The sequence below is a fragment of the Dipteris shenzhenensis genome, chromosome 11 (assembly GCF_047967505.1).
Source record: "Dipteris shenzhenensis isolate YYH24624 ecotype China chromosome 11, Dip_SZ_1.0, whole genome shotgun sequence".
NCBI classification, from domain to species: domain Eukaryota; kingdom Viridiplantae; phylum Streptophyta; class Polypodiopsida; order Gleicheniales; family Dipteridaceae; genus Dipteris; species Dipteris shenzhenensis.
In genome coordinates this window covers 21,558,094-21,619,595 of record NC_141606.1, presented here as the reverse complement: position 1 = coordinate 21,619,595, position 61,502 = coordinate 21,558,094, and the positions used below count along the sequence as shown (strand labels likewise).

The window sequence follows — 61,502 nt, the reverse complement described above, 5'->3', positions numbered from 1 at the left end:
TGGCTCCCTTAAAGCTAGCAATGATGCCGCAATTTTGTGTGTTTCTCTTATCATCAATCCGTTGTGTTCGAAAATGCTTGCCCTCACACCATATAGCATTGAACATAGTGCACTACACCAAGAAAAAATCAATTAAATAAGCAATCTAAATTATTGAAAGCTCCTAACTTATGCATAACATTCTATATACCGACCATGCTCATGCATCCCCTAGCATACTCCCATTCTGCCATTGTGATATGCATCCCCTCGTCTTTCTCTGCTTTCTCCATTTCATCAAGTAGCCAATCCACATGAATATCCTTTGGAAGTGCTCTTAGATACTGAGGGTATGGCACATGAGATCCATGGTGTGTACGAAAGAGGGCCCTTTCTTCTTGTCTTCTTGCCTTTGCATCCTCGTATCTTGTCACCCATCTTTTCATCACATCACTATTAACACAACAACACAAAGCAACTATAGATGCGCTTGGCAGACGTGCAAAATAGCGAGCGCGTCTATAAGCGTTGCTTTAGTAGAGGAATTACGGACATGTCTAAAAGTGCATCTAACAACTCGTCTATTTGTGCATGTATTAACACGTCTATTTGCACGTCTAAACTGAGAAAATACGGGCTCGTCTGACATCGCGTTTATCAACGCATCTATTTGCGTGTGTATTAGCGCGATTATTTATGCATTTACACTGAGAATTAGACGTGCATTTAGACATGTAGATAGACGCAAACCAGAGACTACAAAAAGTGAGATTTTGGTGTACATCATTGCTTTCCAAACATTGCCCATGATTACCAAAGCACATAATTTCAACAAAAACATCAATGCTTTTTTGCAAGCCCACATATACAAGAATTAATTGAGGTGAGGAGAATGAGACAATATGTAAAATAGTTTTCCCAATATCAATGATGGGGCTACGGTTCAATCTCATCCTCAATGAGATCAACCCTTGCCAAACAATCTACTTCAAAATCCAAACAAGTGTTTAGATTTACAAATACATTCAACCCACTACTACTTGTGCTACTCATGTGCACATCGAAATCAGCATCACCAATGGTAGGCTCGTTCTCATGGGTAATGGCCTCAATATCTGTATCTCCTATCTCATGATCATCCTCCTCTCTCGTATCACGGTCATCATCACATCCATGGCCATGATTATCCTCCATATGCTCCATATTAGTAAATGTACTATACATCACTTTGGAACGTGGCATAATAGGTATGACATGCCACCATCTATTATTATCCACCATTGGTTGATAGACAACCTAATTCAAACACAAATACAATCATCTTATTTTTCTTGCATTAAATATTTAAAAGCGAGTATTTTTATATGTGTGCATAGTACCTGTTCACATTGTTGCGGTAGTACTAGTGTGTCCTTCCTACTTTGCCAAAACTTTGTGGAGTCAATAGTTACAAAGCCACTTGCATGGCGTTTGATTGTTGCATTAGGGCCTCTTTCCACCATGTCCTTAAACCACTTTACATCCAAAAAATACACAAAGAAGCGTCGAAAGTCAAGCATAATAATATCTTGGATTATGCCACAATAATCATCCATGGCTCCATTGGCTCCCTCAAAGCTAGCAATGATGCCGCAATCTTGTGTGTTTCTCTTATCATCAATCCGTTGTGTTCAAAAATGCTTGCCCTCACACCATATAGCATTGAACATAGTGCACTACACCAAGAAAAAATCAATTAAATAAGCAATCTAAATTATTGAAAGCTCCTAACTTATGCATAACATTCTATATACTGACCTTGCTCATGCATCCCCTAGCATACTCCCATTCTTCCATTGTGATATGCATCCCCTTGTCTTTCTCTGCTTTCTCCATTTCATCAAGTAGCCAATCCACATGAATATCCTTTGGAAGTGCTCTTAGACACTGAGGGTATGGCACACGAGATCCGTGGTGTGTACGAAAGAGGGCCCTTTCTTCTTGTCTTCTTGCCTTTGCATCCTCGTATCTTGTCACCCATCTTTTCATCACATCACTATTAAGCACGCAAAAGAGGTTGATACTATTATGCAACTCCGTGTCTATTACTTTGTTGCGTCCTTTCCCTTGAGGCACAATAGAGGTCATCCTTAGGTCTTCATCATCTCTCCATAGTCGTGGGAGAGAGCTATCCACATCAACAAGAAACTCAGAAATATATACAAGTGACTCTTGTACCAACCAACCCTCGGCCATGCTACCTTCGGGTCTTGCATTTTATCTCACGAAGCCCTTCAAGGTCTTCATGAAGCGCTCGAGGAAGAACAACCATTGTGCATGTATAGTACCGCATATAGCAATCTCATCCACCAAATGCACTATAAGATGTAGTTGGCTTGTGAGAATAGAACGCGGAAATGTCTCCTCCACTAAACAAACCACCTCCATTGACATAACTCGAGCATTCTCAAGTGTGGTGGGATCTATTTCCTTTGAGCTCACATACCTAGAAATGAAAAAGTACAGCATATTAGCAACATGCATTCAAACTTGCATGGAGCATTGATACACATCATATTTTGTATCATGTAAAGTACCTCACAAGCTCGCCCATCTTGTAAATACAATCTTTCACGTCCTTCGATGCACTACGTGAAATGCTAGTAGGTAGTATGAACTGAACCCACGCGGAGGTGGTTGATTAGTTGCCTATAATTATTCACTCACAAATTTGAAAGCAAAAAGATATTATGCACATAAAATACTTACTTGGAGCATCTTGTGCCAATCATGAGATTTCAAGCCATATAATTGCTCTACACCTCTTTTCTTGCTCTTTGTAAAGGCTCCCTTCAAACACCTCATGCATCCAGTGGGAGTACGAATTATAGTAATAGCGCACTTCACCGTCACCATCTCTAGCTTTGATAACATCCACGTTGCACGAGGTAAAAAAACACGCCTATTTGGTCTCTCTTGTGGCCAAGCTTCATGCATCCTCCTGTGGTACGTAGATCCTCCCTTATGCCTGCAGAATCTCGTGTCCCATTCAAATGCTCCCAAATGGTAGATGCCACATTCTTGAAGATATGCATGGGATCAAGCAGATGATTGATCTTGAGGTGGGACCAATATGAGAAACGATAAAAGATGGAGTATCTAAACAAAATAAAGTGTTAGCGGGCAATCTTTATTTCTAGCCAATATAGCACACAATAGTTACAAACCCTTACCGGCTCATGCCAAGTGGTGGAGGAGTCGTGGAACCGTCCCAAATTCTCATCCAATCTCCCGCGGTGAGTGATTGTGGGAGGACTTCATTCCAAGGGGCAACATATCTAGGATGATCAGGTGGGAGAAATCGATGGTGATTCTCATAGATGACCTTATTCAATGCATCTGCCCATGAGGCAACTAGCGAAGGACCACAAATAGGACATGCATGGTAACCCGATGTAGTGAGACCTGAACAATAGATGCAATTAAGAGTTAAAGGTGGGTTTAGGGTGCCACATCCTTTGCCTATTCATAATTAGAAGTGCAATGCTTACTTGAACACTTGCCATAGCCTGGGAAGTCATGCATCATGCACATCAAGACTGCTTTGCAGTTGAAGTCTCGCGACGAGGGAGGCCTACTCACATCATGCACCTCGATACCTCTCCAAAGTATCTCTAGCTCGTCAATCAAAGGCTCCAAATAAACATCAAGGTTTTTGACTTTATGAGGGTGGAAGATTATAATTCACCAATATCACTAGCCATACATTGTAAGACATGCTTTTGAGACCAAATGGGTTCACACCATCCATACCCAATCCAAGTCTCAAGCTCCTAGGTTCTTCCTTGATGCTTGGCCATGTGTCTTCAATATGCTTCCACGCAGGAGAGTGTGCGAGAGTTCTCCACTTGCCATCGGTTGATCGATGGGAGGAATGCCATGACATGAGCTCTGCAATAGATTTGCACTTGAACATATGTTGGATGCGAGGGATTATGGGAAAATGTCGCAGAACCTTACGAGGCACGTCCAAAGTTTTGAGATCTGCTCTATATCTTGCCTCTCCACAAGTAGGACACTCCTTGCATCCTTATGTAGTCCACGAAACAAAAGGCAATCGTTGACACATGCATGGATGCGATTGTAATCTAATCCTCCAAGAGAGGTCACATGTTGCCTTGCCATATCTCTTGAGGTCGGTAATTTATTCTCCCTTGGAAGCATTTTACACAATAACCTGCACGTGAAGACCATAAATGAGAAAAAGCATTCGAGTAATTGACCCACTAGCATAATTCACCATGTTTGCAAAATAGACTTTAAAGCTTACTTGAGTAATGCATTCAAACTTGCATTGCTCCATCCATAGATGGTTTGCAAGTTTAGTAACTCAAGGGAGGCACATAGAACAGAGAATGTGCACCCCTCAAATAGTGGAGTCGATGCTGTAGTAAAAAGATCATCCTACTCCATGCTATCATCCCTCCCTTGATGGACATATAAATCCCGCACCATATCATCAAACACCTCCTCCTCCACGGCTTCATGAGGTAATGGCGGAGGGCTACTATCACCATCACTCTATGCATCCGTAATGGTCCCTCCTGAAGATCCCACCTCATATCGCCGATGCTTCGCCTCCTCACGATGAGCATAGGGCAGCATATGCGGGTGTGGCACTACATCCTATATCAAATTAAAACGGGATCATAACTCAAACATATGAACACCCATAGGTATCTCAATCAACCTTAACTTACAAACCCTTACCCTGTTTACGGTCACATCCCATTCTCCATACTTTGAGATGTGATTAAGTGTAATCCTGCATGCACGATACATGTTTTCTCGACATCGATCACACATATATTTGATTTTTTGCTCCAACCACATTTCACGATGGTGGATACAGAGGGGTTCATCCTCACTAGAGCTACTTGTTGAAGATGAAGACATCCTACAAACAAACAACCCAAAAAAATTTGCTCTTCTTCAAATGTTTAATTTTAAACTCTGTGGCGTGTCTAAAAGCACGTCTGTTTGTTCTGTGGTGCACGTCTAAAATCGCATCTACTTTGTGTATTTAGACATGCCTATAGACGTGCTTTTAGATGCGCCTATAGACACGGCTTTTAAACCTGCTTTTAGTGCACTCTCTTTGCTTTTCTTCACATTACTTATACTTCGCGCGGCTTGCTTGCTTCCTTATTAGCAGATTCACAGTTTTGACGCTTAAGAGGAAGGCTCCCACACTTACTTCCAAGCTTACACTTAAGAGGAAGGCACCCACACTTACTTCCAAGCTTAAAGGAGAGGAGGGCGAACAAGGAGGAAAAGCAACTTTGAAAAAGGAGAAGAACCTTCCATACCTCTATCCAAGGTAAGTCTTTTTGTAGTTGATCTTTTTGGAAGTTTGCTCTCTTTGGATTTGTACTTTCTCGTATCCAAAAAATGCATAATCTGGGTATCAGTGTCACGTTTGTGTGTCGGGCGCAATGTCCTTTTCTACTTTTTAGAGAATTTTGTTTGTTAGAGCATGTCTATAGGCACGTCTCAGAGCGCGTCTAAAATCGCATCTAAACGCACATCTAGCCTATTTGCAGACATAGACACCCGCATCTATAGACGCGTTGTTATATGCGAAAATAGACGCGCTAATCAGACGCGTCTATAGATGCGCACCGACAGTAACCCGATCCTCTCTTCCCTTCCCCTTTCTTCTTAGCTCATCAGTAATAGATTTTTTTTCTTTTTTCCAGTTCAACATGTGGCCAGGAAGTGCTTCCAGCTCACTTGATCCCTGGGATTCTATTTGGAGGGACTTCTATAACCTTTTAGGGCACCCTCCTAGTCCTGCGGAGTTATGCAGGTATATGATGGGTACTCTAAACACCCCCCAGGAGTCGGCACTACAGACTCCAAACCACCCCACCCTAGCTTAGATCACCCCAACGGAGTCAGCACAGCCTAGCTGGCTACACAGCATAGGCCCATCTCCCATGCCATCTTATGCCCCTTCCCACATGCCGTCTTATGCCCCTTCTGCCATGCCATCTTATGCCCCTTTCCCCATGCCATCAGGAGGTCCTTCTGTCTCACAGAGCCGTCGACGTACTCCTGTGCAGTCGAGACTCGGTTCTCCAGCTACGAGTGGTCAGCATAGTCCCATGCAGTCTCCAGCTATGAGTGGCCAGCATACAAGCTCGACACGACACGGTAGTAGGCATAGTAGCAGGGAGAGTGGTGGGGGATGCATGGCATAGTGCTTTGGGAGGGGTGGCGGTGGGGACAATGATGATTCAGATGATTTAGACATGCCTCCAGGTGATGGTATGATATTCTATGACATCACTCAGACAGGAGGCATCTTGATGGATGCGCAGGGGAAGGACATCATGGCCTTCATGTGCTCTGTAATTGCTAACAATTACAGAGATTGCTTTATCCACTTCAAAGACCAGCCAAAGAGGTTGGCTGATGAGACCCTCGTTGCTGTTCGCTCTAGGTATCCTAACCCCCCCAATCGCCAGTTCACAGATAAATGGGCCAAGTCAAAGATTGTTACGATACTTGGCAATAAAAGATCTTCACTTAAGAGGCAGGCACTAGCGGAGCTTGCCAGGCTTGAGTGGAAGAAAGCAATGAAGTCAGCGAGGGAGGACCCCAGTCTGCAGCATGTGGAGACACGAAGGATCCAGATGGAGGAATATGGAAGCGTGCATTTCGGAGCAGGTGGTGTTGAATCATGGGAGGCCCAATTTGTAAGTATCGATCTCAAATTATATTTCTTTGTACTAATCCCTCCGTAAATTGTGTCGTCTTGCAACTTGAGATCGTGGACAAATACCCTACTCTTATGGAGACAGCCTACCACTGCCACCATTGCAGAGGAGATACATGGAGGCACTTCTATGATGACGGGTTTATTACTGAGGAGCAGTATACCCGGGCTACTAGAGCAGCCCCCGAGGTATTTGAAAGTAATTAAATAATGCCAAAATTATAAGTAAAGATTTGATTTTTCATACATTGATATATGTTGTCCCTTGTTTACAGGGCCATGCACAAGACGATGAGGAAGATGAGGAAGGAGGCGTAGAAGGGAGCGCAAAAGGGAGTGCAGAAGGGAGCATGAAAGGCAGCGAGGATTAGTCATAGAAGTAGTGCTAGCTACTCTTTTTTGTACTCAAAGCCACTGGCTTGGCTTCGTGCCTCTTGTATATACACTCCTCTTATTTTTTGTACTTGAAGCCACATGACACGGCTTAGCTTCATTATTTTTTGTACTTGAAGCCACATGACATGGCTTAGCTTCATGCTATATGTACATACAAGCACTTTTTGAGCTTTCAATTTTATTGCGTTTTGGAGTTGTAATGTTTTATTTGGAATTGTAATTAAAATGCAGTTGGCTGTAAGAATTGAATTATACAATGTGGAAATGGGAATCTTGTAACTATATAGCATACACAACATACACAGCATTCTGTAAATTTAAAAAAAAATTATTACAAAGCACGTCTATCAGTGCGTCTATAAACGCATCTATATACGCGTCTGTCTGTTAGACAAGCATCCATTTTTGCATCTATAAATGCATTTATTAGAGCATCTATTTAAGCATCTATTTTTGCATCTATAAACGTGTTTATCAGAGCATCTATTTAAGCATCTAAATGCACGTCTATACACACGTGTGTTCACTATATAGATGCACTGGTAGATGCGGGTTTCCAGACGTGACAATAGATGCACAAATAGACGCACCCGTAAGTTTTTTATTTAGTTCAGTAAATGCATCTGTGTGCGCGTCTATGGGTGCTTTGTCTTGTTGTGTAAGCACACAGTGTAAGCACACAATAGAGGTTGATACTGTTATGCAACTCCGTGTCTATTACTTTGTTGCATCCTTTTCCTTGAGGCATAATAGAGGTCATCCTTAGGTCTTCATCATCTCTCCATAGTCATGGGAGAGAGCTATCCACATCAACAAGAAACTCAGAAATATATACAAGTGACTCTTGTACCAACCAACCCTCGGCCATGCTACCTTCGAGTCTTGCATTTTGTCTCATGAAGCCCTTCAAGGTCTTCATGAAGCGCTCGAGGAAGAACAACCATCGTGCATGTATAGCATCGCATATAGCAATCTCATCCACCAAATGCACTATAAGATGTAGTTGGCTTGTGAGAATAGAACGTGGAAATGTCTCCTCCACTAAACAAACCACCTCCACTGACAACTCGAGCATTCTCAAGTGTGGTGGGATCTATTTTCTTTGAGCTCACATAGCTAGCATCCAAAGTTTTGAGATCTGCTCTATATCTTGCCTCTCCACAAGTAGGGCACTCTCTTGCATTCTTATGTAGTCCACGAAACAAAACGCAATCATTGACACATGCATGGATGCGCTTGTAATCTAATCCTCCAAGAGAGGTCACATGTTTCCTTCCCATATCTCTTGAGGTCGGTAATTTATTCTCCCTTGGAAGCATTTTACACAATAGCCTACATGTTAAGACCATTAATGAGGAAAAGCATTCGAGTAATTGACCCACTAGCATAATTCACCATGTTTGCAAAATAGACTTTAAAGCTTACTTGAGTAATGCATTCAAACTTGCATTGCTCCATCCATAGATGGGTTGCAAGTTTAGTAACTCAAGGGAGGCATGTAGAACAGAGAATATGCACCCCTCAAATAGTGGAGTCGATGCTATAGTAAAAAGATCATCTTGCTCCATGCTATCATCCCTTCCTTGATGGACATATAAATCCCACACCATAAGCACCTCCTCCTCCATAGCTTCATGAGGTAATGGCAGAGGGCTACTATCACCATCACTCCATGCATCCATAACGGTCCCTCCTGAAGATCCCACCTCATATCGCCGACGCTTCGCCTCGTCGCGGCGAGCATAGGGCAACATATGCGAGTGTGGCACTGCATCCTGTATCAAATTAAAACGGGATCATAACTCAAACATATGAACACCCATAGGTATCTCAATCAACCTTAACTCTTAAACACTTACCATGTTTACGATCGCATCCCATTCTTCATACTTTGAGATGTGATTGAGTGTAATCCTGTGTGCACGATACATGTTTCCTCGACATCGATCACACATACATTTGATTTTTTTCTCCAACCACATTTCACGATGGTGGATACAGAGGGATTCATCCTCACTGGAGCTACTTGTTGAAGATGAAGACATCCTACAAACAATTAACCCAAAAAAATTTACTTTTCTTCAAATATTTAATTTTAAATTCTGTGGCGTGTCTAAAGGCACATCTAAAACCGCATCTGTTTGTTCTGTGGTGCGGGTCTACAAGCGTGTCTAAAACCATGTCTGTCTATTCTGTGGTGCGCATCTACAAGCGTGTCTAAAATCGCATCTGCTCTGTGTATTTAGACACGTGTATAGATGCACTATTAGATGTGCCTATAGATGCAGCTTTTAAATTTGCTTTAAGCGCACTCGCTTTGCTTTTCTTCACATTACTTATACTTCGCGCAGCTTGCTTGCTTTGCTATTAGCAGATCCATAGTTTCGATGCTTAAGAGGAAGACACCCACACTTACTTCCAAGCTTACACTTAAGAGGAAGGAACCCACACTTACTTCCAAGCTTAAAGGAGAAGAGGGTGAACAAGGAAGAGAAGCAACTTTGAAAAGGAGAAGAACCTTCCATACCTCTATCCAAGGTAAGTCTTTTTACAGTTGATCTTTTTTGGAAGTTTGCTCTCTTTGGTTTTGTCCTTTCTCGTATCCAAGAAACGCATGATTTTGGTATCAGTGTTACGTTTTTGTGTCGGGCGCATGTCCTTTTCTACTTTTTAGAAAAGTCCGTCTGTCAGAGTGCATCTATAGGTGCATCTTAGAGCGCGTCTAAAACTGCATCTATAGGCACGTGTAGACACGTGTCTAGCCTATTTGCAGACACAGACAGCTGCATCTATAGACGTACTGTTATATGTAAAAATAGACGTGCTTCTCAGACGCGTCTATAGATGCGCTCCGACAATAATCTTTTCTTCCCTTCCCCTTTCTTCTCAGCTCATCAGTAATCATCTTTCTTTCTTTTTCCCAGTTCATTATGTGGCCAGGAAGCTCTTTAGGCTCACCTGAACTTCGGGAGTCTATTTTTAGGGACTTATATAACCTTTTAGGGCACCTTCCTAGTCTTGTGGAGTTATACGGGTATATGACGGGTACTCTAAACACCCCCTAGGAGTCAGCACCATAGACTCCAAACAACCCCACACCAACTGAGATTACCCCAGTGGAGTCAGCACAGCCCAGCCGGCTAAACAGTGCGAGCCCATCTCCCATGCCGTCTTATGCCCCTTCCCCCATGCTGTCTTATGCCCCTTCTGCCATGCCGTCTTATGCCCCTTCCCCCATGCCATCAGGAGGTCCTTCTGTCTCGCAGAGTCGTCGACGTACTCTTGTGCAGTCGAGACTCGGTTCTCCAGCTACGAGTGGTCCATGTAGTCCTATGCAGTCTCCAGCTACGAGTGGCCAACGTACTAGCTCGACACGACATGGTAGCAGGCATGGTAGCAGGGAGAGCAATGGGGGATGCATGGCACAGTGCTTTGGGAGGGGTGGTGGTGGGGACGATGATGATTCAGATGATTTAAATGTGCATCCGGGTGATGGTACGATATTCTATGACATCACTCAGACAGGAGGCATCTTGATGGATGCACGGGGGAAGGACATCATGGCCTTCATGTGCTCTGTAATTGCTAACAATTATAGAGATTGCTTTATCCACTACAAAGACCAGTCAAAGAGGTTGGCTAATGAGACCCTCGCTGCTGTTCGCTCTAGGTATCCTAACCCCCCCAATCGTTAGTTCACAGATAAATGGGCCAACTCAAAGATTGTTACGATACTTGGCAATAAAAGATCTTCACTTAAGAGGCAGGCACTAGCGAAGCTTGCCAGGCTCGAGGGAGGTCAACCACCAAGGGGCCTGCCCCACACCGCTCACAAGCGTGAGTGGAAGAAAGCAATGAAGTCAGCGAGGGAGGACCCCAGTCTACAGCACGTGGAGGCACGAAGGATCCAAATGGAGTAATATGAAAGCGTGCATTTTGGAGCAGAGTGTGTTGATTCATGGGAGGCCCAATTTGTAAGTATCAATCTCAAATTATATTGCTTATGTAGTTTATTAGGAGGTTGTTTCTTTGTACTAACCCCTCCACAAATTGTGTCGTCTTGCAGCTTGATATCGTGGGCAGATACCCTACTCCTATCGAGACAACCTACCACTGCCACCATCACAGAGGAGATACATGGAAGCACTTCTATCATGACGGGTTGATTACTGAGGAGCAGTATATCCAGGCTACTGGAGCGGACCCCGAGGTATTTGAAAGTAATTAAATAATGTCAATATTATAAGTAAAGATTTGATTTTTCATACATTGATATATGTTGTCGACGTCCCTTATTTACAGGTCCCTGCACAAGAAGAGGAAGAAGACGAGGAAGGAGGCGGAGAAGGGAGCGCAGAAGGGAGCATGGAAGGAAGCGAGGATTAGTCGTAGAAGTAGTGCTAGCTACTCTTTTTTGTACTTAAAGCCACTGGCTTGGCTTCGTGCCTCTTGTATACACACTCCTCTTATTTTTTGTACTTGAAGCCACATGACATGGCTTAGCTTCGTGCTATATTTACATACAAGCACTTTTTGAGCTTTCAATTTTATTGCGTTTTGGAGTTGTAATGTTTTATTTGGAATTGTAATTAAAATGTGGTTGGCTGTAAGAATTAAATTACACAATGTGGAAATGGGATTCTTGTAACTATATAGCATACACAACATACACAGCATTCTGTAAATTTAAAAAAAAATATTATATAGCGCGTCTATCAGTGCATCTATAAATGTGTCTATATACGCGTCTGTTTGTTCAAGAAGTGTTTATTTGTGCATCTATAAATGTGTCTATAAGACCATTTATAAACGCATCTATACACGTGTTTAATGATGCGTCTATCAGGTTTTTAAATTTTTTAGCAAACCATCTATTTACGCATCTATACACTCGTCTATCTACTATATATATGCTTTGTTAGATGTGGGTCTCTAGACACGGAAATAGATGTGCCCGTAAGTTTTTTTTTAGTTCAGTAAACGCATCTGTGTGCGCGTCTGTGGGTGCTTTGTCTTGTTGTGATCCTTGAGGATGTTGCATTCTTTTAATGTCCTTTCTGGAGGCAAGTTGTCCAGTCTACATATGATATCCTTGAGGATGTTGCATTTTAGCCTATCAAGGTTGCAGGTCATGTGGAGAAGTCTTTTTTGCTTCAAGATGGTCCGATTTGAATCACATTTCCTTGGGTGCATGGAGAATTTGACTTTATGGAGGTGTCCCCATAAAGTATTTGTAGTGGGACCTCATGGAGTGGAGGGCACCAGGATAACCTCCCCTTCTTTCACTACACAGTCATTAATGCTAAAAAGATTTAGCTAAACCTTAAAGGTTGGAAGCCCACTATAGCTCCTCATAGGGAGAAATTTCACATTTTTGCTGACTTACACAAACACTTTTAGAAGAGACTCTAGAAATCGCTCAGAAGTAGAAAAATCAATCTTTTCTTTTGGATTTTCTATCCATTGGTGGGATTATCATGAACAAGTGGAAGTCCATGTTTTTGGGGCAGATGCTACTAGTATCCATTGCCTTTCTTTTGATGAGTCTATTAAGCATTGCTTATGGGACTGTATACATGTGAGGATCATCTGGAAGGGGATTTCTACTCTATTGAATGCCTCTATTCTCTCTCTCTTCTTCATGAACTGTGATTTGGTGGCTTGTCTCTCTCTTCCAAGGCCTTAGGCCTTTAATGAGAGATGAAACTTCTTGGGCTCTATCATTTTGATGACATTTAGTCATGCTCTTTGCATGATGTCCTTGGTTCTCGTTTTGTATACCTCCACTTGTCTCTGTGGATACTTCCTTAGGAGATTCTAGTGGATCTAAGTGTGGCATATTTGGAGAGGATCCTAGGTCCACCCCTCACACACTTTGGCTAATGTTTGGATAGAACCTTATGGCCATTTGGGTGAGCATGTAGGCATCTTCTCAAGTAGCTTTCCCAAGAGGACTATTTTTCTTAGGGAGTGGAGTACATGATCACCCACTCCACTCCCTAAGAAAAATAGTCCTCCTTATAAAAGCTACTTGAGAAGGATAATCGTGAACAAGTGGATGTCCATGTTTTTGGGGCAGATGCTACTAGTATCCATTGCCTTTCTTTTGATGAGTCTATTAAGCATTGCTTATGGGACTGTATACATGTGAGGATCATTTGGAAGGGGATTTCTAGTCTATTGAATGCCTTTATTCTCTCTCCCTTCTTCATGAACTATGATTTGGTGGCTTGTCTCTCTCTTCCAAGGCCTTAGGTCTTAAATGAGAGATGAAACTTCTTGGGCTCTATCATTTTGATGACATTTAGTCATGCTCTTTACATGATGTCCTTGCTTCTCGTTTTGCATACCTCCACTTGTCTCTGTGGATACTTCCTTAGGAGATTCTAGTGAGCATCTAAGTGTGGCATATTTGGAGAGGATCCTGGGTCCACCCCTCACACACTTTGGCTAATGTTTGGATAGAACCTTATGGCCATTTGGGTGAGCATGTAGGCGTCTTCTCAAGTAGCTTTCCCAAGAGGACTATTTTTCTTAGGGAGTGGAGTACATGATCACCCACTCCACTCCCTAAGAAAAATAGTCCTCTTTATAGAAGCTACTTGAGAAGGTGCCTTCTCAAGTAGCTTTTACCAAGAGGACTATTTTTCTTAGGGAGTGGAGTGGCTCCCCATTTTTGTTTGATTGAGGTTTGATTCCTTTACAAGGTTGAGTAGCACTTTTAGCCTCAACCTTGGATTTTTTTCTAGCTCTCTTGCATGAGCTTGGTTTTGCTCTTTAAGGGTGTTGGTTTTCTCATTCCTTGCATGATGCATTTCTCCCATCAGTGCCTTGCTCTTGGAGCTTCTTTCAAACTTAATATAAGTCCTTTCTTTTGGAAAAAAAAGGATCACGGAGTACAATTTAGCATGCTTATTAAAGAACCTCTTAGACAGAATATGTTGAAAATATTTTTCTAGAGGGAGAAAAAATATCCATTTGTTTTAAATGAAATCACCAAAGAATAAAGCTCGCTATAATATTGGTGTGCATTGATGTGTTTCAATTTGGTGTACATCAGGGGGCCACCAAGCCTCCATCAAGTGAAGCATTGTATCCTCCACAACTAATTACTAAGCAATGCTTGGTAGGTAGAACCATGATTGCCTCTACTTAATTGATCAAACAAAGCCCTAATTTAAATAATACATCAACAAGGAGTCATATAAGGTAACTATTTACAAATAGAGTGCTCATGTACAATTTCTTACACAATTTATGTAGTGCTACCCATTGCCAGTCATCTCTTTCCTTCTCAATATCTAATGCATGGAATTGAACTACTTTAGCCTGTACTACATCCACACACCTTCTAATTGAATATCAATTCTATTTGTAGAACATTTCCTATATGTGGAAATTTTGGCCCTCTTTTGTGCATCATCTATATCATTCCCTTGATCTATGTCATGGAGAGCCTCTTTTCGATGTTGTCTATCGAGCTTTGTGGGTCCGAGCACAAAAATCATCAATACAGTTGGTGAGTGGGAAAGGTGTCTGTATTGATGACGAAATGCTAGTTCGTATGCACATCAATATGCGCATCGATATAGGCATCGATTTTATACCGACGCCTATACCAATGTGCACACTGACAATGCATGCACTGACTCTAACACCATCGCCGATACCAATCTGGATTAAATTTTCCATACTGAGTTTTTACAAAAGGTCATTTCCAAGGGGACCCAAAATATTTTTTGACCACAAGTTTGGTCATTTGAAGATTAATCTATAAGAGTATGTACACCAGAATTAAGATCAAAACACTCATATATTGATGGTAAACTTAACATACTAATGTACAAAATGCCACTATAAAGATGTGAAGGCTAAAGACAGGAAGCCTTGTCGATGTCAAAACAATGAATCAGTAGCATTTACATCAATAGCTTTGTCTTGAGCCAAGTCTTGCACACCAAATAAGTCTATATCTAAGTTTACATATAATTGATCACCTACATCACCATCCTCTATTGTATGTCTAACCAAGACTTGATCCTCTAGTTCACCCTCTAATTCTTCCTCTTCTTCCTCAATGTCATGATCTCCACCTTCCTCCATTATAGTGTCATTATCATCACCTTCTTCCTGGCCCATATCATCATCTTCATCCTCTTCCCTAGATCCATCAGCATCATTAGTTGGATCTATTGGCGGCATCTCCATATCCACATCCAAAAATATGCTTGCTTCGAGGCACAACTTGGACCATGTACCACCATCATGGATCCAACGATCCAGATGAAAGACCACCTACATTGAAGATGCAAATTAAATGCCATCAATTAGATTAATGCATGCTTAAGTATATATATATATATATATATATATATATATATATATACATATATATATATGAATGAACATCTACCAATAATTGTTTGAAAATGAAGATATTAGCTTTTAATCATTTCATTAGTATGTACCTGTTCACAATGCTCTCGAAGAGAAAAAGTATCACTTTCATTGCTCCCGAGTCTAGTGGAGTCAATAACCATTGTTGTCTCTTCTAACTGTAGCATTGGGACCATTGTAGATAGTTCTAAACCATTTGACATCAAGGATGAAAATACTAAATCATCTAAAATCAACTTCATAGATGTCATGCATGGTGCCACAATAATCTAATTACGAGGAGAGAAGATTGGTATCAGAAGCACTTGCTCGGCTATCTTATACAAAGTTAGCGCTGACTACACAATCATAGGTGACTCTCCTTGAATCGATACGTTCCACACAGAAATGCCATCCATGTGATCATAATGAACTATACTTTTTGTACTACAAAAGAACATGATGAAAACAATGAGGATGTATTTTGTAGCGATTGTGACCATAAATACCCAAATTAAGTAGAAAAGTAAGAAACTTACATGTGGCATTAATTCGATTACAAGCTCCCACTCTCGATCGATTACATCCTCTCCATCATCTTAGACTTTATGAAGATCTTATTGTAGCCAATCACGACATGTGTCTAGGGAGAAAAGAAAGGTCTAGTGGATATGGTACCCTTCGCCTATGCATGACTCTAAATCTCATCCTCTCATTTATTCTTTTTGCTTTGGCCTCTTCATATCTCTCCACCCATCTTTGCATCTCGGGATTATTGAGGGTACAAAACTTGTTGAATTTGCTCTTCGATCATCTTTCTTTCAATCCCTTTACCTTGGCGAACCTTAGGAATGACACAATCATTGTCCTTAATGTTCCAAGCATGTGGCATATCAGATCCATGGATGCAAGAAACTCTGTAATGTATACTAATGACTCATGCACAAGCCATCCCTTTGCCATGCTTACTTTAGGTCTAGCTCTTTGCCTTACAACTCCCTTCAAAGTTTCCATTAGCCATTCAAGGAAAAACATCCAACGACTATGAAGGGTTCTTGCAATAGCGACCTCATCAACTATATGTACAAGCAAGTGCACTTGAGTCGTCATAATGCTTGAGGGAAAGTGCTTCTCAAGCAAGCACACAGGTTTTATGGAGTCCGCCTTACCCATCGATGCTTGATACAGAGATCTCTTTTTACGAGATTCATATATTCCATGTGCACACGTAAGATACAATATTTTCTACCAATCATTTAAAATTGTATGAAATATGTCTAACCAGCCATACTTTCAAGTTCGAGAGGCAAGGTCATAGTTTTGTCATCCCCGCACCATCACACAAGTATGTTGATGCCAAATCTCGCATCACTGTCTCATGCTCGGACCTCACTTCCATCTCTCGTTTTGCCTCCAATAATAGAATTTATCATGTCTACCATACCCTCGTCCTCCTCTAGATGATCATCTGGCTCAAAGTGTGGTGGTGGTGCATGTGCTCCCTTGTTGCTCTCCTTATCCTGTATAATGACGCAAGGTTAGTGTGTGCAATACGCACGCAATATGAATATTCACGAATTACTCAAATATCATTGGTTTCCTTATGATGCACTAGCATGACAACCAATATACTCTTCTGGTAGTACCTCTCCATAGATCTGCAAGTGGCACATGACAATATGCCGTTGATGATGAACCTCTCGCCTGCAATGCATGCAAGGACAAGGCAATCTATCATGAAGCCACTCCACACTCTTGGGAGGTGGGCCCCCATCCGATGAGTTGTCACTACTTATCCTCTCCACCTAAACACATCCAAAACCATCCCCCCACTCAAGTCAAACACCCAAATCCGCTAGAAACCCCCAAACCCCCTCTCTAAAACCCTAAACCATAAACCTCCTTCATCCCCCAACACCCTCTAAACCCCCTAAATCCCCTCAAACCCCTTAAACTGCCCAAACCCCTTAAACCCATCCAAATCCCCCAAACCCTAAACCCTAAACCCCCTTAAACCACGAGTACCCCCTAAACCCTCTTAAACCCCCCCTAAATCCCCTCAAACCCCCCCAAACCCCCTAAACTCTAAACTCCCAAACACCTGTTTCATCGATATGGGCATCGGTATACCAACACTCATACCGATGCCTCTGCTATATATATTGATGCAAAAACCTGTGCCTGCCCCTTTTGGCAATGACATTCATGTTTTTACTTTCTTACATCCTCCCTCCTCGCGTCTAGCTCGCGATCGCCCTCCATCCTTGCCTCCTCACTCCTCTCTCCCTCTCCCACCTCTCCATCCTCTCCTACATTCTCCCTCTCCACCTCCAAGACTTGCAAGAGCTCCCTCTTCACCTCAAGGTAAGACTTTCTCTCATCTACTTCTATTTCAAGTTCTTTTTGTTTCTTTGTCTTTCCTTTATTTTTCCTTCTCCCTCTCCTCTAGTTTCCCTCCCTTTCTCTTATGTTTCTCTCCTCCTTTGTTTTCTTTCCCTCAAAACCATGGAAGGAAAGAACAATGTATGAAAAAAAAAACATGAAAGAGAGGAGTAGGAAAGCTTACCCTCTTGTTTTTGTGCTTTGTGTTGCTTCTCAAACTCCTCCTTTCACTAACTATTTTTCTTAAAAATGGTATGTTTCCTCTCTTTTATAGGATAAAAGCCCTGAAACCCTATGGGGGATCATTTGTGGTTGTACCTAAGACACGTACTCTCCAGGTAAGAACATGCTTTCTCTCCTTCTAGTTTTTCCTTTTCATGCATACATTGGCCTGCAACTAGTATCTTAAGCGCTAGCTGCAATGATGGGTGTAGGAACCTCTACCCCTTTTCTCCTCCCCTCCTCTCTTTCACTTTCTATTATCTATTTGTTTAGCCTCTATTATTCTTTTACTCCTCTCTTACTCTATTCTTTTACTCCTTTTTAATTCTTCTCTCTTACTCTATTCTTTTATGCCTTTTTTATTCTTCTCTTACTCTATTCTTTTACTCTTGTTTTATTCTTCTTCTCTTCACTTATTCCCTCTCTTTTATTTGCTCTTTTATTTCTCTTATTCCCTCTCCTTTGCCTTTTTCTCTCCACTCTTTTATTCCTCTCTTTTGTCCTTTCTTTCTTTCAACTCTCTCTTTCTCCTCGCTTTCTCTCCACTCTTTTGTTCCCTTTCCCTCTTCTTCTTCCACTCTCTTCTCCTTCTTTCTTTTCCTCCTCTCTTCTTTATTTCCTTCTCTCTTTCTCTCCTTTCTTCTTTCGCTCCTCTCTACTTCCTCTCTTTCTCTCTTACTCTCCACTCTTTTCCTCTCTTCCCCTCTTCTTCTTCCACTCTCTTCTCCTTCTTTCTTTCCCTCTCTCTTTCTCTTCTTCTTTCTTTCCCTCCTCTCTTCTTTCCTCTCTTTCCCTCTTTCTCTCCACTCTTTTTTTCTCTTTCCCTCTTTTTCTCCACTCTCTTCTCCTTTCTTTCCCTCCTCTTCTTTCGGCTCTCCTCCTCTTCTCTTTTCCTCTCTTTTTACTCTCTTTCTCTTCATTCTTTCTCTCTTTCTTTCGCTCTCTCTCCTTCTTTCTTTCTCTCCTCTCTGCTTTCCTCTCTTTCTCTCCACTATTTTCCTCTCTTTCGACTCTCTTTCTCTCCTTCTTTTGTTTCCTCCTCTCTCTCTCTCTCTCTCTCTCTCTCTCACTCATTTATGCACTTTTCCTCTTCTTCTTCCACTCTCTTCTCCTTCTTTCTTCCCCCCCTCTTCTTTCGGCTCTCTTCTTTCATTCTTTCTCTCTTTCACCCATTCTTTCTCTCTTTCTCTCCTTCTTTATTTCCCTCCTCTCTTACGCAGGTTGGCTGTGACAACAAAGATCCTGATCTGCAAGATAACATGCAGGAGATCAACTATGATATGCCTCCGTAAGTGTCTCCTTAATTTGTTGTGTGCATAGCACGGGAGAGAAGGGTTATGAAGGTCAAGAGTTTCTCATGGCATTTGTATGCATGTATCAGGACAAAACGTGGGAGAGGAAGGTCTCCAAATGTGAAGGGAAAGACGTCTGGCCCTAGAGTGTTTGAGCTAAGCATCACAATGGGTGTGGGAGGTAGCGATATCAATCTAGGTATATTGATGAAAGTTGAGCCCTTTTTTAAAGAAGCATGCATCTCGGGTTTTTGTGCTATGGAAAGAGGAGGGGGCCTTGTCCCATTTGCATCTTCAAATGGTTATTCATATCTACGCTCGCAGCATAGTCTCAATGGATAGAATGATAAAGAAATATATTGACTGGGATGTACATCATTATGTGCCGTCGGTTGAAACAGTGCAACATGCACACGTTTCATAGCATGTTGGGCTACTACCTGAAGGACTATGGGTAGCCTCACTTCAAAAGCGTGTCCAAGAACGTCAGCTCTGACGATTTAAAAGCTAGTATTGAGCTCTATGTAAGGTATGGTACATACGAGATAAAAAATCAAGTATGTTTCAGTAGCGCAAATATCTTTGACCATTCATTTTTGTTATAAAAGTACAAGTTAGGGTGCCGAATCAGCATGACGTTTAGCAAATGCTTGCTAAAAATGCTATGAATAGGTCAGTATTACCCCTCTACTGCTTGGGTAATTCCACACGCGGGTAGAGGAATGGAAGCAGACAAAGCGCAATCATTGTGGAATGCGATGATCTCTTGATAAGATTGGATATTGGTACTATTTTCTTCTCTAGCGAGTCCCGAACAGTCCAACCTTGATTTGACAGACACATCAAGCGAGTGCTCGATGGGCAGGCTCCCATATATTTTGACTTCGAACCTCCTCGTTCTCCGATGCTGACTGCTAGAATTGATGGTCCGATTGATGTTGCTATGGGAATAGGTGGTCCAATTGATAATGCTTTTGAATACCTCTTGCTGTGCCAAGAAAGCTCCTTGAATGTTGACAGTGATGCAAGTCCACCTCTGACGCACCATCTACGTAAAGAGCTTATTGTAGAAGCAAATTGTTTAGACATGAGTAGCAACAATATGGTAGTACCTGACTTTCTTCCCTTGGCATGGTGACAAAATACAAGAATGGGATACATATTGCATGCAATGTGAATGATGTTTTTAATGAAATCTGTGGCTGTTAGCCTTTTTAGGCCGGAAGCGAAGTTCTTTTGTAAGGCCCCTAGCCAAGATGCTGTATATACTCATAAGTATGAGACAGCTTATACATGAATAAAAGAAGCCTTTTTTTCAAAATGAATTTTGCAAATGTCTCTTTAATTTGTGATTAAATCTAAAGTTCAAATAGCATTATGATTATAGTGCAAAATTACAATGCTCGTTCAAAAAAATTGCACGTCATTTTGAATCATGGTCATGAAGATATTGATTTTTTAATTATATGTGACCCATTAGGACTAGAAATTTATGAAATTCTATCTCTTGGTTTCTTTTGAAATTGCACGTCATTTTGAATTGTGGTCATGAAGATATTGATTTTTTGATTATATGTGACTGATTAGGAGTAGAAATTTATGAAATTCTAGATGTGACCCATTATTAGGAGTAGAAATTTATGAAATTCTATCTCTTGGCTTCACTTCTTCACGTCAAAATCGAAATTTCTTTTGCTTATCTAACACTCCACTCAAGGTTTTTTTTTTTAAACTATAAATTAGAATCATGCACCCTCCAAATCTTGTGCACCAGTGCCCATCTTTTGGTGTATTTTCCCTCTATTTTCCACTAATTAAAATTAAGACAAACCAACTAAGATTCTACCTTGACTAAAATTGAGACACACAAACCACCCCGCAAATGTAGGACTGAGTACCACTAAAGATCTTGGCCACTAGTCACCTCCACTATCTCAACGTTTAGACTAGCTGACTACCAGTGAAGTCTCGACTAGCAATTACCCGACCATGGCCCTAGCGACCAACTAAAAGAGGTGATGGGATTATGTCTGCCTTCCATGGGGACTCCTACAAAACCAATTTAACCAAGGATTCAACACTCAACAAGTCACAGGCATACAAAGGAACTGAGAAGCCCATTAAGCTAGGTTCTCCGTGGTGGCAAGGGGCCAGGAGGGGGCCCTAGACTGTAATGTTGATTTCACAAGCATCTATTGAATACGTGAAATCTAGATCCACACATTGAAATCGACGACATCTAGAAGATCTACCCTTGCATTCACAAAGGGCAAACATATATCAAGGCTACAAAACTCAAAAAGTTGATGCCTACCCTTGCATTCACAAAGGGCTGGCAGATACCAAGGTTGCAAAACTAGAAAATGTTGACCCGCTTCAATTCTCCCATTGGCACAGAGTCTCCAAACATGCACTTAGGTAGTCGCTCTCGAACAAAAATTTGGCTTCGTCGCCTAGGCATGACTCACCTGCCAGGAAGCATCTAGATGCATGTGTATATCAATGAATTGATACTTTTGTTCACTTATTGTTTAAACTCTTTGCATAGTGTGTATAGCCTTGGATATATAGATAGAGAATTTATTCATTGTCTATATCACATTGCAAAATTATATGCATTTCCACTCCATAAAGCTCTCCAAAGGGGCTTGCAAATGTACATGCACTGTTGGAACCTATAATGTAGCAAGTCACGATGGCTTGACATATGTGCAATGGAGAATGGAGCTAGATGTGCACATGCGATGTTGGAACTTAAAATGTAGCAAGCCATAATGGCTCAATGATCATCAGGCCCTATGTGCACGTCAACACATGGCAATTCTAAAGATGTAGAACCTTTGACATGGTTGCTGCCCACGCTAACACTACAAATGCTCACGATATGAATAGTGCATGTCCAAACATCACATAGGATCACTGACGGTTTTAGAAAGTATAGAGGATGTTAGCATAGTGATACCACTACTTCCACCTCAAACGACACTAACACGGGTGCAATAGTAAGTCAGTCTCCCTAGTTTGTAAAATACATAATAGTTTCCTACATAGGGTATGGCTATCAAGGTTAGTTTTGTTTTGAGTTTTGTTACTCTCTCCACTCTATTTAAGATCGTTCTCTCTAAGTATCTTACTCTATATAGTACTATAATTTTTGTTTAATTCACATTTTGGAAAAGTCTTTCTTCTTTGGCCAGTCACTACACCTCTAATAATCTATATAAATCAAATCCTTGTGATCTTGTCTTTTGTTACCAAGTCATTTTAAGGCTTTGATCATGCGATCCAAGGATTTCTCAAGTATGGCATCCTTGAAGCATAAGAAGCCACACATGGGGTTGTAGAGTACACATAGAAATAGAAATAGTACACATAGCCTAATGCCCACCCATGGGAGAAATGGGGTGAGTGGTGTGTGTTTACATACATGACTGATGCTCGATTGGAATAACCTCTAAATTGACATTTAGAGGGGGGAGACATCTTCCTATTTGTAGGTAGACCCCTCGTTAGGGATGGGCGGGTGTTTGGCGGAGGCGATTGGCTGCCCATGCTCATGGGCATCCCCTGTGTCAAGGATCCAATGGTACTCACACACGCAACAACCACATTTAACAGATGCCTCTTCCCTCCTTTGGGTGGGCACTGTTGTATAGACATCCTATGGTCTCCTATTCACCCAGAAAAATAAGGGAATCCAAATTGCATAGGAAAAGATACTTTGGGCTTCCAATTTTAAAAAAAGACACGCTAAAGAAGAATGTAAGAGCAAACATGTATTTGTAAATACAGTTTTTCTTTAAATTTTTATATTCTCAATGCAACAAATCTCGTTTTGAACTTTCTGATCTTATGTAGTATTATGAAAGCTACAATTTTGGAGACCCATTTTATGCTCCCATTATGAGGAACTTCATAGTTTCAAAACTTGTATTAGTTCCTCATTCTATTGCTTGGAATGCCTTCCTTGCTTTTTACAATATTTTGGAGACGATTCCGGGGGACAACTTTTGTATGCAACTGCAACCAATGATTTCTAAAAAATGTTGTGATCCTAGTAATTGGTCAATCTACAACCTTTCATTAGTCTAGAACTTTGTCAATGCACAACATACAGCTGTCAAATTGCCGGGTTTGATGTTGAAACACTAGGGTGAAGGGGCTAGTAAAGGGACGGGTGCCTTTAAAATGTTAACAGCCCTCCTAGTAGGGAGGCAAGTGGTACCACCCAATTTTGTGCATGTTATTACCCAGTACTTTGAATAAGAAAAGATGATGTGTTAAGCTCTTGTTTCACGTTTTTTGGGACGAATAGTGACTTAGTACTAGCCCACACCTAACCTAAGCATTGGCTCTCATAATTTTCTATATTCCACAAAAGGTAAAACATAAAAACGAGCTCCCTGTTACTACTTGATGATGGTGATAGCTTCGAATTTGAATTTTAATTTCATTAAGTCCATTGCTTGTCATGCTAAAGTTTTTTTTTCCTTTTTTGTGCATAGGAAAAAAAGGATTTAAGCTGCCTTGCAAGATAGTGTAAATCTAGAATCCCTTTGACCAAAATACTTAAGAGCATGAGAATCTCATATTGCAAAATACAAAAGTCATCTTGGGGGACTGCTATTGTAAGGATTAATGAGTTATGCATCTCACATATGTGTTTGATCACCATCACCCTCAACAGCTCGAAAAGCCGATGTTGAGCTTTGTTTTGAGCGCCTTTGTCTCCAAGCAATACTGCCTTCCATTTAAAGTGAAAGAGGGAGCCTTTCCTATCCACCGCTCAAAGAATCTTTAAAGAGACTTCACAATCACGCAATTCCAGAATAGATGAAAATGATATTTCACAAGCAACCTTGCATAAGGAACACACTGGAGAGGGCTCCGACCATTTTTCAAAGTGGAAGTTAAGGGCACCATAGTACCTGCTCCTCTAACGGTGATTATAGACACTATTTACCCATGCCTGCCGATGGTGCATTGAATTCATATGGGGTGCGGATTGGACATGCATAGGCAATCTTGCACGTCCATGATCCTTACGGTGGGCTAAGTTTGTAAACACCCTAAAGGAGTGTCATTGACCCATGACACGTTGGGAATGGCCTTTGGCATAACTTCCAGGGGCCTGCTTTGAGCAGGCAGGACTGGGGTGGCGCTGAGTTAAGGCGACACGAAGAGTATTGCAGCCTTCCATCACTGTGGAAAATGAGGGTAAAAGCACACAGTAGGGGTGGAAATGGACACGATGGGTGGCACCATCCACTTACAAAAGAATTGAGAATTCAAAGTCGCACCCTGATGCGAATGAGGCCACTGGCCAGTGTTCACGAAAAACCTGGGTTTAGTGTTAGGTGAACGGAAGATTTCCTGCACTTTGCAAATATAGTTATAAATTGTGTGAAAACCTCTTCTCCAATTTTATAAGCTTGGAGGTTTTCTGAATTTCTCGCAAAAATATTTTCCATGAACACTGCCACCGGCCCCGGCCACCGCCACCAATACACGTGAACCAAACCGGCACCGGCACCGGCACCGGCACCGAGATGCGCACATCTGGGCTGCCGGGAAACAGGGCTGACGAATATTCTGCCGTACCGTTGGTCTCTTTAATCTCATTCCATCAAAATGGACACACACACACGCACACTCTTTCAACCTAGGGTTTCTGTGAAGGAGGACGGAACGCTGGGCTCCTCGTGGAGGTTCGGCTATGGCGGCATCCCATTTCTTCAGACTGCATTGTCGAAACTTTCATCTCTTGAACAGCTTTTCCTTCAAATCTTTGATTTCGAATCCTCATTCTCTTGCGAGGGCCATTGCCCTATCTCTTTGATCCCTTGTTTGGTTACCTCAGTTAGTTTGCAGCGTATCCTCTCTATCACAGACCCTGCTTCTGCATTACTGTACGGCATTGTTCTTTACAACGGAAATAATAGGAAGGGGGCCTGGCTGGCTTTGGCCCTTTCTAAAAGGAAAGATTGCGGCAAAGCGATGTTCTACGGGGCAATGTCATGGGACCCATGGCTTATTCTATCGCAAATAGTCTGTATCCAATGCCTTAACTATATCAGTCTGGGCGTGCTTTTGTGGGTTCTGGTGGGCATGCACGTGCCAAGGTTTTCTGTGAAATATATCTTGGATTATTCAGCATGCTCAACCTCGACGATTACGGGATGGTGCGTCATTACGGCATTTCTTCTGAACGCTGTGGCGGGGTAAGAGTATTACCAAAATCTGGCCGATTTTTTCTAGGAACTATTTGGCGGAATATAAGTCTTTTTCTGTCATCGTAGTATTTAGTTAAACGTTCTTCAATGCAAAAGACATTTAAGTAAACACGGATGTCTATCTAATGGGCATAAAAGTGGGCTGAAGTTATTGTTGTGAATGCTGGAGATGGAATGCCCCGGTGGCATAGATCTTTGGGGTCTGCAATCTACATATAAACCTCTCTCTCTCTCTCTCTCTCTCTCTCTCTCTCTTTGTCGGCCAAGTAGAACAGGTGTTCTCATTATTTTACTGCTTTATCTGTATCAGGGCTCTTTATTTGCTATTGGTTGTTGAGAGGGCCAGAAAATGCTTGGATTTCACTGCAACCATGTACATTATTCATCTCTTCTTGTGCCTTCTCTATGGTGGCTTGCCCACGTCTATAACATGGTGGGTGGTGAATGGGATTGGCATGGTAGTTATGGCAGTGCTGGGTGAATGGTTATGTCTCAGACGTGAGTTAAGGGAGATTCCCATCAGAAGTTCACGCTCAAGTAAGTTTTCTGGAGTCTGGATCATCTTCTCACATTTTCATACTCCTGAACTTTTGCACTGCTGCTCTTTGTTGAAGAGTTAATTCTCAACGTTTTCATATGGTTCTCACAAATGCACTATCTCTGTTCAGAAATTTGGTTGAGTGGGTTGAGGCTATGTTCTTTCACAGTAGAAACTGGTCGAATGTTAGGGACACTCTTTTGGCAATTCTGAGTGGCTAAGAGTCTGAGATGCGATTTTTGTAGTAGAGATAGAGGTAAACGATCAAGGACTCATTCGATCGAGCTATTATCTGATTTTGCTTCCTCATGGTGGTAATGTAATAGGTTGATGCCAATCCTTAAGAGAGGGATAAAGGTTAGAGATAGAGTCAACAACCCATTGGGTCCCTATACCCAATGAGGACCCCCTTCCCCAATATATGGGAGAATTTGCTGCTTAGAGAACTTGAAATTCAAAAAACACTCTTCTAGAGAGCACAGAATGCAACTATGAAGAGGACAACTGTGAAAATGTAGAGGTGGCCCAAAGGCCTGAGAAACAGCCCCAGCCAATAACCAAGGCCTCAATGCTGCCCAGACTGATGCTGTAGACCAGTCTGCGAGGCTAGTGATAAGGCTAGTGCAGTGTTGTAGACCAACTCTGCGAGGCTAGTGCTGCCCACAGGCATGCAGGACTATTACGTGAGTGAGAGTGAGGACTAAGAGAGCTGAGAGATGGAGGTGAGAATCTCAGAGAAAAGCTAAGTGAAAGCTGAGAGATGAGAGAAAGGTAATCTGAAAGACCTGCGAAATAAACTGAAAAGAGCTGCTGAAACAGAACCTTGACCTTGCTGGCTGTCCAACCCCGGCTGTAGGCTGCGTCGAGTCCTCTCCTGGAGTCATGATCTGGTACAGCTACTGTACGGCAATCACTGCACAAGGGCTAGAACTGAGCTGAGGCTGGGGGAAACTGAATGGAGCTGAAGGGGGTCCAAGAGTCCCTTGCTCCAGCCAGCCTGACTGGCCAACCTGGTTGGCTGGCTGGACCCTTTGGGGCTCCTACCATGGGCTGGCACCTACCCTAACTAATCCTAAGAAGGAAACACTCTATCCTGCTGAGATGTCCAGTGGACAATGACTTGAACTAAGGCTGAACTAAGCTCATGCCTGACTGTCCCTGGACTAGGGCAACACAAAGGGGTCATGGCATAAGACAAAATTACCTATAATAGGGTCTACTAAGCACTTGATGATGATGCCGGTGTGTCAAAATGTACCCAAGTGCAGGGGTGCATGTGACATTCAAGAAACGCAGAAAAGGCCAGTCTATTACACTTCTTCATAGAACTGGTTCAAGTATAATTCAAAATACGAGTATGCCATTGGAAATTTGAAAAACATTTCCCAGAGGATATACCTTTGTAAGACTAGAATATATCCAATCGTACAAATTCAGATTTATGCTGATACATTTGTTGACAAGCCCCATCAGCGACCTCCCAAGAGAGATGTCACCATGCCATCATCCTCGAGCCTACAGCAAGCCCATCCACAACACTCCATATCATCTCTATGAGGTGGAACAAGCACACAAGGTGAAGGAATTGCTTGAGAGAATTTTCATTTCTCATAGCACTTTTCCTGGTGGAAAAGGTTGCCCATACTGCATCATCATGCATGTGTATTAACTACAGAGATCTCAGTAAAGCAACAATTAATACAGGTTTCCAAATCCCAAAATTGATGACTTGTTGGGGTGCCCCCACACTAGTTGGCACCTGCTCCCAAGCTACCATAGGTAGTGATCCAGGACGCAAAAAAGCAAGACAGCCAGGATCCCCTTCATTGCCTCATGTACAGCTGATATTTGTGTTGTTCTCAAAGCTACAATAGAAGGTAGTTCTTCAAGGTAATGCCCTTTGGATTGACTCTGCACCAGTCACCTTTCAGGCACTGTTCTTGAGTTCAAAGCTCAATGGAATTTTTTAGATAGGAGCTTCAGGATGCACTGAATGGAATGGATGTACTGAATGGAATGAAAGTTGCTTTGTTTGGTATTGGAAAATGGATAGTACAAGAATCTTTGGGAGTCGGGACTGAGGTAATGGAATAAAGGGGTTGGCCGGCTGTTAGTGCCCTGGAATTGGGGTAAGGTATAGAAACATGCATAGGAGACCTCGATAAGGACTGATGGCTGTGAGATCTATGCAAGGAATGATGACTCCAACATGGGGATGGAGGCAAAGACTGTTGAGAAAGCTATAGACAAATCAAGTGTGCAGATGGTGCCTCATGGTTGGGATGATTGGATTCATTATGTCTTATACCAAGCACTCCAAGATGGTACCCTGCTGCATGACTGTTGAGCAGCCACGTCCTCATCTCCCCTTGAACACCCTGTTAAGCAGCCCCTTCAAACAGCTCTTCCTGCTGCTCTATCATCCACCTCTTTTGCCATCTGTCTTCCCATTGTTCAAGTGATAAGCATTGTAGGGTAGAAATAGTGGAACAATTCAACACTCCAGTCATTGAAGGAAATAAGCCATTCCTGAACCAAAACTGAAGGCAGAACTTGAAGAACTGAACAAGAACTGAAATAGACTGTAGAGGAAAGGATGCAGACCTCTATCATGGTGGTAGACCTCTGCTTGCTTGTCCAAAAATAAGTACTGAGCGCTGGAAAGAAGAGGTGGGCCAATTACCTTCATCTTGCCCAAGGAGCCCAAATACCACTTCTAAAACAATACATATCTAGATGAATCCAGGAACATGCACAAACTCGTATAGTGCAGATTCAATCTCATGAAGTCACTCATAAGATTGAAAACCATAAACCATCATGCATGGCAAGGAGTAGCTACTATGACATCTCCATTGGCATCATCAGTGCCCAGCGGTGGGTGTAGACGATAGTATAAACATATGCTCTCACACATGCATACCCACGCACCCAAACATACTTGAGCATCCATTTGTCTAAAGGTCTTCAAAGTGAGTTTCTATCAACACACCACAGGGGAAGGGAAGGTCTTCAAAGTGAGTTTCTATCAACACACCACAGGGGAAGGGCAGACAGCCATGACAAAGGCTAGCACTAAGGGAAGGCTGATCAAAAGGTAGTCCACACTCTGTTCCTTAAAGATACAACTGCTTGTGAAGATTCTATGACTTCATTTTAGTCTCTCCCAAATGAGCATTTCTAATCATAAAATGCTTAGTCAATCTAGCAGATGGTGAGATGGTGCAACACATCACATAAGATAGCAAGCATTTATCACAGTATCAGCAAGCCGCAACATGGACAGAAACTTCACAAGATGAAATTTGCATGTCCACTAAAATGGCAAGAACATATCTAGGTGAATCCAAGAACATGCCCAAGTGCAGTTTCAATCTCATGACAATCACAAGGTTGAACACCATTAACCCTATCATGCATTGCAAGAACTATCGACTATGACATCCCCACAGACATCATCAACACCCAACATTGGGTGTAGACCAACTGAATTATTGACTTGATCTAAGGCTGAGAGACTGATCTACGTAGCTTGTGCCTGACTGTCCCTGGACAAGGGCTCACAAAGGGGTCACAGCAAACGACAAAATCTCCTATTTGGGAACTATAATGCACTTGTCGATGTAGCCAGAGTGTCACCTTGCACCCAAGTGCAGGGGTGCATGTGATAGAGAAGTGCAGAGGAAATGAACGGAAGAGAGAGAGAGAGAGAGATAGCACGCCTCACACACACACACTGAGAAGGAGAGAAAGGAGAGAGGCACAGGAGAATTGCAAGTGATCTCTCGAGAAAACCGTGCTACAATTGGGGGAAAACCTCGGAACCAACAGGCTGCTCGAGAGCTCAGACAAACAGCTCAACAACCAAGAGAAAACGAAGCATAGAGAGTGGAAGCACAACCCCACACCTCTGCCCTAGAACTGCTTCTGAGGTGTGCACTGGGCTGGCTCTGCTGCTCCACCAGGCACCGCACTGAAGTGCTCAAAACACAAGGGGGGGGGGGGCGCTATATATAACCCCCCAACCTCCTAGTCGGCTAGCATAGGGCAGGGCCGACCAGCCTGCTGATGTGGGCCGACCCCTACAGCCCTACAAAAGGGGCTGTCCAGGCCCTCAAGAGAGGGCTGTACCCTTTGCCCTCCAGCCGACCAGGATTGGGCCTATGGCTGACCCCTCCTGCCCTATAAACAGGGCTGAACCTCCAGCCTATGTAGAGGCGCACACAAGCCAAGGTCGGCCGGTCGGCCCAGTCCTTTGCCAGGGTGCCTATAAGGGCAGTACACACCTCCGTACCCCGCCTGGGAACCTTCTCTGTGGTGGATACACAAAGATGACTCATATTAAGTTTAAAGAAGCGCGACTACATGATCATAAACCGTTACATGTTACATTGGTATTAGAGCTTCGGTCTGTAATCTAGCTTGACTTGTTAGAAATGACCCAACAGAGGGTACGCACAGCGGAAGACTGATAGTAATGCCCAAGAGCTAACACAGTGTGATGTGGGGTGTGGAATCACAAACTTCTTAACTTACGTGCATAGATGTGCAAGCCAGTAAATAGACCATGCTCAGAGACAAGTATAGAAGCAACACTTTATATTTCCGTCCGTCCACAAAGTAGGACAGGATACAATACCAAAAGGTTCTCCTACTACAAGCCTGTCACTTCTAGATCTCTGAGCCCGCATTCTCCACCTCGAGCAAATGTAGACTCTCTGTCTAGATCCCTTCCGCCTTGCTGTTCGGAAGCCAGCCTAGGTGGGCAGCACCTTGAGCTCAGTCTGCAGCCCTATGTCAGCCTCCTTCTCCTCCTGTGTGTAGGTCCAAGGGTGGGCTAAGTGCTGCTGCTGTCTGCTCCCCAACTGCTGCTGCAAGTGATATTTGAATGAGGGCTGGAGGCCCTTCTTTTATAGGGCACAAGGCCTGCCCCAAAAAACCGACCAGCAGCCTGAATCTGGCCGACCCAATCAGGCCGACCAGGCTGCTATAAAACCGCCCTAAAAGGTCTCACTTAACCAGGGCCACTGGCCCACAAAACTAGGGCTTTGGCCCTCACTTCAAGGGCTGATGCCCTCTTATATATGAGGGTCCAGCCCCCTTTTTGCCCTGCCATTTCTAGCCATGGTAGGCTGGCTGGAACCAGCCCTACCAGACCTACACCTGCCAACCAACCTGCTGGTAACCCCCGGCATATTGTGCTTCTGCCAGCCCCTTCTTCAGCGCCGTACAGCCCCGTACATCCTGCTGAGTCATCGCGCCTTTCATGGGGATCTGTTGCAGGCCATACACCTGCCCTGAAGCTTTGCCTTGCCAGGCCAGATCCAGGGCTACATGCCCCCACCATCTTTCCTGCACAAGGTTTTCTTTGTGCTGCCCATGTAGCAGCCTAATGATCTGCCCCAACTTCTGCTCCAGATCTGCCCCAACTTCTGCTCCAAATCAGCCACAACTTCTTCTCCATCTACTGTTCTTTTTGCTCCAGATCTGCAGCAAACCTTGCATCAGTTTGCTGTCCCAGATCTGGTTCAGTTCCAACTTGTGGAGCTAGTGCAGAAGTCCACTACAGTTGGCTGCCCTGATGTTTGCTCCCTCCAAAGCTTCTCTTTGATGCCTTCTCTTGTATTGAGTTCCTTTGGTGATATATATTTCTTCTTCAGCTATCATTAGTCTTCAGTGTTGTTTTATTTGTCTCCAAGAACTTTCTTTATATGGTATCAGAGCATGGTGTGCCTATCGACACCTGAGCCTTGACTTGGAAAGGTTGGAAGATAGATCATCAACTGAAGATGTCTTCTCCTTCTTCCCCGAAGCGATCTCAACCTAAATCGACCTCTATTCAACCACCACCCTCGTCATATGTCGAGAGAGAGTCTGCAAGGATCGAAGGTGATGAATATCTCTCCAAACTCTATAAAGAATTTGCTGAATTTCAAAAATGGAAGGAACTTGAAGTAGGTATCCGCACACCTCGTGCTTCTTCTTCTCCATGTTTTTCTCCAATATGTCAACAAGGACTTCTATTCAACTCAAAAGAAGCAGAGCAACATCTCAAGTTCGGTGCCGACAAAGAACAAGTATACCCTGTCGAAAGAGGACAGGCCGGCATGAGAACAATGGGTTATTCGACAATGCCTATCCCACAAGAATCAGTGCAAGCGATCGTGGTTCCACCGAATAGACACCTTCCTCAAAACTAATGGGTTTCATTCCACTCCTTTTGATCCGAATTTATATATACATCAATCTTCAGAGGGGGTCTGCTTTATCTTACTTTACGTAGATGATCTTTTGCTTTTGGGCTCTACCACCACCACACTTCAATTCATTAAAACTCAACTCAGCACCACATTCGAGATGACCGATCTCGGTCTTCTCTCCTATTTCTTGGGCATGGAAGTTGTTCAGTATTTTGGTGGTATCTTTGTTTCTCAATAGAAATATGCTCTTCAACTCCTTGATCAAATCATTCCCCACGAGCCTAAGCTAGTTGCCACTCCCTTGGATCCCACAGTCAAGCTCTCAAAAGACTTGGAGTCTCCTCCCTTTGATGAACATCTCTATCGTCAGGTTGTTGGCAAGCTGCTCTAGCTCATTCACACTTGTCCGGATCTTTCTTACTCAGCTTCCATTCTCAGACAGTACTTTAATGAACCCAAGCACACTCATTGGCATGCATGTATTCGTATCTTGCGGTTCATACGTGGTACTTACTCTTATGGTTTACATTTCAGACCAGGACTAACACTACAGGGATACACTGATTCCGACTGGGCTGGCGACCCGGACAATCGCCGTTCTCATGGTGGCTACATTTTCTCGTTCGGCTTGGCACCTGTTTCTTGGTCCAGCTGTAAACAAGAAACTATTGCTGGATCTTCTATTGAGGCTGAATACCGGGCCTTATATGATTGTACCACAGAGGCCATATATCTCCGGCAGTTTCTGGCAGAGCTACACTTTCCTTGTACTGAACCAACGATCCTCTACGTCGACAACAAAAGTGCCATCGCTCTCGCCGGCAATCCCATTTTTTCCAATCGCACCAAACATGTTGGCGTACACTTTCATTTTACTCGCGAGCAAGTGGAATTGGGTACTATTCGATTGGTATATGTTCCAGCTGTCGATAATCATGTTGACATTCTTACCAAACCGGTTAACCGACCTACTCTTGAGCATCTCAGCCCACGGCTTGGGATTGGTGTACCGCCTCCTTCTCCTTAGCAGTATTTGTGTACTTGTGCTTAAGGAAGTGAATAAATCCCCTGCGAGGGCACTCCTTAAAGTACCTCTTTTTTGTACTTTCTGATTGTACCATCACTACTGGGCATTTAGTGAAGATGAAAACCTATTTTGTAGGCATCTCCATCTAAATGAAAACCCTCTTGTAGTTTATTTATTTAAAAAAAAAAAAAAAGAGGCTGATGAAGAAGATAGATCACCTTTGGAACTATTTCACCCCTGGAACAGTTCTTTGCTTCTCCCTTCTACATTGGACATTGAGAGGGGGTGTTAAGCATGGCAATCTCCAACTCTAGAGGACAGGATAATCAAAGGCCAAACTGGCACAAATTTCAGATAAAATACAGGTAAAAGGCCACAGGTGAATCTCTGTCAAGATGAAAATCAAATCCGAAATACTCTGTTAAAACCTCGTCAAAACAGGCACCAGAAGAGCCTAGAATCGGAGGCCAAAACTGGCCAAAATTTGGCCGACCAAACTGACCAGGTCGGTCAAAATCTGGCCGACCAGATTGGCCTGGTTGGCCAGATCTGGGCCGACCAGCTGGCCGACCAGCTGGTTGACCGACTGGCCCTTCCCTACTGAAAGGGGGGGGGGGGGGGGGCTAGGTGCTCACTCACCACTTCTGCTCCTGAGGTCCCTACACACCCTGAGCTCCTGCCTCCTTCCTGCCTCCTGGCTGCCTCCTCTCTGCCTCTCCTTCCTGCCTCCTGGCTGTCTCCTCTCTGCCTCAACTTCCTGCCTCCTGGCTGCTCCATCTTCTCCTCCAGATCTGCTCCTACTTCTGCTCCAGATCTGCCCCAACTTCTGCTCCAAATCAGCCACAACTTCTTCTCCATCTACTGTTCTTTTTGCTCCAGATCTGCAGCAAACCTTGCATCAGTTTGCTGTCCCAGATCTGGTTCAGTTCCAACTTGTGGAGCTAGTGCAGAAGTCCACTACAGTTGGCTGCCCTGGAGGACTGATGTTTGCTCCCTCCAAAGCTTATCTTTGATACCTTCTCTTGTATTGAGTTCCTTTGGTGATATATATTTCTTCTTCAGCTATCAGTAGTCTTCAGTGTTGTTTTATTTGTCTCCAAGAACTTTCTTTATATACATCGGACTAGCACTCAACGATGTTTCATATGCACCACAACCCGAAGTGATCGACGACACAAAAATCATAGACAGAACAGATTCTTCTCCATAGATAGAAGCATGGGTCAAGACGACGCATCTCTGAGTTCTACACCAAGTTTTAGGATCGAGGGACCATGAGGCGGACCCAGGTTTTGGGGGACTACCTGGAAGCAATGCAATCACCTCCAAATTAACGAGGAAATGCCACTTGCACCCTTGCACTTGGTGCATTGCGACATACTGGCATCGTCATCAAGTGCTTAGTAGATCCCCTTATAGGTAACCTTGTCGTATGCCGTGAGTCCTAGTCCTGGGACAGTCAGGCACACGTCAAGTCCTTCTGGGAGCCCCAAAGGGGTCCCCAAGGGCAGTACATGTGTGTGGAATAGAGGCTGGTAGAGGTGCCTTTAATAGGCAGGCTCAGCTGCCTCTAGGTGGGTGAGTAGGGCTGGCCTCTGCTGGCTCTACCAGCCAGCCAATCAGGTCGGCCAACCGACCTGGCAGGTTGGCAAATAGGCTAAGCCTAGTCGGGCTGGCTGGAGCCCTGTATAAGGGGCTCTTGGCCCCCCTTCAGCTCCATTCAGTTCCCTCCAGCCTCAGCTCAGCTCTAGCCTTGATCGCCATACAGCAGCCATATCAGGTCATGCCTCCAAGAGAGGATTCCATACAGCCTACAGCAAGGGTTGGATATCCAGCAAGGTTGAGGTTTGGGTGTTCTGTTTCAGCGGCACTTTTCAGTTTAGTTCTCAGCTCTTTCAGTTGGCCTTTCAGCTTCATCTCTCAGCTTTTCCTCAGATTCTCAGCTCTCTTTCAGTCCTCATATCTTGCAGTTTCTCTCTCTCACTCACACAGTAACAACGCATGCCTGTGGACAGCACTAGCCTCATCGCTAGCCTTGCAGCATGGTCACAACGTCTAGCATTGAGGCTTATGTTGTTGGCTGGGGCTGTTTCTCAGGTCTTTGGGTTAGCTCTAGGTGTTCACAGGTGTCCACTTCAGGGTTGCATTCTGTGCACTCTAGAAGAGTGTCTTTTGTATTTCAGGTTCTCTAAGTTTAAAGCAAATTCTCCCCTATATTGGGGAGGGGGTCCTCAGTGGGTATAGGGAACCAATCGACTGTCGACTTTATATCTCTAACCACCTATGCAAAGACAACTCGCATTAAGGTTTAAAGGAGGTCTTGTTGCGATTACACTATCATTAACCATTGCATGTTACATTGAAACAAGAGGTTGTGCAATTGTTGAATTTATCTGTAAGGAGGATTCGTAGCTTGCACAATGTCTTTTTGGCATTTATAATTCCTAATTTTCAGCTGAATTGTTTTCTCTCAATTTTGATAGGCTTACCTTGGCTTCAATGTTTTATCTTTATTCTTTTCTTGTTTGGAAGAGATTAAATATTGTGTACTTGCTGATATTGTGCTGATACTTCAGGTGTCTAAATAGTCTATTTTAGGACAATTTTCGGTGAGTGATTCTGGGACAGTTGGCTTTCTGCCCACAATGGTCAATAAGCAGATATGGGATGGAACCTCAGCTAAGGTTGGACAGCTTCCCAATCAAATGATCTCTTGATGCAGGAAGCACAAGACTTGGTAAAGGCATGGTCTATGCAGTGCTGGAAACACATTTTCCTGTTTGAGCCAAATGGTTGCTGGTATAAAACAGAGGCTTTGTTGAAATGAAGATCATTAACTATTGCTGGTATAAAGTGGTGACATCTGTCATGTTCCTTGCCTATTGTCCATCAATTCGCAGACCTTGCAAGTCTTGTTACGATTATTTAGCAAATGGAGTGCTTTGCTTTTTTCGAGACAATTGTCAAGGATGCCCTGGGCCTCTTACTTTACTAAAGACAAGTTGGAGAGGATGTATCAATTAAAGAGGATCTATGTTGTCAAAATATTCAATGGCACATAGGGCAAGATATTGTTGGGTCAGGTGATTTTTTTCCAGATGCAATAATTATGCCTCTGGAACTCGTGTTTTTGCAAAGGGAAATTACTGTCCAAATGTGGCTCGTCATGTTTTGCTACAACAGGTAAAGGCCTCGTAAGGAACAGCTGATAGTTTTTGAGACATGCTTGATCGTTCAATATCAGACACTGTTATTAAAACACCCTTGAGAGCATCATATACCATCGGGACATTGATTGAAATTTTTGAGATCTTCAAAGTTTCTTTCTATTACTCAAGCTTTCTGCGTTGAAAGGGAACCTCAATCAAGAATTGTACACTATTTGCAGATCCTGTGTATGCTTATGGTGGCTATGCATGTTGTTTGATGGCTGTACAGTATGGTCTTGTCAAGATTCAACATCATGCCAGCTTGAGTTAGTACTTAGCTACATTAAATTATCATAGTTTTGGCTGGTGCTATAGTGCTTGAGCTGCCTCTCTCTCTCTCTCTCTCTCTCTCTCTCTGTGGTATGAGAATCTTACAAATGTACATACATTCGTAAAAGCCAAACATCGGCATGTATTTTTGTGAGTCGTTAAATCCAAAAGAGCAGAATAGCTGAGAGAATCGATGGTGCAGCTGACAGACAGTGGGCATCAGCAGATATCATAGCAGCTCCAGCATCAGCATCAGCTCTCGACTTGCTTTCCTTCACCTATCTACACTGAGACAGAAAGTTGTCATGCAGGTCAGCATTGTACTGCAGATTACATCCCGACGTTTCCCTTTGTATTGTGTTTGCTGAAACACCTTCGAACATGAACAGATTTGAGGGGGATACTCACGCCCCTTTATATCACATCTCATTAACACTGCATGCTAGTCTAACACTCAATGATGTGGCATGCTTTCACCCCCGCAATTGTAGGTGAGATCTTATATTTATGGCAGATCATATTCTGTAATTTGCCCCAATGTTTCAAACGTTTGTCATATTATCATTGCTTTGTTTATATTGCTGGTGCCAGCTGTGGATGCCGTATTGTTCAACAAGCATCTACATCTGCTGAATGCCAGCATGCACACTATCACTAGTATTGGGATCAACCCTGTTGTGCCATTAGTGATAATTCTTCCCTTGTTTGCAGTTGTCACCCTTCAAAGCATAGTGCTTTGTTGACTTGAAGTGAGTCTTTCTTATCAACCCACATGAGATTAGATTGTTCTTTCTTTCTTATCCCAAGCACAGAGAAGTAAAGAAAAATGTATTTGTTGTTAAAGGAATAGTTACCTCTTCATTAGCATTGGAAGATGAGACAATGATGCAGACAAATTCCAGGAAAGAACCTATCATATCAATGGAAGCACCTAAAATAGGCAGTGACAGCCAAAGATGTGCTAATTTTGCAAGATAATGCCACTTGTGGTAATGCCAACTACAAAAATTACAAATGAGCAATGCCTTTTGGAGTAAGATAAATTCTATAATAGTAGAATGTTGATGCACAAGTACCAATGTCATCAATCAAATAAGTTAAGCAATTAGAAAATATATAAAGAAAAACCTCTTTTGATTTGATGGAATAGAGAACTATATTAGAAAGTGGTAATCAAAACTGTCTCATATATATATATACACACAAGTTGGGAAAGGAATCAATACGTAAGAAATGAAATCTAGCAATATGAATCCATAAGAGATTATACATATTAAAATGCCAACCAACACTTGCTCAAATCCTTCTTGGGGTACGTGGAATATTGTTGGGGCATTGAGAAGAGGTCTTAGTGGATGAAAAAGGAGCTCCTTGCAAACCAAGATCAAGATGAAGAACATTATGAATGGAACAAGCAAGAGGAACTTGAAGTTTTGAGTTTTGATTGAATGGGATCGAAGGGAAAAATGAAGGGAACATGTGCAAGATTGGTTGTTTAATTAGAAGTTTTTTTATACACGACATTGATAGAGGATGTAATCCAAAGAGTAGGAGCTTGGGATGGATTCACTTGCTACTACTATTGGTACGAGTGGTGATGGCTAGAATGATGAAAAGAAGCTTCGATCAAGGTGCCTTTGTTTCACTATGCAACAACGTGAGGATCCAACACTCACATACACTGGAGTTTAAATCTATTCACACAATCAATGCAATCAATGGAGTTGCAAATCATAAGGATGATCAATCTATTCTTGTGTGGTTTGAAAGGCATGGCAACAAGTTGGTATGTGCAATATGACAATACTCATTTTACAAGATGGGGTCTTGAAAGATGCCTTATTGTAGCCTTTTTGGAAGGACAAGATGATGGTACATTCCAAATCTTGCAGGAATTGTTCATGATTAAGCAAGGGAAGAGAATTGATGGCAATTTATGTGATTTAGACCCTATTGAGAATACCTCTAACCCTAGCAAAGAATTGATGAATTAATTGGTTCATGCTCAAAGTCAGGGAGTTTAAGGGTATTTGGACCTTGCTGATGCCCATGCTAATGACCATGGGTAAGATTAATGGGGTTAGCTAAAGGAGTTTAAGGGTGTCTAGACCTTTTTCATGACCATGGATAAGATTAATGGGGTTAGATGGCCAACTTGAAGAAATACGCGAGGGCTCCAACCAAAAGGAGAAAAAGAAGAAAGAGAAAAATGGGGACTCATCAAATTCAAGGGTTGAAGAGTTAAAAACAAATTTAGGAACATACTCCTTGGAAGATGAAGTCTAAGAAAGATGAAAACTAGAAGCTAGCCACCCAATTATGGAGGCCTTCATTCAATGGCAACAAGCCATGGGAAAAAACCTAGAGTGTGGTCTAGGGGCATGCTCCAAGGAAAGGCACACCAGAGAAGAATGCAAGCTAAATAGTAAACATGGTGCCATCTATGTGACAACTAAAAATCACAAGATAGATAAGTATTTCTACAATGGAAATAATCATCATCGGCCTAAAATAAATGAGCTAGCAATGAAGGTTGTAATGCCTGTGAATCAATAGATGTTGGGCCTTTTTAATGTAATTTTCGGTGACCTATTGGGATGATCTTTTGCTATTAAATCCACATCAAGGGGCATCACAAAAGTGAATGCCCTTTATGGCTTAAGCATCAAGTTAAAATGAATACCTTTTATGGTTTAAGCACCGAGTTGAAGCTGGAGAAGTGTTAATTGTCTCTAAAGGTCCCAAGACCAATATTGTGCTCATGGAATACCTAGAGGGCTCTACTTTCAATGGTTCCTTGATGAAGATTCACAATATCAATCTCACCATTAACTGTATCCTCACTAACATACTTCAATATGCTTTGTTATGGCATGAAACACTATGTTCTTGTGCCAACTGAATATGACTCATGTTGTTAGAGTAGAGTATAGAGGATCACTTTATAAAATCTCAAGTTCAAAGCGTAACCTGTTAAGCAAAACTACTTCATAGTTAGCATTGGTATATCCTCTACATCCTAATTTTGTAGATGATAAAGCCACTATTGGCTACCTCTTACTTTGCAATGATAAGGCAACTGAGTCAAGACTAAAGCGAAAACTACGTGTACACCATTTTTCATCCACTACCAAATCAATAATTTGAATCAGTAAGTCCATAAGGGCATGCTAACATTCACATACTTGAATTGCTTCTTTGAGAGATGTAGGCTCATCAATTCCCATAACTTTTTCCATGAAAGAAAAAATAGTTGTGTAAATGCACCTTTCTAGTGCTTTCCTCTCACAAGAAGATCTCTTGAGATTTGCACTAGAAATTTCTATCAATGATGACCATGGTGGTTGTCGTGTCAAAAATTTATTGCATTTTTTGATTGCCTTTAGTTTGTGTGGCATTGTGGACTCAACACTATCTAATAGTGCTAGCAAGGCAATTCTTTGAATTACTGGCATTGATGATGAAGTAGGTATCAACATTCTTTCGATTGGATCATAATGCCTATATGCTTTGGATTCTTTTGAATACCCCATGAAGATATAGTTGATGAATTTGACATCAAGTCTTCATGAGTTTTGTGCATAAGCATAATCCTATGAAAGCCTAGTCTAGTATCATGTTCTTCAAGATATTAGTAGGACTTCTATTAATAAAATATACACTATCTCAAAAGTTTTTTCCCAATATGGACTTGGAAATTTATTTTCATCAAACATACACTTTGTTCTTACAAGGACTATGTTTTTCCTTTCTCCTACCCCATTCAACTTTGTAGTATATCTATATGTGAATTATCTTTTCATCCCTAAAACGAAAATATGAGATTCTTTAAACACACAAAGTATCACTTGATTAATTGAAAGAACAAAAGTAGAGTAAGAGGACGGCAACATCAAGTGGTAGAATCTCCCCCCCAAATGAGTTGCAAAATGCTTCCTCATTTAGAGTATTTGTGATCTTTCTATTAAAGCAAATGGATCAAAAAATAACATCCTAAGTTAACCCTTTGTCCATGAATACAAGGAATACTTCTACACAACTGAGAGAGCTTACTCTGATAAAAGTGATGTATGTCTTCTCATAACAAAACATTGCCCATGGCATTAAATTATAATGTAAAGATCAAAATTGGCCCATGGCCACTTGACATGCATCATGCGATACCCGGATTGGTATCCTTGTCATCACTTGTACTCAACACACAATCACATTTGTAAGAATCAAATTGAAACAATGAATGAATCAAGGGCCAATATAGTTGTGCTTAACACATATAATCAAGCATAAGATCAAAATCAGTATGAACATAACACTAGCAACATAAGTATTAAAATGGAATATCTCACAATACTGACCATGTAGCATGCCAAAACACATGCTCGGTTAGTAATCCCCAACTAAACCATGCCAAATATCCTCTAGAATCCCCACCATGTCCAGTGCAGTTCCATGGAGTACTTTGCCATAGTCCCCAAGACTATAATATCCTAAGCAGTAATGTAAGAAATATAATTTTATAACACCATAAAAGTTTCTATAAAAGGCATTAAACTCAATTGCCTTGCATTCTCCTCCCTTTTTTTTTTTTGGGGCAAACATTCTTCTCCATTATCACATGAAAGTGTCTTCATGAATTTGAGAGTTTGATTTTCCACAAGTGCTTTGAACCTTAAATGCATGGAACACATATCTAGAAGTTGTTTTGGAACTATTATTAGTGAAGCGGGTAAATCATAATGCTCTCTTATTGATAGAGTAGAAGAATAACCCAGATGCATATCTTAGCAACTATGGCATAAGAGGTTTAATTTCCTAATGCATTATTAGAAGACTTACTATCTATCTGTGAAGTTGAAAGTCCTATTGATGTTATCCCCCACTCCAGCCTAGTAAGCAATGGCTTAATTTAATAAAGCACAAGAAGTATAATGATAGTTACCTTAAAACCAAATAAAGGATTCCAAATTTGAAGAAAAAGATGGAGGTATGTGCTTATGTGTAGACTATCATGGTTTGAATGCAATCACAATAAAAAGTAAGTATCCCATATCATGAATCAACTTCAATGGGAAGTCCTTTACCAAACTTGACTTAAGACCTAGGTATCATCATGTACGCATTCATGAGATAGATATTCCTATTGTTGCTTTCCAAACAAAGTCTGGTCATTATGAGTTTTATGTCATACCTTTTGGGCTGACAAATGCTCCATCCATGTTTATGATGTTGATGGATTTTTAAAACAAGGTAGATTTATTGTGGTTTTTCTTAAAGACATTTTGATCTATAGGCATACCAAGGCAAATCATTTTAATTCACTATGCGGGTCATATAATATCAACATACAATATTCATATAAATTAGCCAAATTTGAGTCTATTTAAAAATGGCCAGCCCCTAGAAACCTTGAAGAGTTATAGATCTTCTTTAGCTTATCTAGCATAAGAAATTTAGCAATTGTGCCAACAATACAACCATTCTCTAGCTGGTAGAATCTTGTAGTATCATTAATAATTTCCACAAAATCAAGAGGGTAGATACACGTCTCTTCAAAAGAACAAAATATTATGGGGTTAGGAACAATGACTAGGCAAATGTTGTCAATACTGGTGTTGTATTTGGCAACTATCAGCAAAGTCTTTGGAAAATGCCCTTTCCACCATACAAAAGCTTTTTAGAGTCATTGGTAAAATCATATTTAATGATGAGTCACAATATGATGATTATTCAAAGAAGTTTGACGGTGTTATCAAAGCTTTTTACCACTATCACAATCCGGAATACTTAGAGGAAGAAAAGATTACACTGTTGTTAAACCATTTTCTTAAAAATTGCACTCCCTTATTCCGTCTAAGACTTTATCTCAGGAGGATAGGGATATCCTTACACAGAATTTTTCCACACCTAATATTGTGGCCCTTAGCATTAAAGATGTCTCAGTAAATCCTCTCACCCCAAGAAGGATACTAGAACGAACATTCTCACATCAAGTAGACCATAAACTATGGTCTCTTAATGACTTTAGTATCTCAGCACCCATCAACTTTGAGATGTGGGCTATCCTAGCAGGGATTGCTAAAAATTTGGATGTTATAAGACAAGAATTTAGAAACATGGCTATTGAGGGAAGACCAGCACATACAGATAACATCATCTTGCTAGAGATCTTTGCACTAAACTAACTTGAGGAGTCCTTTTGTGGTTCAAAACAAGGAATTTTTTGTAGCCACAAAACACTACTACCCGCAAAAAAGGTACTGGATGTTTGGAATTACATGCAGCCCTATATGAAATGCGACTATAACAATATGGGTATACAATGTCCAAACAAAGTAATGTGGTTTGACCATGCAATATGGTATATACTTAACCACATACACCAGTTTATGAATGGCAGTACACTTGTGGTTAAAATGTACTCCTTCATTTGTTGGTGCTCTTCCTTTCTTTTATTCTCAGTTAAGCAGGCTATGGTATTTTTGTGCTATTGGGATTTGGTCAATGAAGGTGTCAAATGACCAGTTAATGATCTAGACAAGGATCCTTTTCAATGACTGAACGGGAAAGGAATAAACTTTCTGATCAAATCTCTAAATCCAAGACGGGTTAGAACCATGGAAGACAGACATCCCATAAATTCTAGAGGGGGCAACTATTCAGGACGAGGCAAGAGACATGGTGGTGTGCCAAGGAGAGGAGGATATTAACCTCCCTTGGGAAGAGGGAGAGGACAACATTCTCTGCACTCTTATAGATTCAATAGAAATAATGATACCGACAAGAAATGGGATACTTTGGAACTCACCCCAGGAAGCTCATCCATAATGGATAGCTTGAGACATAGGAGCACAAAATACAACTCTAAAGAAGGAAGTAGGGACTCCTCTAGAGTAACTCTTTTGGAGGAAAGCGATCCTACTAAATAGATATTGTTTTGATGGGCAGGTTCACAAATGCATTTCCATATCGGTTCATGGAAGAAAGATACTGAAAAGTACAAGGGAACATGACTTTTTGCACTTCATCCATGCTCTTTTTTATAATCCTTTGCTCAAGAACATGGTTTTGAGAGACTTTCTCTACCAGGCTTATGTCTTGTGTAATGTCGTTTTGGAACAAAAAATCTTTGATGATATCTTATTTACTTGGAGGCTCCACAAAAACCTTTAAGGGTTTGTTTATTCTCCGAGGGACACCTTTTCTACCGATGTTGAATCACATTGATTATGCCATAAGTATGAAAGGTTTATCAATAAAAAATGGGATCATGTGGATACTTGTAATGTAGGGATTGTTGATTATGAACCATTGTCAAGATCAAAACTCATGAAGGGACTAAACCACATCCCTACTAAAAAACCTTGTATGCTTGATGCTCAAAGAGATCTAGAACAAGCTTGGAATGAGTTGTGCCACTTACTTGGCATATCCTCACCTTCCACATTACATGTGTTCAAAAAGTTTTCTTATGATTGGCTATGGGACCATTACAGGAAATTCCCCTTACATAGGAAATTTAGGAAGGATGTATGGAGTGATCAATATTTTTTGGATAATTTGAAACTCTCAAACAAGATTTTTCAATGCATGGTATTGACAAAGCATCTAATAATATAGCCTTTATTTGTCGAAAATTTTCCCATGACTTGGCTCAAGAGAGGCTCAATGGTGGTGATTTTGTAAAAATCGAGGGGTTAAATGTTCTTGTTGGTGGGGGATTGAGTCCCTTTATGACTACACTCTTAAAATTCCTAGCAAAATATTTAGTATATTTTATGTCAACGTAGCACAATGCTATGGGTGTATTCCTCTTGATGGGACACATGGTCTGGTCAATATCACAATGGCATTCAAAGATAGTTATTTCAACTTTATCTCTTTCCGCAAAATGCCAAGTACTCCCTATGAAGGGGATTGGACCACGACTGGTGGATATGACCTAAACTATGACTTGGAAATGGCTATTAGGATTAATTCATGGTTGATCTCTAATATGTATGTACAACACTTAACAATATGACATGGAGACAAACAAAAGGTATTCCTATGGGCTTTTCTTGCTCCGCCATTTGGTGCAATCTACACTTATTTTACTTTGAATACAATTTTTGCATAACCTTAGCCAGACTTGGAAGGTGGGATATTTAGAAATGGTTTCAATATCCCTTTAGGTACATCCATCCACAACAATGACAAGTTAGAACTAGTATCTTGCTATGTGGGACTGTAGGCTTCAAAGCACATCTCCATTTGTCAATGTCACAACACCATAGGCTATTTATTCTAGTAAGTTTATCAACCTTTGCTGGCGGTGCATCATGTGGCACGTCAATATTTGAATCACAGGCATCCAAATGCTCCATGTGAATGGTGTAAGTTAATTCACCCTTTTTTTGGAACACAATTTTTTCAGAATATCCCAAGTAAGGGATTAACCAAAAATTCCAAGTCATATTTAAGTAAGGTATCTCTGATAAAATAAGGCAAAAGGATAAACATCTATTACCTATTTCATCAATAAAGTGATAGAATCAAACCCCTAAGCAGGAGCCATTATATCATGAACTCAATGAGTTGTACGCAATAGGCCTTGTTTCCGTCATTCTCTAAATCACACACACTCACAAAAGAAATGGTAGTTTTAATTGTATGGTGTTCTATGAACCAACCTCTTGATAGACCATCAAGCATGGATCTAAATATGGTATAGAAAGACATATATATCTAGTGCGTCCAACTATTTTGACTGAAGACTTATATTAAAAAATTAGTGTAAGCGTGTACCAATCTCAAAGGCTCCACCTTGCTAAAAATGAATTACCTTGTCTTAGGGGAAGAGATTGGTTTTATTGCTCGGTAGAGAGTGCCTTTCAACCTGGTAAGTCATTCCTTGGATAATGAGCCTATCATCGCTCAATTGTTTGCCACCAAGCCCATCAAATTGTCCAGCCATAATAAGTATATGAAAGAATGATATGAACATGATACTTGTAGAGGTGCCATTCAAACCAATTATGGTTTGCCGTATGAGCTAATTTTGACCAATTGGGATATATGTATCTACCTATGGTAATGAAGGAGATGTGCAATATAAGACCTTGGACTATTTTTACCTATTATGGTTCTTTGGCATGTCGACCAGCGTGTACGTAGTGGCATCAAAACTCGCAGCTACGTTCCATCAACAGCTACGGTGGGCAGATACCACATCCTAGCCATCCAATCAAAAAATCTTCGGAATCGTAATATACCCCACAACAATTGACCAGTAAAATTACGAAGCATTCCAAGTAAATAAAAATGAATATTAAATGAACATATAAACAAGTAACAGTTCAACACATTAAATTAAGATAGCACATAAAATTTACAAAATAATGCCAACAAAGGAAAAAATAGTGAAATTTTATTCCATAAAGTTGAATATACAAAAAAACCGAACAAGCCGGTAATAACATTACCTTGCACAGCAAAAATATGCCGACAGCCTACTTCGTCGACAAAAATTACATGCCAAAAAGCATTCAAAATATGCCAGAATATATGCCAAAAGGCATTATTTACAAGCCACCATAGTAATCAAAAAAACCGACATAAGCATTAGACATTAGCAGAAACTCCACACTCCCTGAACATTAACAGAAGCTCCACGCATCGGACATTAGCAGATACCATAAAACAGAACACATTGGATATTAATAGAAGCTCCACGCTCCACGAACACATCAACACTTGTTGATGAACTGCACGCAACAGTTCTTAAGAATTGCACCTCGCATAACCGCCACAGGAGCATCCCCACCATAATACTTCAACCCCAACGCACTTCAAGAAACAAGTGACACACGACTAAGTTCCTCAAGTATTTATGCATCATCATCCCCACCATACAAAGATCCATAGTCAACAAGAGGGTCTTCAAGGCATAGGGAATCGATGCTGAGAGCCGATTCTCTGGAGGAAAATCGGGACACATAGAGATCAGCTATAGGCCGAGAGCCAGACGTCCTGGTTTTTCGACCGAGAAGCGACAACCAATGACAATTCACGACCGTCGGTGGCCTAGGGGATGCGGAAAATGTGATGGCGGCTGGAACACGTCAATGCTACATGTGGCAGAACACCTCAGTAGAACATTAGGCGAAACACATAGTGAAACATGTGGTGAACAAGTGGAACACATGGTAGCCCTCGACGGCAGCCTAGGGAGGTGAGACATGTGGCATCATAGGGTAGGTTGAAGAGGTAGGTAGGTGGAAGAGGTGTAGCATAGGATGGGTGGAGGACATAGTGGAGGTTGTACACGTGGTGGATTGTGAGATGTATAGGACATAGTGGAGTTGGAACACGTGGCAGTGTGTGGTTATGGAGTTATTATGCCACGTTTTTTATGTTTTATTGGTTGCATGATTTTGTGGCAGATTTGTCTTTATCGTTGGATCTTTTTGATTGGATGGTGTTTATGTGGTGTGTTTGAATGTTGTTGAGTGTGCATGCCTTGTCTTTGCTCCATTTCCATGGGGAGTGTTGTGGTTTGGTCATTCTTTGTTCTAGTCTTTGATGTGTTGAGTTGTTCTGGTGCTGAGTAGGAGGATTCTATGTTGATGATCTTGGCGAAGTTGCTGCTTTTGAATTTTGCTAGTAATGGGCTGATTTGTTTCGAATCATTTCTGTGTTCTTTATATAAGTCGATACTGTTGCGGTGGTCTTTGGGTGGTTTTGATGGAGGATCTCGATATTCCTTCATTTAGCTTGGATGTCTCCCAAGGTATTTGTGATGATGATTCGGTGATATGCCTTGGTGCTTCTGATCCAGCTGCTTCTATTGGGGGTTGTGCGTTGGAGAGTGGAGCGACTATCTTGAGTGTTGGTCCTGTGAGGTTTGTTGCATCGATGATTGGAGTTAATGCTAGCAATGTTCCTTTTATTCCTTTGGATGTTGAGGAAGAGCGGGTGGTTAGGGAGTGTGGAAGTAAGAGGAGCATGGGTAAGGATGAATGGGCTCATAAACGATTTGATGCATGGAGAGAGATGCAAGGTTATGGTTTGGAGGTGAAAAGATTGAGGATCTGGAGTACCGATTGTTGAACGAGATGTTGTCCAAGTTTCTCTTGCAGGTTGTAAAGCTTGATGGTTCGTTGTAATCCATATTCTCAATCTTCACCTTCGAACCATAACCTTGCATCTCTCTCCATGCATCAAATCATTTACGATCCCAGCGATCGTTTCCACATATGGGAGGGCAGCAAGATTGCCTCTACAAAGTAAGAGAAGCCTTTTGGATGTGGCTTAGGATAGAGAGGTGAGTAGAAGCTTAGAAGTGTCTATCATGCTCTAACTTAGGAGGAAGATGCTGCGGTTTGAGTAGCTATGGAATGTATGGGAGGTTTATATAGCCAATCCATGCTTAGACCTAGTCGATTCACTTTTGTGTGTCATTTCATTTCTACATGAGCACTTCTACATAAAAATATGCATGATTAACCTTATGAATTTCATTTACTGAAATTCATAAAATCCCTGTATTCTTATGAGCATTCTTAAGACAGTCATGGCGTGTAGTTTGGAATTTTTTGTCCTTACAAGGAACATAATAGGCGTACCATTTTATTATCATCCAAAGGATCCTATCATAAATATCACCGAGATGAATCCATATGCAAATATTGTTGGTTGTGATGCTTGGGTTCCCATCACGAACATGGGCCGCAAATCTCAGCATACCAAGGATGATTGGATATTGTAGTATATGTATTCTTTTACTATCACTAGAGGCTCCAACTACTGTTTCACATATTGGAATCCATACGTGAGTATCATTAGTTGTGATGTCCGGATCTTTATCACGTACTATGAGCCATAATTCTTGTTCCAAAGCATTTCAAGGATTATCAAATGTTCAAATCACCAAATTAATTCTATGGTCTAGCCTTGAGTGCTAGTCCAACATTACGATGCTGTAAAAGGCGTATGTTTGTGCGCGCGCGCGTGTGTGTGTGTGTGGAAGATTTTACAAACAACCGTTTGCATAGTAAAAAGACAAAACAGCAAAGCTAGACAATGGAATTGCATTAACGGAGAAGTTTCTACAAGTTGGTGAATCCTTGTTTATAAAGGAAGCTAATAGTGGGCCATTTTGTAGAAATGACTTTGTGGAAACTATATAGAAGTTGAGCTTGGATAAGTCCTTGCAAAGGCATCACTTTTATTAAAGAGGGGAGTCTACCTACCTTCCACCATCCAACAAGCAAAATAGTAAGAACCAGTTTTAACTTTAGTTGGGAAGACATGTGTCATAAACATCCCTCCCTTGTTATCAGAATCACAATAAAAATTAATACTTGGCCATATACTTATCAAGCTTAATGTAAAAAACAAGATTGTTTGGGTAGAAGAATGAGTTTAGAGGTTATAGGAAGAGGAATATTGAACCTTTGTTGAAGGGGGGTAGGCGAGTAGAGTGTGGAAGGGGAGGGTGAGGTGAGGGGTTTATGGAAGAAATGTGGAGGAATAGTGATGCTAGAAGGTATAGTTATTAAACATCCAAGCAACTTGAGAGGGAAATTTGAAACAAATGAATAGAAAGAAAAAAAGGGGGAAATGATTAAAAAGAAATACTCTAACTAAAGGTAAGCCAAAAATAAAGAGATTTGGATGTGGATGCCAATCCACAAGACAAGAGATTAAGGGGAGGTGGGGTTTTGAGAAGTGTGAAGAAATTAATGAAAATTAAAGGACCAAAGTTTAAAGGGGGGAAAATAATGCAAGGAGTTAATAAAGGGCCATAGATTAAAGATAAGTAAAGAGATTAAATTAAAGGACCAAGAGATTAAATTAAAGGACCATACATTAAAGAAAAGTAAAGAAATAATGCAAGGAGTTAATAAATCTAACTATGAGGGGAAAATAATATAAATGGAGAAGGGGGGGAAAAAATTTTACAAAGAGATTAAAAATAATGCATATATAGAAGGGGGGGTATTGTGTGGGTTCAAGAGGAGAATATAATTGATTAAAAAGAATTAAACTAAATTAAAGGTAATCCAAAAGAAAAAATTAAGATAATTAAATGGGCTAAAGAGATAAAAGTTAATTTGAAAGTGGGAAAAGGGGGTTTAATGTAAGAAAGAAGTTAAGCAAGGATATAACAATGAAAGTGGGGGCTTAGCATAGGGATATGAGAGGGGGGGTGGTTTAACATGTGGCAATAATGAGCTCAGAGGCCATAACATAGTTTGATGGCAAAATGAAGGCAGCCCGAATCGTGAGTGAGAGCTTCAAGGAGTGCTCAAGGAGCAGTCCATGAGAATTGTAGAAGCATGTGAGCATAGAAGAGGAAGGGGCATGACAATAAAGGCACCAAGAGTAGTGGGAGAGAATCAACGAGAGATGAGCAGGACTCTACAGGAGGCAGTGATGCACCGTAGATGCACCGTAGTCGAGGTAGTGAGCAGGAAAGGCCAGCAAGAGACATTAGATCCATCCGCACAGGCGTGCAATTGGAGCATGGAGGTTGAAGAGCTATTTAGCGCAATTGGGGGAGATAGCATGGAAGGCACAACAGTCAAGAAGAGAAGCGAGTGTGGGTAGTGGAGTGGGCGAGCCGCGATAGGATTAGATGTGGGTGGAGGGTAGTACCTCCTTAAATAGGCCGGTGTGAGGCTTAGAGAGTCGGGGGAATGTAAAGGGCTAGGGAGTTGGGCATGTAAGGCGGGCCAATTGTAAATGTGGGACAATAGTATATGGAAATGTGAAACTATGGGAAGAGTAGAGAGTGGCAAGGAGATAGTAAATGCAGGGAGGGGAGAGGGGGGGTTATAAGGTAGGAAATTAAAAAAAGGAAGGTAGTTTGACTGTTTAATCGGTGTATTTTGTAGGGGAGGTAGTCATAGTGGTGGGGGTAGTTTTGGGGAGTCAGGGTAGTAAATAGGAGAAGCTTTAGGAATACTTAGAAACAAAAATTAGGAAAGCAGAGAAGATGTAAATATGAAAAGATTTAGGAATACTGAAGAAGCAAAAATTAAGGTGAAAATTAGGACTCATCTAGGAATAATTTAGAAAATTTTAAGAAAAAAGGAGATAATTAGGGGAAATTTAAAAATTAGGATAAAAATAAGAAAAAATAAGGTGAATTAGGAAATGAGGAAAAGTAGAAAAAATAAAGCAGAGATTAGGGGAAAATAATAAAAATTAGGAGAAATAGAGAGAAATTAGAAACAATGTCAGGAAAATTTAGGAGAAATAGGGAGATATAGGAAATAATTAGGGAGAATTATGAGATTGGGACAGCAAGGAAAGTTAGGGAAAGACAGGGGAACATGGGAAAAATACAAAAAAAAAAGGATAGAAATAGGAAAATTTAAGAAATAATCAGGGAGAAATTCGCAAAAAGAATTGGGAGAGCAGGAAATTGGAGAGGGGGCCAAAAAGGTTACGAAAGATTACAAAAATTAAGAAATGTGCAATAGTGGGATAAATTGAGAGGTTTTTTTTGGGAATTTAGGAGAATAGCGGGGGGAGAAGGGTAGAGAGAGAGTGAGGAAAAAATTTCGTATAGAGAAAGGGGAAAAGGTAGTTTGCAAGGGTTTTCAAGGGAAGAAACATAATTAGTATGTTCAAGAGGAAAAAAGAGGATAGTAAGTGTGTGTGTGTGAGTGGATTTACACTTAAATATCTTCATGCAAGCAAGCTGTTGCATAGTAGATACAACGCATGAAATAGAATAGTTATCAGAGAAGAGTACAAGATAGTCTAAACGATTGATAGACCATTGAGTGTATACACTTGTATTCATCGATAGAGTATTAATCAAATGGCAAGAGGTCCTCACATATTTATTTTGACCCTTATTCTATTCCCCTATCCCTTCCACCCTATCATAATTAGCCCACCCCCTTCCCCCATCATGTCCCCATCACTTTTCCCCTATCATGTCCCCAACCCCTTCCATTCTCCTATTCAACTCAACCCCCATTCTCTTCCTCTATCCCTTTGTCCACAGCTTGCTTCACTCCATCCTATTCATCCTACCCTATCCTCTTGCATCCATCCCAATCCCTTATCTATTTCCTATCCCATCTTCTTTCCCCTTGCCCTTCTTGAGCAGCTTTACTCCATATCCCATTTCCTATCCCATCTTCTTTCCCCTTTCCCTTCCCTGTTATCTTCACTCCATATCCCATCCCCTTCAAACTTCATGTCTCCATCCCCTCTATCTCCTCCATAGCCTCCTCTTTCCCATCCTCTCTCTATTCTATTTTTCCCCCTATATCTCTCCATTTTTCTATACAATTTTTTTACATTTATTTTATTGCTTGTGACTATGACATCTCCTTGGTTACTCATATGCATGAAGTTAGGGAGCCCCCCAATCTATTGCATCGAGGCTATGAGTTTGAGTCCTATAAATTGCACACAACTTGTCACACTAGATGCTAGATCAATGGTTTGCAGTATGTGCCATGAGTGAAAAGGAATGTGAGTGAGAGAACTACAAGTGAGAGGATCCATTCTTCTAGTATAAGAATGCTAGAAAGAAATGTACAACCAAAGCAAAGTACTTACATGATCAAGAAAGGCTTGAGGCTTAATTATTTGACATGAGAAAGTACAATGCCTTTATAGAATAGGCACACTCACACTCTAAGTGTCAAGTGTATATGGGATAAGTCCCATAGTGACATGTGGCACTCTAAGATATAAAGTAGTATAGTACTACTCTAGAATTCAATAGAAACACACTAAAAGTCACTCAAATTTACTCCATTTCCTAATAGATCACAAGTTGTACCCAGGTTGATTTGCATAAGTTAAAGATGGTCAATCTGACTAGAACCTTTGAGGACATACTAAATCGAGCTGTTGCTTTGGAAAAAAGCGAGCATTTGAAAAACAAAGTGAAGAGAAGAAGGATGCTGAGAGTGACATTGAGGAGACTTCAATCAAGAAGGATAAGCTAAAAGTCGAGCTGAAGAAGGATTTAAAGAATTAGGCATAGCACGGCATCATCAGCCTCTCACTATTGTAGGTCCCACCATATGGAGCAGGGGAAGGTTTTTCCAACTATGGTGGTAATCCCATAACATAGTCTCATGAGCACCTCACTCATTTACTGGTTGGCCCATCTATTCCTTAGAGTGGAGTTGCCACACCTACAAAGGATAGGGATGGAGATCACCTAGGTGCACTCTAGATACCTATGGACATGAGATGCATCACCTATTGGCACTCCTGGGACCTATGGCATGGGGTCCCTGTCATTGGCATACATCAAGTGCATGCACTCTAGAGACTATCCTAGCGACTTGTGCTATACCCAAGACACCCCACCACTCATACCTACCATAGGTCACTTGATCAATTAATTTAAGCATATAGAGGAGGACAATAGGGGTCACATGTGTTAGATATCAATGCTCCACTCTCGTGTAACTATGCGGGAACTAGCTAACTCTACTTGTAAGCCCCCCATATGAGGAGAAGGCATTTGAGTAGCTCAGTTATCTGGTAGGTCCGGGTTTGGACACCACATGGGTGCCATGTGTGGCCTGATGGTTGGACGGCTTCAGATAGAGTTGGCACACTGCCAACTAGGCTACATGCAAGTGCGAGAAGGCATCCCTTGACTGACCGCACTGAGGGTAGATGGAGCATTTCCCGAGGCAACCCACTCTCGGGTTGCGGGGCCCGTTTGGAGCCTCAGATGATCCCGGATGGGCCGAACGGAGACCATAGGTTAGTTGCTCTATTTTGCACACCGGTTCTATCATATGGTCGGTGGCCTATTTCGGGACCGATCCCTAGTCGACCGTTTTGGGCGGACTGGGTCGGTCACCCAATTGAGCCTAACTGACTACAACTGGTGGCTATATAAGAGCAAGCCCGTGAAGCCCATTTCATCACTGGCTATAGCAACCTTGATTCCTTAGCATCCAGCCTTCATCTTCTACTGTTTCCAGCATGCCATCAAAGCTTCTTTCACAGGAGCACACGGTTGTGGGAGGCAGCGCCATCTATTGTATCAGTTCTACAGTAATCAAATTTTTGATTCTCCATACTATCTTGTTTTCTCTCTTGCATACGAGATCCTGTTACCTATTGTGCACAGACGTCGTATTATTTTCTTACATGGTATCAGGGCCTGGACTCTAGCAAGAAGATTTGGTAGTGTTTCTGTTTGCGAGCAGATTGTGAGAGATGGCCCAGCTCGCAAGACTGCGAATCCCACCGTTCGGCGAAAGCGAAAAGTTGGACGACTCTAACTACCCACTCTGGAAGTTCAAGATGAAGACCATCCTAAGCGCATGCGAGCTTTGGGACACTGCTACTGGGGTGGACGTGAGGCCGGTTGCGAGACCGGATCTAGCCAATGCAGGACAACAGATAGTACCAACTGTGGTTGAGATTCTCGCGTGGACAAGAAGAAATGCAGATGCACTGTGTTCTATTGTCTGCAGTGTTAGTGATTCCGTCATGGCATTAATTCAACATGTCACCACAGTGGAGGAGGCATGGACGGTCTTGAAAAATCAGTACGAGACCATGAATCAGACGCGGATTCAAAATCTAGAGACTCAACTCGCGAACGAGAAGTTGTCTGAGTCTGAAGCGATAGAGAAGTTCATCACCAGGGTGAAGAATCTGCGCGATCAGATGACTACAATTGGCATCACCATCACCAGTGAGAATCTAGCACAAAGGTGCATACGGATTCTCCCACCAAAGTACAACGGTCTTATTACGGCGCTGAATACACAAAACATAAATCCGCCCCTCAACTTTGAGGATTTCAGCGCGATGCTTTTGGAGGAGGAGATGCATCAAAAGACGAGGACTAGAGAAGATTCGGCTTTCTGGACCGAATCAAAGAAAGGTAAGGGTAAGGACTCTGGTAACCCATCTTCTTCTGATGATAAAAAGATAAAGAAGAAGATCAAGTGCTTCTATTGCAACAAGGCAGGGCACAAGCAGAATGAGTGTCGAAAGAAGATTGCAGATGAGAAGAACAGAGTAAAGAAAGAGTCCAACAACAGCGCACAGGCAGCACCAGTAGAGCTATTCGTAGCAATTGAGGAGATTTGCATGGAGGCAGTTCATATACCTGTAGATAAATTGTGGATCATTGACAGTGGTGCATCGTGCCACATGACCAGTCGGAAGGATTGGTATACCTCTCTACAGCCGGTAGGGAATGACATCCTGGTAGCAGTCGGCAATGATGCAAAATGTCCAGTAAAAGAAAAAGGTATGATTGCTCTCAAGTTAGATGGAGTTGTAAAACAATTGTCCAATGTTCTTTATGTGCCAGATATCAAGAGGAACTTGTTGCCCATTTCTGCGATCACGGATCGGGACCTCAAAGTTCAATTCGATAAGAATGGTGCACAAATTCTAGATCTTCAAGGGAAGGTTGTTGGTAAAGGTACACGGCGCAACAACATTTACGAACTCTCAGCTTTCAGTGCTCAAGTGGATGTGAAGGACACTAAGATGTGGCATGAGAGGTTTGGTCATCTAAACCTTAGTTCTTTGAAGGGGATGCATAAAAGTGGAATGATTGCAAACCTACCAGAAATTTCAGATCTACTCGATGTATGTGAAGCTTGCATGATGGGCAAGCAGCATCAGCATCCCTTTCCTAAACAGGCCAACAGGGCAAAGGCTCCTCTAGAGCTCATTCACACGGACCTCTGCGGAAAGATGGAGACGGAAGCTTTGGGTGGTTCCTACTACTTCATGACACTGATCGACGACTACAGTAGAAGGATATGGATATACTTCCTGAAGACTAAAGATGAGGCTTTTAGTAGGTTCAAGGAATGGCATATAATGGTTGAGAAAGAAACGGGGAGGAAGGTGAAGAAGTTGATATCAGATAGAGGTGGAGAGTTCACATCAATTGAATTCAAAAGTTACTGCAAAAGTCACGGAATCAAGAGGTAGAAACCCCCGCCACATACATCACAGCAAAATGGAGTAGCAGAACGCAAGATGCGCGTCTTCTGCGAAATGGGCCAGAGTATGATGAAAGGGAAAGATTTGCCAAAGACTTTCTAGGCTAAAGCATGTAACACTGCAGTTTACATCTTGAATCGTAGCTACACGAAGGCTATGAATGGGATGACTCCACTGCAAGCCTTTTCTGGTAAGAAACCTTCAATTGCACATTTTAGAGTTTTTGGATGTGACTGTTTTGTGCATGTCCCTGATGCTACCAGGACCAAATGGGAACTGAAGAGCCGAAAGTGTATTTTCTTGGGCTACAGTGAAGACGCGAAGGGTTACCGTCTCTATAACCCTGTTACAAAGAAGGTAATTATAAGTCGCGATGTGGTCTTCTCAGAACAGCTGCATCAATTGGAGCAGGATGCTTCCTTCCCAGACAACCAGAACCAGGATATCCATCCAGTACCGCCACCAATAACAGACCGAACTCCCCCAACGGTGCTTGGGAGGATTCAAGACAAAGAACATGAAGAAGAGCCTGCAGAACCACAACGGCAACGGCCATTCCCGAAGTGGGTAAAGCAGCTTTTGGACGGCAGAGAACCTCTAGCCATTGAGGAGGAACCATCCGAACACTGCCGGTCCAAGAGATTAGAGGAGCAAAGAAGGGCGCAGGAACACTTGGTCAACTATGCTTTGATGACAAAAGTGATCCGTGCTGATAAACCCAAGTGTCTTGAAGAGGCACAGGGCGATGATAGGTGGATGGAGGCTATGCAGTCGGAGTATGGCTCCATAATGAAGAACAACACTTGGGACCTTGTGGATCGACCACCAAAACGCAAGGTAATCGGAACCAAGTGGGTGTACAAGACCAAGTACAAGTCCGACGGCACGTTGGATAAGTATAAGGCTCAGCTTGTGGCAAAAGGATTTGCACAGGTACATGGTTTTGATTATTAAGATACTTTTGCTCCCACAGCTCGACTAACCACAATTCACAGTGTTTTGGCTTTAGCTGCCCAGGGAAATTGGCCCGTGTTTCAGATGGATGTGAAATCCGCCTTTCTGAATGCAGATTTCAAGGAGGAGGTATATGTGGAACAACCACCAGGTTTTGAGATCCTCGGTTTAGAAGGTAAAGTCTGCAAACTGAAAAAGGCACTTTACGGGCTGAAACAGGCCCCACGAGCATGGTACCAGCGAATTGATGCCTACTTTCTGCAAAACGGGTTCAGGAGGATCCCATCTGATGCAAATTTGTACATCTTCAGAGAAGGAGACAGGTGTATGATCGTGGTGCTTTATGTGGACGACCTTGTCATAACAGGGAACCATAAAGAGAAGATCTCGCAGACGAAGCATTTGCTAGGAAGAGAGTTTGAAATGACAAACCTCGAACTGATGCATTTCTGTTTGGGGATTGAAGTTTGGCAGGAGCCGAAATAGATCTTCATTTCATAGCTGAAGAATGCTGGAGAGATACTGAAGGCATTTGGCATGGCTGAGTGCAAGACAGTTGGTACCCCTATGGAGGTTGACACTAAACTCTCAAACGAGGATTCATCACCACTGGTGGACGAAGCGAAGTACAGAAGGCTTGTGGGCAGCTTGATTTACCTGTGCAACACACGGCCGGACATCAGTTTTGCGACTGGTGTACTAAGCAGGTTTTCCAATAAGCCCCGGGAGAACCAATGGAGGGCAGGGATGTGGGTGCTGAAATACATCAAAGGCACACTTGATTATGGCATCACCTATACCAAGGGCAACATCTTGACCGGATTCTGTGACTCAGATTGGGCAGGAGACGTGGACAGCAGGAGATCAGTGACAGGGTACTGTTTCTCACTTGGATCTGGAGTTGTCATGGGTTAGCAAGAAGCAACCCACAGTTGCTCTTTCTTCTACTGAGGCCGAGTACAAATCTGCATGCTTTGCTTCTTGCGAGGCAGTGTGGTTGAGGAGGATTTTGGGGGACATGGGTGCAATGCAGAACAAGCCTACGCAGTTATCATGTGACAATCAGAGTTGCATGGCGATTGTAAAGAACCCGGTGTTCCACGCTCACACAAAACACATTGAGATTGAATATCACTTTGTATGCGAGCTCATCATGGATGGAGAGGTCGACTTGGTGTACAATCTGACTACAGAATCTGACTACAGAGAATGCTGCGGACATCTTCATGAAGGCTCTTAGAAGAGACTTGCTGGAGAGGCATCTTCATCGACTTGGCATTGGGCTGAAAAAGTAAGTTCACTTGCGGGTGGACATTGAGGGGGGGTGTTAGATATCAATGCTCCACTCTTGTGTAACTACGTGGGAACCAGCTAACTCTACTTGTAAGCCCCCCATATGAGGAGAAGGCATTTGAGTAGCTCAGTTATCCGGTAGGTCCTGGTTTGGACACCAGATGGGGGCCATGTGTGGCCTGATGGGTGGACGACTTCAGATAGAGTTGGCACACCGCCAACTAGGCTACATGCAAGTGCGAGAAGGCATCCCTTGATTGACCGCACTGAGGGTAGACGGAGCATTTCTCGGGGCAGCCCACTCTCGGGTTGCGGGGCCCGATTGGAGCCTCAGATGATCCCGGATGGTGGCTTTGGGCCGAGGCCGAACGGAGACCGTAGGTTAGTTGCTTTGTTTTGCGCACCGGTTCTATCATATGGTCAGTGGCCTATTTCAGAACCGACCCCCAGTCGACCGTTTTGGGCGCACTATGACTGGTGGCTATATAAGAGCAAGCCCGTGAAGCCCATTTCATCACTGGCTACAGCAACCCTGATTCCTTATCATCCAGCCTCCGTCTTCTACTGTTTCCGGCATGCCATTGAACCTTCTTTCATAGGAGTGCACTGTTGGGAGGCAGCGCCATCTATTGTATCAGTTCTACAGTAATCAAATTTTTGATTCTCCATACTATCTTGTTTTCTCTCTTGCGTACGAGATCCTGTTATCTGCTATGCACAGACGTTGTATTATTTTCTTACAACATGGTCATTATTTGTATGCATTAAACCATGGGATTGATGTTAAAAAAGACATATTCAAACACTATGAGAGGTGGGGGGGTCAAGCAACACTTTTGAGATCCCATCCAATGTTAATTCTTGCAGTATCCTTCGCAACCCATTGCTTTGTGACATCTTTACCAACAATTTATTATTGCTAGCTGATATATTTTTTGCCTACTTGCAAAAAATTGCTTCTATTGCAAATCAACTCTCCTTGTCTACCACATAATGATAGATTTACTAATGCTACCTTGTGGCTAGGAATGTCACTAAGTGACAATATCGTCAAGCGGAATGGTGCTAGGTATGTTGTTATGTGATAGAATGTAGGGTTTTAAGAATTTTGAGCTGTCCTTTTTTACCTCCATTTCTTGTTCTGGTAGTACTAACGTTTTTTGTATTCTCCATATTGTCTCCCTCTCATGTCTAAAAAAAAGATCTTGTCATCTATGTTACATGCAGAGGTTGTATCTTCTTACATAGCCTTCCTTTGTAATGCATGCTTCCATTCACATTTTTATAATTGATTGCAAATGAGAATCTTGCCACAAAGTAGCGTGAACCTTATTAATTTATTTTTATCCAACCATAAATATGGCATTACAACATGGTCTATAGCTAAAATCATTAACTGCTTTGTTTTCCTTCCTTGCAATAACTTTTAGATCAAATTCATATTCAAATAAAAAGTTCCTTCCATTTCCTTTGTTTATTATTCAAATGTGATAGGGTAAATAATAATTAGTTCTGATTGTCATGATTAATCTTCAATTCAAATTTCAAACCCATGAGGAAATGTCTCCAAAGTTTTAGAGAATGAACCCCTAAGTGTTAATTTTAAATCATGATTAGGATATTTTAGGCTCGTGTTCTTAAAAGTTTTGGATTCATAAGCCATTACTCTTTCATCTTGTTATAACACGCAACCTACTTGGTTTTCACTTTCATTGCATGTCAAAATATAGATTTCACCCACGTTTTTAATGTTTTTTGACATTGGCTACCTAAATAAATTCTCTCTCTTTCAATATCAAGTCTATAAGAGTTGAAGCAATCTTATAAAAAACTTTTACATATTTCCTTTCATAGCTTGCTAATCTAAGAAGACTTGTAACCTCTTCAACACTCTCTGGGGTAGTCCAATCAATGATGGCTTTCAACTTTTGTAGTGCCATGTGTACTCCATCCTTTGATATGACATGTCCGAGTTATTCAATGGAATTCTTTGCAAGAACACTTACTCATCTTTTGATATAATGAATTCTCTCTCAAGTTATCAGGTATTTCCAATAAATGATGGCTTTCAACTTTCTTAGTGTCCATGTGTACTCCATCCTTTGATATGACATGTCCCAGATATTCAATTTCTTTGCAAGAGCACTTACTCATCTTTTGATATAATGAATTCTCTCTCAACTTATCAAGTACTTTCCAAAGATGAATCTCGTGTTCCTATTCTATCTTTAAATAGATCAATATGCATCTAAGAACACAGGAACAAAGTCATATTTACTCATGAAATATTGCTCATTAAGTACATAACTATTATGGGGGAATTGATCAAACCAAAGGGTGGAACCTTTATTCATAATGCCCATAATGAGTCCTAAATGCAACCTCATTGAGCATGGATTAGCAGAAAGCATCAAGTAGCACATGTAGCTAGCAATACTGGCATTCATCCAAACACATGCAAATTGAGTGAAACTAGTGATCATTAAGCATCCACAAGTGTCATTGCAAGCTGGTAGTTTGTGAAGGGATTACGAAGGGAGGATTTTATGTGCACATGAGATAAAAAACAACCCTAGATAAAACCATTGAAGTAACTCATAATTGATATATTGGTAGGCTAGGTTGGCAAGGTGATGCAAACCCAATTGTATCCCTTTACCATACTAGCTGTGAAGCCAAGAAAACTATATGTCCAGGTGCATCATCTGTTCCGATGACTAATCCTCGAACTCGACTAGGATTAAGCTTAGGCTTTGTCTCATGAACCTCATGTAGTCATCTAAAGATGGTGCTTTGCAACACAGTTAAGGCATCATCCATGCTTTAGTTTTCATAAAGAACATTGCATGCTCTTCAACCTATCACAAGTAATTTTGCATAGCCTATTACTTACGTTGAAGATGTACTATCATGACAATGTTTTGCACTCTTTTCAAGCACACAACAAAAGATAATCACTCACACTTGACTCTCAAGTATGAAGTCATGTTTGGTTATAGTGCCCTTCCTATCAAGAATTTCCATGGCCTTGTCCTTGAAGCAAGCACACTTGTTTCATCCGCATTCTAGATGTTGGATGGCAATAATGATGAGTATTACAATGGAAAGTCTTGACAACCTTAAGCCAAAAGTTGTTTGTAAGGTGACATATCAAGACCCTAAGCCATTCAAGTGGGAATTCAACAAGTCACACTTGAAGAAATTCCATGATCTTTTTATGAGGATCCATTCATGAAAGAGGAGGCTTAGGCTTGGCATATCTTAGTTACCTTCAATCAAAATTCTCACAAACTAATCCCGCAGCCTAACTCTAACATATTAAAACATCATTTGATTAAGACAATCTCTTTGTCCTTAGTCAATGTTGTGTGTTCGGGACCTCTTTTCTTGGTTGTTCTCTCTTCCATCAATGCACAC

General features: G+C 41.8%; 1 protein-coding gene across 2 annotated transcripts; it reads left to right on the top strand.

Moving 5' to 3' along the window:
• Window positions 1-24,951: 24,951 nt before the first annotated feature.
• On the top strand, window positions 24,952-37,047 carry LOC147896762 (uncharacterized). 2 transcript variants are annotated; one of them, XM_087381672.1, is made up of 4 exons: window positions 25,189-25,279; window positions 25,485-25,628; window positions 25,951-26,177; window positions 35,982-37,047. In XM_087381672.1, exons 2-4 carry the CDS (start codon window positions 25,516-25,518, stop codon window positions 35,987-35,989), a joined length of 348 nt encoding a protein of 115 aa, XP_087237798.1. In that variant the 5' UTR covers window positions 25,189-25,279; window positions 25,485-25,515; the 3' UTR covers window positions 35,990-37,047. The 2 variants fall into 2 exon arrangements, with proteins under 2 accessions (XP_087237796.1, XP_087237798.1); XM_087381670.1 differs by having other exon boundaries at window positions 24,952-25,628.
• The last annotated feature ends 24,455 nt before the right edge of the window (window positions 37,048-61,502 follow it).

Bases quoted from the DNA above. Each gene is read 5' to 3' on its own strand.
- LOC147896762 (XM_087381670.1), top strand. From the start codon at position 25,039: ATGGACACACACACACGCACACTCTTTCAACCTAGGGTTTCTGTGAAG. The intron at 25,629-25,950 runs GTAAGAGTATTA...TATCTGTATCAG, and splicing joins CTTCTGAACGCTGTGGCGGG to GGCTCTTTATTTGCTATTGG.